This window comes from Leiobunum rupestre, chromosome 2 (assembly GCF_980474605.1).
Source record: "Leiobunum rupestre chromosome 2, qqLeiRupe1.1.hap1, whole genome shotgun sequence".
NCBI lineage: Eukaryota > Metazoa > Arthropoda > Arachnida > Opiliones > Sclerosomatidae > Leiobunum > Leiobunum rupestre.
The window spans coordinates 46623009-46695097 of NC_143385.1; the positions used below are offsets into that span (position 1 = coordinate 46623009).

Consider the following 72089-nt stretch of genomic DNA (forward strand, 5'->3'; position numbering starts at 1 on the left):
TTTGGAAAGTGGTCGTCATTTTTGTTACACCTTTAAGTTTGAAACTGCTATCTATGTGTAACAATTGAGGGGTCGTTTCATTCTATCTGTCATACCTATGTATGTTTAAATAGGCGATATTATAAAGTCAGATATGCTTTCTCAACTTGTTAAAATGGGAAAACGAAATAGTACAGTTAAAGCCTACGAATGAATTCATAGGCTCTTTGGTGGGAAAGCTAATGGAAGCATAGTGGAAGGTGGCCTTTCCCATCAAAACAAGAAGGCCACGTTACTTTATTATATCGCCTATTGGGAAACATAAACTTCTTCGCCTCACCCGTATTTCGACCTGTACAATTTTATCAACTTTTTCCTAGCAACGCAAACCTAAAATGTATTTTTCGACATTTCAAACTTCACTAAAGAGCTTTTCACTAGTAACACCTGCGATAATGGTCATTATGAAATTTAATAAAAAAGATGCTTATTGGTTCTTAAAATATTATTTTGAAGATATTCTTGGTTAAACCATTAGTAACATAAAATCAGTAACTATGACACTCATTGTATTAATTCTATTTTTCTTACAAAACTTTTACTTGTTTCAACCGATTTGAGTTGCATATTATCGTCCCTGGTTTTAGTATATTTAACCTTAATTACGCAATAGCAGAGGCTTTGCTAATTTCCATACTTTTTTGTTACTTTTGGTGAAACTGATAAGCACAAATCTTTAAAAGGCATTGTTGGTAAAAATCGTTGTTTCGGGAATACTTACTTTACCTCTACCAACATGAGAAGTGACGTCAGTAGTTTGACCAATGTTTCCTGGAGTCAATTAGCGGCAAATCTAAAATTTCCTATAAATATCGATTTTAATTTCCAAAAACCATTTTCCCAAATTATTATTAGCTCTGGCAAGTCTTGCAAGAAATCACACCAGGAATTTAACAATTTTATTTTTATTCATTTATTCGGAATGCTGCTGTTTTATACCTGAGTACATGTTACCTAGTTGCATTCCTGTAAACAAAATTTTATTTCGCGGATTTAACATTTTGAGTTCTCCCTTCACATAGCCGTAATATAGTTTATCGCTTAAGGTTTGTTCAGTAACGAAAATCATTTGCGAATCAGTGTGTGCTTGATTTTTGTTTGATGTGTCCGTGTCGTCACAGGTCGTGTCTCTTTCAGGCACAGGGTGTTTCTTTTTCACTCATAGGTTGTTTCTTTTTCAGTCACCGGTTGTTTCTTTTTCAGTCACCGGTTGTTTCTTTTTCAGTCGCCGGTTGTTTCTTTTTCAGTCGCCGGTTGTTTCTTTTTCAGTCACCGGTTGTTTCTTTTTCAGTCACTGGTTGTTTCTTTTTCAGTCACCGGTTGTTTCTTTTTCAGTCACAGGTTGTTTCTTTTTCAGTCACAGGTTGTTTCTTTTTCAGTCACCGGTTGTTTCTTTTTCAGTCACCGGTTGTTTCTTTTTCAGTCGCCGGTTGTTTCTTTTTCAGTCACCGGTTGTTTCTTTTTCAGTCGCCGGTTGTTTCTTTTTCAGTCACCGGTTGTTTCTTTTTCAGTCACTGGTTGTTTCTTTTTCAGTCACCGGTTGTTTCTTTTTCAGTCACAGGTTGTTTCTTTTTCAGTCACAGGTTGTTTCTTTTTCAGTCACAGGTTGTTTCTTTTTCAGTTACAGGTTGTTTCTTTTTCAGTCACAGGTTGTTTCTTTTTCAGTCACAGGTTGTTTCTTTTTCAGTCACAGGTTGTTTTTTTTTCAGTTACAGGTTGTTTCTTTTTCAGTCGCCGGTTGTTTCTTTTTCAATCGCCGGTTGTTTCTTTTCAGTCACCGGTTGTTTCTTTTTCAGTCACCGGTTGTTTCTTTTTCAGTCACCGGTTGTTTCTTTTTCAGTCACAGGTTGTTTCTTTTTCAGTCACAGGTTGTTTCTTTTTCAGTCACAGGTTGTTTCTTTTTCAGTCACAGGTTGTTTCTTTTTCAGTCACAGGTTGTTTCTTTTTCAGTCACAGGTTGTTTCTTTTTCAGTCACAGGTTGTTTCTTTTTCAGTCACAGGTTGTTTCTTTTTCAGTCACAGGTTGTTTCTTTTTCAGTTACAGGTTGTTTATTTTTCAGTCACAGGTTGTTTCTTTTTCAGTTACAGGTTGTTTCTTTTTCAGTCACAGGCTGTTCCTCTTTCAGTCACTGGTGTTTTAAGCAACACGTGTGACGTCACTCCATCAAAAAACCCAGCTAGAAGAGACCGTTTTCTTAGGGCATCATGACGTCAAAAGGCCGTACAGAAGAAAATGATGATGACCGTTACTGAACGTATACCTTTTTAAAGGGGGTTTGAAGCCCGAATGCATTCTGTCCATTATCTGGCTTATGGCAATTCATTTATAACTCTCTTTCTGGTATAAAGTTAGTCGTGAACAGTTTTAATCTTGCGATTGAGTGTTTCCGTTTCTGTCTTCGGTCTTTGAAGGTGGAATCACTTTAATCTCGTAGTACACTTTCTTGTTCTTGTACCAACTGTAAGTGTTGTCGAACGTCACAACGTCTGAAATAGAACGTATTCATCAATAAAAATTTAAGTTTGTTCGTTGAACCTCTATGGTAAATTCAAGCCATGGTAAAGCGATTAAATTGTTACGGAGTAGTTATTTTTTATTTGATCTTAATTTATTTGATTTTTGTGTTTATATTTCATCTTTTTGAAAGAAGCATGTTATAATGTCAAGATTGATATTTTCAAGTTCAGCTACTATATAAAAAATTAAAATCACGATATTTTCATTTTGAATTTCGAGAACAAGGTCGAATTCAACATGATAACGTTTTAGAAATCTAAATTTTGTTCAACTTATTAAATGAACTGCATTTGTTAAGGGTCGATACTTAACGTTTGTGATATATTATATGTTTCTGGAATGGCACAATTTAATTTAATTGCTGTAAACGCCATATACGGTTTAAATATACTCTGGCTGTCGTGATCTTTTTGTGGTATGAAGATGGTATTGAGGTTAACCAAGAATATCGGGACAACACCGTGAGTGCCGGAAGAAAAACCAAGCCTTTCCCCGTGTATTCTTTTCCCCTTTCCCCTCGTAATAGGGACCGTGAGTGCTGGCAGGCCCGGACTGCCCCGGTCAGATCGGGGCCAACTCAAATTGGGGGCCAAAGAGGAAACATTTGGCATTAATGGGCAATGGGGTCAGCACGATTACATAGCCGGTGGGACCAACTACTAGCCAGCCCGACCCTGAGTGCCGGAATAAAACCACGCCCTTCTCCGTGTATTATTTCCGCCTTTCTGTTGATAACGGGGACCGCGAGTGGCGGAAGAAAACCACGCCCTTCCGCCTTTTCCTATGTATTATTTCCGGCTGCTCCCATTTGGGCGGAGAATATCTTCAAAGAACCATGAAAACACGGGACACATATCTCTATTAAGATCTTCATGAAAACACGGGACACATATCTCTATTAATATCTTCATGAAAACACGGGACACATATCTATCTTAATATCTTCATGAAAACACGGGACACATATATCTCTTAATATCTTCATGAAAACACGGGACACATATCTCTCTTAATATCTTCATGAAAACACGGGACACATATCTCTCTTAATATTTTCATGAAAACACGGGACACATATCTCTTTTAATATCTTCATGAAAACACGGGACACATATCTCTATTAATATCTTCATGAAAACACGGGACACTTATCTCTATTAATATCTTCATGAAAACACGGGACACATATCTCTCTTAATATCTTCATGAAAACACGGAACACATATCTCTCTTAATATCTTCATGAAAACACGGGACACATATCTCTATTAATATCTTCTGTAATGCTTAAAATGCTTAAAACTAGGCATATATAAACATCTTGGGCTAAAATATCTATTGTAAGGACCGAGGGTAGAGGGTCCCAAATGCTTACAGTTCAAAGGCGCTGGTCGCCCGCGGGTGAAAGATTTGGCCTTGAGCAAGCGATGCTTCTTTGGCCGAGATGCTCGCTAGTTCCCCCGTAATTGAAGTTGCCAACTAGCCGCCACTGCGAGGAAATTCTCAGTAAAGTCCCTCGCCTTTTTCTTGTATTCCATTGCTCCATTTATAGTATTGTTAGACTCCCCCACTTTCGATGCCTGTTTTATTACGTTTTATTACTTAGAATGCCATACCCTTCGTTTTAAATATTTTTAGTGTGTGATTTATTGTTGTGTACCCCTTGTCGGTCTTTTTGTAGTTACCCCGTGACATGTGTGTTTGTGTGCGACCATATCTTTCGCTTCGCAAGGACGAAAGATAAATACGAACTATAGTTTATGGTGTCGGACCCAAGAGCGTGGGTTGAAAGCCGTGATCTTCGGAGAAGTGTCATCACCCGAGTGGTGATTGGGCACTGTTAATTGCGCGTTTGGGTCACATGACCCAGAACGCATAAATAGAGCAGTTTTGGGCGCGAAACGGTGTGTGCCGGACGAGCAGTGAACGGAACCACGTCCGAGGTCGTTAAGAGCGACTCGGTTTAATAAAAAGTTAAAGTGACGGCACCGGTGACTTTCCTAAAACTAGTCGATATGACAAAGTATAAGTCTCACGCGTATACAGCGATATAAATAATAATAAAAAAAGGAACCAACAGCATCTACGCCATGTTGCCCACGTCAACATTACTCACCAACCTCTAAGAACGGCTCAGGAACCTGCAGGTCGCCACCGATCAGAAGCACAGCGTACCCGCTCTTCACCATGAACTCCTAAGTTTGATTTTATGTTTATAGTTGTTTATAGTTGAGTCTCAATAGAGACTCAACGTTTAATCCTCATGTCACAAACTATTTTAATTCATAACCTGTATTTGTATATATTTGCTAGAGCTCTAGTTATTCCTTTTGTCGTTCGGTCGTGCATAGTGGGAAGTACTTCCAGGTTAGGTTACCATGTTTAATATGTTTAGTGTTTGTATATGTATTTAATGTTAACGTCCCCTTGTTATTAATTTTAAGTATTAACTGTTTATTCTAACGCTCCCCTTTTGTTTATCTTTCAATATTAAAATTAAGATTAATGCCAGATCCTCGTTTCAGTGTATTTACTGTAAGCTCACATATCATACCCCTAGACAACTAACTGACCGATGTTTCGTTTAAACCCGCTAACTCCAATACCAGTGGTGGTTAGGCGGATGAGAACCCGGAGTAAAGTTTGGTAATGTGTTAACCCGTTTGTGTAGTGCTTCTCCCGAAGCCTTGGTTCTTCGTAGGTATCCCCGTATGTTTGGGTGGGAACCTATAAAGCTAGTCTGTTTGTTGGATTGGGAATCAGGGAAAAGAGTGGGAAGTTACGTCACAAATTGGGGGTCCGTCCGGGATAATAGTGTTAAGTGCGTTTGTTGATAAGTATGAGTTAATTGGTAACTAAGAAACCCCCACAGCTAGCTTGTATGATATTGGTAAGTTTAGTGTTTTTTTTTGTTCGCCAATGCTACCTACAGGACGCATGCTTTGATTTGAAAATTAACAATTTAAAAATTGAGAGGTATTTAAAATTTGAGAGGTATTACGACTCGGCCTTTATTGTTTTGCTTAATTTTGCCCAGCTGTATGAGTACCTATATTTTGTTTCTTTATTGTTTTGATTAATTTGCCCACCTGTATGAGTACCTTTAGTCGTTTCGATACTGACTTCATTGAAGCCCAAAAACGCAGTCGTAGAGAGCGTTACGAGAAAAGAAATTATCTCCCTCCTACCAGTATGCCGTTAAGCAGGACCCCTATAGGCACTCCACGAAGGAGTCGCAGTGTGTCTCCACGTTCGTCGGATAACCTAGTTTTACCGTTGGCAGGCTTTGTGCTTAACTCCCCCCTCACTAGCGTACCTATTGTTGTAACGGCAACCCCTCCGATGAATGTATCTGCTGGCGGGAGTTTGGCCACTCAGTCTCAAGTCACTCCGTCCCATATGGCCGGAGGCGGTATAAGTTCAGGAAATATATTTGTTCCTATACCCCCCACCCCACCTAGTGTATTAGATCAGATTTTAAACCAACTAACTCAGTTGAGCAGTGATAATAAAATACTCCATCAGGAGATAGCCCAGCTTAAGAGTCAAAATGCCATAAGACCACAAGCCCCCTCCTTAACTATTTTGCCCTCGCATAACCCTACGGGTCTACCTTTCCCTCCAAACCCCCCTTCTTTAACGTCCGTCGGGTCATCTTCCAACCAAGCGCCGACAAATTCCACGGCCAGTGTATTCACCCCTCATCCTTTTGCCAGCCCGTTCTTCCCGTTTACCGCTCCTACGAGCGCCCCAACTTTCGCAGGAAACCCCGTAGATGCCGGCCCGAAAGATTTTCTGCGCCGTGCGAGACAAGTCTGTATAACAAATAGTATCCCCGAAGATGCTTTTGTTCAAAGATACATCCCCTCGATGCTGACAGGCCCCGCGTTGGACTGGTTTTACTCGGAGCCCTCTTTCACGTCTTGGGACGATTTTGATAATAGAATTAGGTGTGCGTTTGAGCGGTCAGGTAATGACGAGTTTGCTAAAGATAAGATCGCGGAGCGTATTCAAAAACCTCAAGAGACTGTTTGTGAATTTGCAACGCAAATGCAGAAGTTTTTCGTGCAACTACATGTTCCTTTGGCGGGTAGAGAACAAGCTAGGCTTGTTTACCGAAACTTACGCTGTGATATTAAGAAACTATTGCTAACAAAAAAATATGACAAACTTAGAGACCTCCTAGATGACGCCATGATGGCGGAGAAATTTAATCGCGATGAATCCCAATCGCAGACTGTTGGACAGAAGACGGCTAGTACTGTTAAGCCCTCATTAAATCCCCAAGCTAATAGTTTTGCCCCCCGGTATGCTCCTCGCTCGAGTGCACCCGTTCTAAAGTGCAATAACTGTGGCCGAATGGGGCACAAGTCGGAAGAATGTAGAAGTGGTACGACACCCGTTAATTATTTTAATAAAGACGGGACGTATTACAACCCGAATATGAAGTGCTTTATCTGTGAACAGGTTGGACATCGGGCTAGATTTTGCAATAATGTTAAAAAGGATTCGGGAAACGATCAGGCGGGCGGCGAGAGGTCCGGCGCGTCGCCGCCTGCGCGAAAACAATAGACAGTGATGCGTCGGGCACGGGACCAATTAGTCAGTCAGATTTTCAAATTGGTCAGGACTTTTTAAAAATTTATTTGGGGTCGATCCCGTGTCTCGCGTTAGTTGATCCTGGCTCAACTGATACAATAATTAATAGCGCTTTTAGACCCCTATTAGAGAAAAGTGGTCACCCCACTTTGAATAAAATTTCCGCCTTAAGGCAGCCGGATGGCTCGTTATTAGAAACCGACGGATCCGTTTGCCTTCCGTTCGGTCTACCAAAAAAACAATTAACCTTCGAAGCTTCTTACGCGACTGGAATAGGCTACGAGTGCATTTTGGGACGAGATATGTTGTACGCAACGGGTATAATAGTAGATTTTGGAAGCGGGAAATTTCGTTGGCCAGAAAGTATGGATGTATATAAATTTCAGTCTGATTGTCACAGTCTCTCTAAGGTTTACGCGCTTTCTTCTGCCCGTTTAGGTGTAGCTCGTCCCAGAAACACGGTCGATTACGAAGGGATTAGGAAAGCTCTCGAAACGTCCCCCCTTCAAGGCGAACAACAAGAAATTCTCGAAGAATTGGTATATCAGTACAAACCAATTTTCTCTACGGTGCCCGGTCGAACATCGCGGGTGGAGCATTATATAGAAGTCGGGGATAGTAGACCCCTCGCATGTCCCCCCTATCGCTTTTCCCCCGCCAAGCGCGCGCAGTTGGATACGCAAATTGACGAAATGCTGGAGCAAGATGTTATAGAACCTTCGGACGGCCCTTGGGCTGCCCCCACGCTGCTCGTTAGTAAGAAAGACGGCACTTGGAGACTGTGCATCGACTATAGGAAGTTAAATAATATCACGCGGAAGGATGCTTATCCGTTGCCGCGCATAGATGACATTTTAGATAGCCTTAACAAACCGAATTTTATAACCACGCTAGATATGAGAAGTGGCTATTGGCAAGTTCCCCTGCATGAATCACATCGAGATATGGCGGCTCTCGTTACCCATAGAGGTCTCTTTCGACCCAAAGTTTTAATGTTCGGGTTAACAGGGGCGCCAGCTACCTTCCAGAGGATGGTAAACAACTTATTCGGAGATCTAGCCGGTAGTGGTGTATGCGCGTATTTGGACGATATCATTATCGCGTCCGCCGACTTTGAATCCCATATCAAAACCCTCGAAGTAGTTTTTAATCGTTTGTTAGAGGCAGGCCTTACGGTGAAGGCATCTAAAACACAGTTTTGCCAGAATGAGTGCAAAATCCTGGGTCATGTAGTTACCAGTTCAGGGATAAGAGTGGACCCCGAGAAAACGTTTACAATGAGCCAGTTTCCCCGCCCCCGCAACCTTAAGCAATTGCGCAGCTTCCTGGGAATGGCGAGTTATTACCGCCGATTCATAGAACACTTTGCCAAGATAGCAAACCCGTTAACCTCCCTGCTCCATAAGGACTGTACATGGAATTGGACAGAGGACCAGGAAAGGGCCTTTGAAACCCTAAAAGGCAAATTGTCGTCGGCCCCAATTTTAAGTCCCCCAGATTATGACCATAAGTTTGTTATTTACTCCGACGCGTCCTTAACGGGACTCGGAGCTGTTCTCACGCAGAATATCGACGGTAAAAAGAGCGTGGTGCAATACGCTAGTCGTTCGCTCAGCAATACCGAGCAGAAATACTCTACGACTGAGAGAGAGTGTCTTGGCGTCTTATATGCGGTCGAGAAATTTAGACCTTATATAGAAGGAGCCCATTTCGAGGTATTTACGGACCACTCCGCAATTAAATGGCTCCACAGTGCACCCGACCCCACCGGCAGGTTTGCGCGCTGGAATTCCCGTTTACAAGCCTTTGATTTTAGCATCCATCACGTGCCCGGTGTTAAAAATGTAGTCGCCGATACTTTATCGCGCATACCCGCTAAAGAGCCTAACATAGCCGCGCTTAAGAAGGTAGGACCCCAAGAAACGAAGTCTGTTGTCCGTTTCGACAAAGAAGAGGTCATTAAAGCGCAGCGTAGTGACAAAGACATCGGCACGTTGTTTGAATATCTAGAAAGCAATATCTTGCCCGCTGACCCTGGTTTGAAATGTTGGGTAGAGAAGGTAGCGCCCTTATGTACCGTTCGGAACGGCGTTATCTATAAAGATGTGGAAAAGTACGTAAATGGGTGGGACAGTTTTCGAATTTTAATCCCCGACTCATTGAAGGCGAGAGTCTTGCATCTTAATCACGACATCCCTTCGGCTGGCCATTTAGGCATTAAAAAGACCATCAGTCGTATCCGATCCCAATTTACGTGGCCCAAGCTCACGCTTAACGTGATTGACTATATTCGCTCCTGTCCAATTTGCCAGACCCATAAGGTATCTTCGGAGCTCTCCGCTGGTCTTATGAAACCAAGTGAGGTGAAAGAACCGTGGGAAGTTATCTCGATAGACTTAAAAGGTCCCTTCCCCCGGAGTAAAAGAGGTTTCAAATATATCTTAGTAGTGACGGATTACTTGACGAAATGGGTTTAAATCTTTCCCTTACGAAACGCGTCGACCAAACCCATTGTTAACCACCTGGTTGACGACGTATTCTCCCGCTTTGGTCTCCCGTCGACCGTTGTGTCTGATAACGGAGCTAATTTTGTGTCGAGTTTATTTAAACGCGTTTATGAGGTGCTCCAAGTGAACTATCGCTGTACCTCCCTATATTCCCCACAAAGTAACGGACTTGTCGAGCGGTACAATCGTACGATAGTTACCCAAATCGCGTGTTTTATCGAAGGTAACGAGCAGAGGGATTGGGATAGGTGGCTGCAGCAAATCGCCATGTCGCTTAGAACGTCGGTTCAAGAATCGACAGGTAGCACCCCCGCGTCATTAATGTTCGGGCGAGAAATACGAACGGCATCCAGTGTGATAGCTCAGAAAAACCCGGAACAGTATGTTGACCCGGAAGCAGAGAAAATTTACGCGCTTCGGATCCTGCCAAGGGTACAAAAAGCCCTGGAAAGAGCCCGCGAAGCGATTAGAAAGGCGCAGACTAGACAAAAACGGTATTACGATAAACATCATCGAGATTTTGAATTCAACGAAGGCGATATGGTCACCCGCAAAACCCACTATCTGTCAAAAAAGGTTGATGATTTTTCGGCAAAATTAGCGCCGAAATTTGATGGTCCATTTAGGATCGGCTATAAGTTTTCACCGCATACGTATAGGTTAGAGTCCCTTAACGGTAAACCTCTCAAAGGAACCTACAAAGTGTCCAACTTAAAACCTTACGTGGAAAGGAAGGGCTTCAGTTTAAATGATGATGATTTAAGCCCCGTTAATTTAAGTAATAGCGATGAATGTGAAATTGCCCAAGGTAGAATTTTAAGACCTAGGGACCCCATTACAAAGAGAGTCGTACGTCGGCCTTGAGTCTTTTATTGGGGATAAATTAAGTTTGTAGGATGGTTGATTTAGTTTGATTATTAAGTGTAATTTGGTGCACCTGTATATAGCATTGCAGCGTTGTTAATATTTTTGTTTGACATGTAATTTAGTCTACTATGTATAGCATGGTCTCACGAGGTCGTTGCGACTTAAAGTGGGGAGGAGTTGTAATGCTTAAAATGCTTAAAACTAGGCATATATAAACATCTTGGGCTAAAATATCTATTGTAAGGACCGAGGGTAGAGGGTCCCAAATGCTTACAGTTCAAAGGCGCTGGTCGCCCGCGGGTGAAAGATTTGGCCTTGAGCAAGCGATGCTTCTTTGGCCGAGATGCTCGCTAGTTCCCCCGTAATTGAAGTTGCCAACTAGCCGCCACTGCGAGGAAATTCTCAGTAAAGTCCCTCGCCTTTTTCTTGTATTCCATTGCTCCATTTATAGTATTGTTAGACTCCCCCACTTTCGATGCCTGTTTTATTACGTTTTATTACTTAGAATGCCATACCCTTCGTTTTAAATATTTTTAGTGTGTGATTTATTGTTGTGTACCCCTTGTCGGTCTTTTTGTAGTTACCCCGTGACATGTGTGTTTGTGTGCGACCATATCTTTCGCTTCGCAAGGACGAAAGATAAATACGAACTATAGTTTATGGTGTCGGACCCAAGAGCGTGGGTTGAAAGCCGTGATCTTCGGAGAAGTGTCATCACCCGAGTGGTGATTGGGCACTGTTAATTGCGCGTTTGGGTCACATGACCCAGAACGCATAAATAGAGCAGTTTTGGGCGCGAAACGGTGTGTGCCGGACGAGCAGTGAACGGAACCACGTCCGAGGTCGTTAAGAGCGACTCGGTTTAATAAAAAGTTAAAGTGACGGCACCGGTGACTTTCCTAAAACTAGTCGATATGACAAAGTATAAGTCTCACGCGTATACAGCGATATAAATAATAATAAAAAAAGGAACCAACAGCATCTACGCCATGTTGCCCACGTCAACATTACTCACCAACCTCTAAGAACGGCTCAGGAACCTGCAGGTCGCCACCGATCAGAAGCACAGCGTACCCGCTCTTCACCATGAACTCCTAAGTTTGATTTTATGTTTATAGTTGTTTATAGTTGAGTCTCAATAGAGACTCAACGTTTAATCCTCATGTCACAAACTATTTTAATTCATAACCTGTATTTGTATATATTTGCTAGAGCTCTAGTTATTCCTTTTGTCGTTCGGTCGTGCATAGTGGGAAGTACTTCCAGGTTAGGTTACCATGTTTAATATGTTTAGTGTTTGTATATGTATTTAATGTTAACGTCCCCTTGTTATTAATTTTAAGTATTAACTGTTTATTCTAACGCTCCCCTTTTGTTTATCTTTCAATATTAAAATTAAGATTAATGCCAGATCCTCGTTTCAGTGTATTTACTGTAAGCTCACATATCATACCCCTAGACAACTAACTGACCGATGTTTCGTTTAAACCCGCTAACTCCAATACCAGTGGTGGTTAGGCGGATGAGAACCCGGAGTAAAGTTTGGTAATGTGTTAACCCGTTTGTGTAGTGCTTCTCCCGAAGCCTTGGTTCTTCGTAGGTATCCCCGTATGTTTGGGTGGGAACCTATAAAGCTAGTCTGTTTGTTGGATTGGGAATCAGGGAAAAGAGTGGGAAGTTACGTCACACTTCATGAAAACACGGGACACATATCTCTATTAATATCTTCATGAAAACACGGGACACATATCTCTCTTAATATCTTCATGAAAACACGGGACACATATCTCTATTAATATCTTCATGAAAACACGGGACACATATCTCTATTAATATCTTCATGAAAACACGGGACACATATCTCTATTAAGATCTTCATGAAAACACGGGACACATATCTCTATTAAGATCTTCATGAAAACACGGGACACATATCTCTATTAATATCTTCATGAAAACACGGGACACATATCTCTCTTAATATCTTCATGAAAACACGGGACACATATCTCTCTTAAGATCTTCATGAAAACACGGGACACATATCTCTATTAATATCTTCATGAAAACACGGGACACATATCTCTCTTAATATCTTCATGAAAACACGGGACACATATCTCTCTTAAGATCTTCATGAAAACACGGGACACATATCTCTATTAATATCTTCATGAAAACACGGGACACATATCTCTATTAAGATCTTCATGAAAACACGGGACACATATCTCTATTAAGATCTTCATGAAAACACGGGACACATATCTCTATTAATATCTTCATGAAAACACGGGACACATATCTCTCTTAATATCTTCATGAAAACACGGGACACATATCTCTCTTAATATCTTCATGAAAACACGGACACATATCTCTTAATATCTTCATGAAAACACGGGACACATATCTCTATTAAGATCTTCATGAAAACACGGGACACATATCTCTCTTAATATCTTCATGAAAACACGGGACACATATATCTCTTAATATCTTCATGAAAACACGGGACACATATCTCTATTAATATCTTCATGAAAACACGGGACACATATCTCTATTAATATCTTCATGAAAACACGGGACACATATCTCACTTAATATCTTCATGAAAACACGGTACACATATCTCTATTAATATCTTCATGAAAACACGGGACACATATCTCTATTAATATCTTCATGAAAACACGGGACACATATCTCTCTTAATATCTTCATGAAAACACGGGACACATATCTCTCTTAATATCTTCATGAAAACACGGGACACATATCTCTCTTAAGATCTTCATGAAAACACGGGACACATATCTCTATTAATATCTTCATGAAAACACGGGACACATATCTCTATTAAGATCTTCATGAAAACACGGGACACATATCTCTATTAAGATCTTCATGAAAACACGGGACACATATCTCTATTAATATCTTCATGAAAACACGGGACACATATCTCTCTTAATATCTTCATGAAAACAGGGGACACATATCTCTCTTAATATCTTCATGAAAACACGGGACACATATCTCTTAATATCTTCATGAAAACACGGGACACATATCTCTATTAAGATCTTCATGAAAACACGGGACACATATCTCTCTTAATATCTTCATGAAAACACGGGACACATATCTCTCTTAATATCTTCATGAAAACACGGGACACAAATCTCTATTAATATCTTCATGAAAACACGGGACACATATCTCTATTAATATCTTCATGAAAACACGGGACACATATCTCACTTAATATCTTCATGAAAACACGGTACACATATCTCTATTAATATCTTCATGAAAACACGGGACACATATCTCTATTAATATCTTCATGAAAACACGGGACACATATCTCTATTAAGATCTTCATGAAAACACGGGACACATATCTCTCTTAATATCTTCATGAAAACACGGGACACATATCTCTATTAATATCTTCATGAAAACACGGGACACATATCTCTATTAATATCTTCATGAAAACACGGGACACATATCTCTCTTAATATCTTCATGAAAACACGGGACACATATCTCTCTTAATATCTTCATGAAAACACGGGACACATATCTCTATTAATATCTTCATGAAAACACGGGACACATATCTCTCTTAATATCTTCATGAAAACACGGGACACATATCTCTATTAAGATCTTCATGAAAACACGGGACACATATCTCTATTAATATCTTCATGAAAACACGGGACACATATCTCTATTAATATCTTCATGAAAACACGGGACACATATCTCTATTAAGATCTTCATGAAAACACGGGACACATATCTCTATTAAGATCTTCATGAAAACACGGGACACATATCTCTATTAATATCTTCATGAAAACACGGGACACATATCTCTCTTAATATCTTCATGAAAACACGGGACACATATCTCTCTTAATATCTTCATGAAAACACGGACACATATCTCTTAATATCTTCATGAAAACACGGGACACATATCTCTATTAAGATCTTCATGAAAACACGGGACACATATCTCTCTTAATATCTTCATGAAAACACGGGACACATATATCTCTTAATATCTTCATGAAAACACGGGACACATATCTCTATTAATATCTTCATGAAAACACGGGACACATATCTCTATTAATATCTTCATGAAAACACGGGACACATATCTCACTTAATATCTTCATGAAAACACGGTACACATATCTCTATTAATATCTTCATGAAAACACGGGACACATATCTCTATTAATATCTTCATGAAAACACGGGACACATATCTCTCTTAATATCTTCATGAAAACACGGGACACATATCTCTCTTAATATCTTCATGAAAACACGGGACACATATCTCTCTTAAGATCTTCATGAAAACACGGGACACATATCTCTATTAATATCTTCATGAAAACACGGGACACATATCTCTATTAAGATCTTCATGAAAACACGGGACACATATCTCTATTAAGATCTTCATGAAAACACGGGACACATATCTCTATTAATATCTTCATGAAAACACGGGACACATATCTCTCTTAATATCTTCATGAAAACAGGGGACACATATCTCTCTTAATATCTTCATGAAAACACGGGACACATATCTCTTAATATCTTCATGAAAACACGGGACACATATCTCTATTAAGATCTTCATGAAAACACGGGACACATATCTCTCTTAATATCTTCATGAAAACACGGGACACATATCTCTCTTAATATCTTCATGAAAACACGGGACACAAATCTCTATTAATATCTTCATGAAAACACGGGACACATATCTCTATTAATATCTTCATGAAAACACGGGACACATATCTCACTTAATATCTTCATGAAAACACGGTACACATATCTCTATTAATATCTTCATGAAAACACGGGACACATATCTCTATTAATATCTTCATGAAAACACGGGACACATATCTCTATTAAGATCTTCATGAAAACACGGGACACATATCTCTATTAATATCTTCATGAAAACACGGGACACATATCTCTATTAATATCTTCATGAAAACACGGGACACATATCTCTATTAATATCTTCATGAAAACACGGGACACATATCTCTATTAAGATCTTCATGAAAACACGGGACACATATCTCTATTAATATCTTCATGAAAACACGGGACACATATCTCTATTAATATCTTCATGAAAACACGGGACACATATCTCTCTTAATATCTTCATGAAAACACGGGACACATATCTCTATTAATATCTTCATGAAAACACGGGACACATATCTCTATTAATATCTTCATGAAAACACGGGACACATATCTCTCTTAATATCTTCATGAAAACACGGGACACATATCTCTCTTAATATCTTCATGAAAACACGGGACACATATCTCTATTAATATCTTCATGAAAACACGGGACACATATCTCTCTTAATATCTTCATGAAAACACGGGACACATATCTCTATTAAGATCTTCATGAAAACACGGGACACATATCTCTATTAATATCTTCATGAAAACACGGGACACATATCTCTATTAATATCTTCATGAAAACACGGGACACATATCTCTCTTAATATCTTCATGAAAACACGGGACACATATCTCTATTAATATCTTCATGAAAACACGGGACACATATCTCTATTAATATCTTCATGAAAACACGGGACACATATCTCTATTAATATCTTCATGAAAACACGGGACACAAATCTCTATTAATCCGAATACGTTCTTGGTGGAATACTTACATATTCCGGCTTTCTGGCAAAGTAGAGTGCCCTCTTCCGGAACAAACTGGCATTCGGTCCTTTGGACGGGAAGGATTTCCAAGTCGGCTTGCAAGTCTCCTTCCAATTCGTCGTTGAATGCTTTGTAGGCGACTCCGAATCCGACGTCGTGTTCCGCGGTGCCGAATGTCCAGTTTAAACTCGAACCCGGAATACCCACGCTGTAGTCAAGGGTCATCGAATTCCTCGCTTCGATGGTGGTTGACTTCATTGAGGCACTCAGGGGTGTCTCTCTTCGGGATAAGCCCAAATAATATGATTTCGGAATCGGACGTCCCATGATGATCTGAAAATAATTTATTATTTTCATATACAATCTCTACAAAATTGCGAGGACTGACATAGTCCAATATAACTTAACGTAAAAGTGATTCAGCAATATTATCTTGATTATTTCATTTTCCGAAATATCCTTATCCGTGCCAATCTAACCCATATATCTGTCCCATCTCTAAATTTGCTACAGTCTCCTTAAAGGAGATCTGTCACCACCCTAAAATTGGTTAAAAACCATTTAAATGGATAGAGGACGTCCGAAAATGGTTATACAAAAAATTTCATGTTAATATTTCCAGTATTTGATTTATTATAAGCAACCAAATTTCGTGTTTTATCCCTCCCGACTCGAGAATCTCAGAACCGCTTGGTTGAACCTACCTGCAGCGCCATCTCATGAACGAAATAATTTTCCCCGGTTTTATCGTTTTTCGGTCGGAACTGCCGTCTGCTATGACATTCTCCTTGGCTTTTTAACCGAGTTATATTCGTAGATTAAAGATTATCGTGTTTTTAAAATGCCTCACACGCCACCCTTTCTCAAATTTTTGCCGCTTCATTCTTTTGGCGCTGCACGTAGATTCAACCGCGATTTCCGAAATTTTTGAAGCCGTTTGATGTAGGTTGTGGAAAACGTAGCGTAACTTTTTAAATACTTTTCCAATAACTATAAAATTTCAGGGACATAATTATATATTATTATTTAGATATATTTTCTATCTTTCTATAAATTTTGGTTTTGGTAAAAGTTCTCCTTTAAATGTGGTTGTATTGCAGTTATACATAAATTATTATCACTTCAGTTTTTTAATAAACTTTAGTATAACTCTTACTTTACTATAGCAGAGTGCTTGACTATAATTATAATATTTTACTATAATTGTGTTATAAAATACTATATTATAATTATATTTTGAAATTTCCTTTTTTTAGGATACCTTCTAACTATCCAATGTTAATTTGATAAATAGCTGACACATAACCAAAGACTATATCTAAAAAGTGGACTAGCAAATCTTATATGAGATATATTAATTCGGAAAAACTTAAATTTAAAATCTCCCCTTCATCTCCGCTTCCCGGAGCAGCTTTTTCGTAACCGATGTTTCTTGTAATTGCGTACCTTTGACGAGCAATAAGGGTTTCCGTCCACTTCGTCTACTAGCGTTCCACCCCAGTGCACCGGAAGTTGATCAACGTCTATGGCCTCTAATACCGCTTCTTTCCAATTATCTGAATGAAAACGTATAATATTTAGCATGTAGTATCAACAGTGCCGTATTTCCGCCTAGGTCAACCTAGGCCGTGGCCTAGGGGCCCATCCTTGGTAGGGGCCCCCAGTGACCGTAATTACTGTATTCGAAGGCATAAATCTATAAAAATCAATCGTAATTTATATTGGAGAAATTCCTAGGTAGAAGATTTGGTTTTAAAATTACCAAAATTTCTGCCTGGCAGTTTACGGGCGCAGCCTTAAATCGCAATGTTGCATAATTATCGCATATTTAGTCGACGATTATTAAGAGCTTTTATTTAGTAATATAACCGTAGAGCTCAGACTTCTACGCTGAATCAGGGAAATTCAGTCACAGCCTAGTTCCAGGGATAAGAGTAAATGCAGCGCGTGAAAAGGGGGCCCAGATTCCTTATCTGCCTAAGGGCCCAGGATCTCTAAGTCCGGCCCTGAGTATCAATGAGAAAATAAAACTTGTAACCTAGATTTGAAATAAATGCCTCACGCGTATCCAATAGCGTTTACCCACTTCCAGTCGGAACTCCGAAAAAAATTAACTACATTGAAACCAACTTTAGATAGCGCCCTACAGGGACCGATGGAGGCCGAGTTTTCGACGGTTGTGTGGCGGATGTTTGTAATCGCTTCGATACGAAACCATCAATCAGAAAGCTCTCTGAATTCGAATCTAGGATACTAAGTTCTATTTTATCTTTGGTTGTATGCAGTTCCTTGTTTCTACAAACCTTTTCCGTAAATACTGATTTTGTTTCTTGTGGCGTCACTGAGGAAGGGTTTGATCATGGCGAAGAAAATTGGAAAGACTTTGGGTGCTTAAAATAAAATAGGCATGTTTAATTGTCTGATCACACTGTCCCCGTTTTCCATTTTCCACTCTCAGAATACTCTCCAATCGCAAGCACATAGTCTGTGATTTACGAAATGGAAACCCCGGACCAGATTTGGTGCAATTCGATCACCAAAAGAGTTAAATTAAATTATTGTTCTGAACTTGATAAGAACAATTTGAAAACCCAAATATAAATTTGGCGATACGAGTAAGTTATGGTTCGAAAGCTGATTAAAACAATTTGGGGGGAAATGTGATTCCAATGAGCGTAAATTGCTGTTCTGAACAGAATTAGAGCAATTGGGGGGGGGATAATTCCAATTAACGTAAATTAAAATCCAAACCCCGGATTAGTACAATTTAAAAAATGTGATTTAAATGAGCGTAAATTATCGTGCTTAACCGAATTTTGATCAATTGAAGAATTAAAGTGAATTAATATACAAGAGTGTTTCTCGACAGATGGTGCGAAGAGTCGAATGGATAATGGAAATTGGAAAACGCTAGTCAATCCTTTTTTCCGAAATGGCATACCATTTATAATGAAGACTCTTTCTAGACACTCTGGATAGTTCGCTTCGAATTGCCTCAAAACTGACGTGAATATTTCGAATACTGCAATACAGTGAAAATTCTTCGTTAGAACAAATAGCTTATGCTATTGAAAAGCGCTTGGAAATGGTGAAGATCATTTCATGTTTATAGTTATTGCGTCTGTGCAGTCTTACTGACTTGGTTTCCAGATATAATCTTGTAATTTGAATTCGTCCATATCCGCTATTACTACGTGAGTTGTGATAAGTTTTCCTTGCTAAAATAAATAAATTTTATTAAAGTAATAATATTTATAATTACTAGTATAATAATAATTCTAATAATTACTAGCTATGCTCCAAAGGCTTAAGTCATCTCGCGACTTTTAATGTCTTTAAATCAGGTGCGTAGGAGGGTGGTGGGAAGCACTACATGCTACCCGATCACCCAATTTACGTACACCGTTAACTCAAGCTGCCTCTTGAGTTGTACCAAAAACTGTATTTTTTTCTATGTAAATTAACTTTTTTCATTTGTTTCTCACTCGCTTGACTAACTAAAAAATGGGATAAATTTCGATGTTTTAACGCCAATTTGCGCGTTATTTTCAGGGCTATTCTTTCATTGGTCTGAATATCGATTTTCTAACAAAACTTTGAATGTAGCTGTTTGCCTAGTAAAGAGATAAATAATTGGTGTTTTTGATTAAACCCTTGACTTGATTTTCTGTGTAACTGAACTCGAACACTATCTTAATTTCAATTTAAACTGTCCAAATGGTTTTTAAAATATTCAAAAAATGGTTTTAAAATTCAGACCTACGTGATACCGGTTAAACTTATCTTATTTAATTTTAACACGTTACCCCAGCTTTCCTTTTATCAATAAAATTGAGGCGTGTGTTTTGAGGCATTTAAAGGCGTAAGGTTTAGCTTAGGGAACTAATGAGATTTGATTGTATCGAGAAAATCGTCTCAACCTAAACCTTCCTTACTTGGGAAACCATTTAAGAAAATTTCATATTTCAACGATAAACAAATTTTGTTTGCTTAAGAGAATTAAATTTGTATAAAAGTCAGAAATAGCGGTCATTGTATTCGGACTTTTGACAAGTTTCTTTTTGAAATTCGAACATATTAAATAATATTTGTACGACTGAAATATAAACCTATGAAACTAGGGCTTCTAACTGATTGCTTTAAAATAATTGTGATGAATCATATATTAGATTATTCTCATTTACGTTCAGATATTAGCAGATCAGTTGTAATGGGTCCAAATGCATTCCAGATAGTAAAAAGCCAAAACTAGATCAGGGGTCTTGGTGAGGGAATGTAAATGATATTCAACCTGATCTTCAGATATCTGAAAATTTTACAACCTGAATAAACTGAACAGTTGATCGTTGGAAGCATGCTTAACATAATCACTTATAAGTATGCCTTAAAAAGTTTTCTATAATGAAGACTCGTTCACAGTATATGACGTAAATTACGTAACGAAAGACTCGTCAGCAACTTTTACAGAAGAGAAACGTAGTAACATTCCGCTACGAACCTTTTGAGATTGAAGTCTGTTTGATCTTTCCATTAATTCGAAGGGCACTAGATAGTACTTGATGATTTCTCCTATTTTGGCTGAATATATGATGCCTCGTACGTCTAGTGTGCCCAAGGTCAGAATCCAAACTGGACAGCCGTTTTTGTCCTGCCCATTAATACCAAGAGGCAAATACTTCTTCATTACCTGTTAAATGGGTAGCGTGTAAAGATCTAAGCGCATTAAATAAGGCGCAGTTTGTTTTACTTCGGACGGTTTGAAGTCTTCGAGCAAGGTGTCCATCCCCATTTGCTTCCTCCATTTCAAATTCTTCAAATATAGAAAGTTATTTTTTCGATTTGAAATGCGTGATTTAAGTAGGGCCAAGAATGTGGTTATTTCTTCTTTGAGATAATGACCTTGTTAAGACGATCCAAGGGCATAATTGTTCAATTTTACCCCCGCGTGAGAAAAGGGAAAGTGATACGCCACCAGCGCGTCGGCAGAAGTAAGTTTTCAGGCGAGGGGCAGGTCACTTCCATTTTGGGTGCGTCTTAATCATAGTAAAATGATTAAATCAGGGTAATCGTGATTAAATCAGGGTTATCAAGATTAAGAATTTAATCGAGATTATAAAATCTAATCACGATTTAATCAATCTAATCACAATTTAAACGTGATTTAATTATTCTAATCATGATCTAATCTGTTTAATCAGGATCTAATCATTTTAATCAGATTTAGTCATTTCAATCATATTTAATCATTAAATCATGATTAAATCAGATATAAACATTCTAACCATGATTAAACATGATTTAAGCATTCTAATCATGATCTAATCTGTTTAATCAGGATTTATTAATTTTAATCAGATTTAATCATTTCAATCATATTTAATCATTCAATCATGATTAAATCAGATGTAAACATTCTAACCATGATTAAACGTGATTTAAGAATTCTAATAATGATCTAATCTCTTTAATCAGGATTTATTCATTTTAATCAGATTTAATCATTTCAATCATATTTAATCATTTCAATCATATTTAATCATTTCAATGATATTTAATCATTTCAATCATATTTTATCATTCAATCATGATTAAATCAGATGTAAGCATTCTAACCGTGATTAAACGTGATTTAAGCATTCTAAACATGATCTAATCTCTTTAATCCGATTTAATCATTTAAACAAGATTAAATCAGATTTAAACATTCTAAACATGATTTAAAGTTATGTATTCAACATAACCGTAATCACGGTTAAATTAGATTTATTCTTTCGAGGGGTGCGTCGTTAATCAAGGAAGTGACCTGCCCCTCGTTTTAAGGAACCAATGAGATATCGGATTCATTATTTATTGATAACTTTGAAATGTAACTCAGATTTTAGTAATTTGGGATAACACTGGCAGCTTTAAAAACCACCGATAGGGCAAAATGGAAATTTATAGCGATGTATCAACTTTGCTCAGTGATATCGGTAATAGCATTTACATCCTTCTATCACCAGAGCCAACATTATCGGCCAACTTTGTTGTTGAGCCTAGAGTTCTTAAATTACCGTAATTTAGGAAATCAGTAAATTACCGTAATTTTATTTTTTGTTTTAAAAAGATTTTTTAACGATTAAAACCAAGAATACAAAGAAGAAACGCTTTTATTGGGTATTATACATTTTATAAATTACCACAATAGGTTATAAATGCCCAAAAATGTTCAATTATCTTTATTTTGAGATGCATTATCAGTATCATCATATTCCTAAGGGTACTCACTATCGTTTTCATCCTCATTAGATTCATCGATAGTTAATTGAACCGGTATAAACAGGGCTAGAAATAAGTATTCTTCCTATTAAACGTATCAAACTACTCTAACACGGCCTTCGACTCCTTGGAAATTCGCAACCAAAACGAATCTAGGTGGCGCAGCGGTGCCTAGCTCTTCGAGTTAGTGCGTTACGCGGTTTACGCCTATGATCTAGTGTTTGCTGGAGTGTAATTACATTATTAAACGATGCAAAAATACACTAAAACGCGAATAACGTTAGGTTTTGAGTTTTGTAATCTTGCGCGACGTATTTTAGGTATATTTTAGCCAGAAAGATCAAAGAAAATTGAGAAACAGTGAAACACGAATACGATGGTAAATTACCATAGTAATTTACCACAGTAAATTACCCTGGTAATTACCAGGGTAATTACCATTTTCGTAATTTACCTGAGAGAATTGTAAATTACTGTTACCAGGGTAATTTACCGCGTAAATTACCAGGGTAAATTACCGATTCGTATTTCTAGTTGAGCCTAGTTTTCGACTTTGGTGCGCAAAACACGTTGCGTTCTTGTACAAAAGTTGTCGAGATTTCGCGAGTGAACCGGCATAAGGAAAATACCTCTTCAACTACAAAGTATGTCAATTTATATTAATAAAGGTATTTAATTTTAGTATTAACATTTACTTTTGCGTAATCAAAGGATGCGTACGAAAAATATTTTATTAACATAATTAAAGTTTAGCCGTTGTCGGAATAACCGACCATTCTTCAAAACATGTCCGTCACTTGGCGAATTTTCGAGACGAATATAATTTTCGCGCAATGAAAAAAGACGCGTTTTTTCGGTCGCTGGGGGAGCGGTTCTCACTTTAGCGCGAAAATTTAAAATGCTGAAAACAACTCGTGCGGATTTTTAGTAATGTTTTAGGCCTAACATAAAACATCAGTTCAAAATTAACTAAATGGATGTTCCTGTTGATATTTTCAATAAATAAACGATTCTATTCGTGAGATAGATTACCTTTACTTCAGTATCTTGGTCAAGTTGGCTAAGCCGCTTTTCTAAAGACCTAGGCTTAATAAGTGACGGACGGGAGCGGAATAGATCGAGGGAACGCGTTTTCTGATTGGCTGAAGCTTTTTATCAAGGCACCAAGGCTATTGGTTTTGTCTGATATTAATCTGTTTTCATAATTAACATAATAATAATGACACTTCTCATTTGTTTTAATGCAAAATTTCTGACCAAACCTCTTTTCTACACTGACACTCTCACCCAGCTCCGACTGGGACAATATTATCGTCCTTTGTAGTAATTTATTTCGCCTTCGGTATATTTTAGTTAATAGCACTATAATTGATATACTTATTGACAATGTTACTTATTTTATTATAATAGAAAAATAAGAATAATTCAGCTCAGTACCACTCTTTTATGACATTTTTCTATTTACTCTCCTTAAACTAATTTATCTACAAACCTAGCAGGGAAGGTCAAACTTTCTAAAATTCTCACCCGTGGCGCCACGAGCGAGTTTTGATTGAAGCTTGACCTACCGTTCTAGGGTTATACTCCTTTAAATGGTGTTATTTGGAAAATAAAAAAATGTTCTACTGAAATTAGAATCCATTCTTACCGCTCTGAGCATTTTTTCTGCCTCTGCTAGATCGAATTTTCTTGCTAAATTTAAAAATATATATAAATAAGTAAATTTGAAATCTTTCTGAAAATGCACTAATAATTTCTAAAAGTTTAAAATTTTACCTTTCAGCCATTTTAAAAGAAAGAAATCGTTGTGGCAAGGACTGAGAACTTCTTTCACTTTTTCTCGCAACTGAATAATTCCACAAAAATTAATAATTAAATTAAGTAGAAATATTAATGTTTTATTTTGAATTAATTTAAGAAAAGTTAAGCCCCAAATCTGATCTGTCCCAAAGTTTGCCCCTGTTGTGTAGAAATTCAGTGCCGGTTTAAATTAAGACTACGGTATAAATTAAATTTCACCGTTACCTAACTCAGATAGGGTCAAGTTTTACCTGGACTTAATGGGTTTGAATTCGAACCAGGAAAACCTTAGCTAAATAGTGATAGGAATCTGAAATGATAGCCAAAAATATAAATAGAATACTGCTCAGAAAAGTTATAGTTTTCACCAGGCCTAGAATGGATTTAATTAATTTTTTAATATTATTTTATAGTTTATCTTACTGCACAATTTACCGATGTGATGTCTTCTTTTTGGTTAATATTTACTTTCATTTCTAAAATGGTTTGTCATTATTTTATTTTACCCACTGTTACCAGTTTGCATATAGATTAGAAAATTGGTCTTATTACATTTTATATTTAAATGTCTCTAAAACCACTGGCTGAACGCCAGTCATCGCTTCAGTCATCTATTTAATCTGTTTTTTATTACGTATCACAGTTTCAACAAACACGTCATAATTTTTTTATTCTGTCTTTTTATAAACAGGATGTGAATCAGTTAAAAGGCAATGTAGGTTCTTATTCGAATCTGGTTAGAGACTAATTATTTGAGCTTTACATTGCACAATACGATGTAGATGAAATTTTTACCTCATCTGGTGGCCAAAAACCTTACTAAACATTCTTAGTGTTTCATCTTAAACCAAAAATATAACTTATTTTTCACTGCTCCATTCAGCGTGCTTAATTTCGTAGGCACATGTCAAGTTTATCTTTGGAATTTGACTGCTTCAAAGAGTGCCAAATCATTATCGGATAACCGTAAAAACTGGTCTTTAACCTACAACTACTTTTGAGATTTATTTCGGGCGTTAGTTATTCTTGAATTTTCTATATATATTTTTTCCTTTAATGTTTTCAAATCTACGTCCGCGGGCTATCGTTACTGACTTCCCGCTTCTAAGTCTTCAGATTAAATTCATTCTTTGTTATTGATTTCTCTCATCTAAAAGTAAAACCTTTTAACCCAGTGTTATTTTAAAAGTTAAAATATTTTCGGTTTGTATGCTTATTGACTTATGCTAAAATATAAGAAATATTTTAATGCGTCGTTTGTTCAGATCCTAAATTATAAATAAAATATTCCAATCTGAATAAATAAAAAAACCCTACCATCTAATGATCCTAAACTTTGAATTAATTATTAAAAATGTCTTCCACACAAATATATTTCAGACTATGGATGACGAGAGATTTAAAAATTAACTATTAACGTTTGGAGGACCACAGATTTAAAAATTAACTATTAACGTTTGGAGGACCACAGATTTAAAAATTAACTATTAACGTTTGGAGGACCACAGATTTAAAAATTAACTATTAACGTTAGGAGGACGACAGATTTAAAAATTAACTATTAACGTTTGGAGGAGGACTGATTTAAAAATTAACTATTAACGTTTGGAGGACGACAGATTTAAAAATTAACTATTAACGTTTGGAGGACGAGAGATTTAAAAATTAACTATTAACGTTTGGAGGACGACCGATTTAAAAGTTAACTATTAACGTTTGGAGGACGACCGATTTAAAAATTAACTATTAACGTTTGGAGGAGGACAGATTTAAAAATTAACTATTAACGTTTGGAGGACGACAGATTTAACAGTTAACTATTAACGTTTGGATGACGACAGATTTAAAAGTTAACTATTAACGTTAGGATGACGACAGATTTAAAAATTAACTTTTAACGTTTGGATGACGACAGATTTAAAAATTAACTATTAACGTTTGGATGACGACAGATTTAAAAATTAACTATTATCGTTTGGATATTATTAAAATATTTTTAATCGTTTAAAATTATTCAGGAAATTGCCAAAATAATTCAATAAATATTTCGATTTAACTAAATCAATTTTAATATTTATTCCTTGACAGATCCCAGCTCCTTAATGCTACCCTTCAAACTAATTTTTAAATAATCATGTTCTTATTAATTTGAAAGGACTCTTAAAACTATTTTAAAAACCAATTTCAGTTGTAATTGACGCGCTAATGAAGCCATGGTCGCACTGTCGCGTGAAACCAGTTTCTCAATTATATGGGTCAAAACATGGGGTTCAAACTGACTTAATCGGGGTCTCAGGGAATGCCAGGACCATGGCTTGGTTTTACATAACATTCATATTTATGCCAAGTTTAAATCAATTAAAAAAGTGTAACCCTATTCTTAACCATTTCTGATTTATATTAAATTCTTATATAATCTTTTAAAACTTTTATGTATTTTATTTTAAAATATTTATAAGGTACAATTTAAAAAACTATATAGCACTATTTGAAATAATTATAAAGCACAATTTAAAATAATTATAAAGCACAATTTCAAATAATTATATAGCACAATTTCCAATAAATATATACCGCAATTTCAAATAATTATATTCCACAATTTAAAATATTCATATGATACATTTAACGAAAGAGATTAATATACTTCTAATTAGATATCTGATATATTCATTATTACGAATTTAAAGTACTCATTATTTATAATTTAAAGTACTCATTATTACGATTTTAAAGTACTCATTATTACAAATTTAAAGTACTCATTATTACGAATTTAAAGTACTCATTATTACGAATTTAAAGTACTCATTATTACGAATTTAAAGTACTCATTATTACGAATTTAAAGTACTCATTATTACGAATTTAAAGTACTCATTATTACGAATTTAAAGTACTCATTATTACGAATTCAAAATATTCATATACTACATTTAAATCGTATTGTATACTATATTTAATATATTAAAAATAAAAAATGTCATACAATAATTACGAACATCATATATTAATAATTACGAATTTCATAAATGAATAATTTAAATTTCATATATTCATCATTGGAATTTCATATATTAATAATAATTAATTAATAATAATAAATAATTACGAATTTAAAATATTAATGTACTCTATTTAATGTAATAATAATTACGTATTTAATATACTCAAAATTACGAATCGAAGCGGATATTACGCGGTAAAAATATTTCTTACCTCTGTAATTTTTCCTCGTTGTTTTGGTTTTAATGCGTCTAAAACATTCTGTTGCATCTGCAACACAGAAGTTGGCGTTTCAATGTTCCAAATATCATTTTTGAAAAACGAATCCATGTTATTGCTTTTACAAATATGCTACTTGAACAATCCTTTGAGCATTTAAAGCATCCAAACCAGCCGCTTACTGCTATTTTTAACTAGACGTTTTGGTAAAACCGGTTGAAACAAATTCCGTAATTTCACTTTTATTTTCCTTGAGAGCTTCAATAACGAAACACACGTCTGCGCTGAACGGACTTGAAGCCGGTACTAGCGTATGTTTGAGAGATTCATCAAGGATAGGTTGTGGTTTATATCTTAAGGCTATTCCAATTTGGTATTTATCTCCGTGACTATTACCTTGACGGTAATACGTGCCATTTTATCATAAAATGCCAATTTCAAGTGTTTTTTTACATTACCTTTCTATAACGCGTTGGTTGGATTTTTCCTCTATTCTACGCAAATGTAATGCTTTTATTTTCTAATAGTTTTATATTAAATTATATTATTATATTATATTATACGTACACGCGCAGCTGAAATATCTATCAATTTATATTTAGTTAGTGGCGAAAGAAGACAATTTGGAGAAAAACAGTTTTGCGCATGGGCAAGCTCTTCTCACTTTTGAGCTATACGAAATGTTCAAAGTTGAAGATAATGGTTGGGAAAAATAAGTTTATTTAGTTGTATTTTACAGTGTTACATTTTCTACACATTTTCTATATTATTTTATACAATATTTTTAATTTTGTATTATGTAATATTTATTTCTCTTACTTTATTTAATTTTATTTCATTGTATTCAAGCGTTATATTGGGCACATTCAGCTCATTTTCCTACAACTTGGAGTAAACTCTCAAATAGTGAGAGGAGAGGAATATCTAGCAAGCTCCTTATTTACTGGCTATTGGTCAGAATTTTCCAGAATATTGAGTTTTTAATTTGTAAATTGAACCTATGAAAGGAGTTTCACTTTTAGTTTGAACGTGAGCTGACTGTTGAGAGATCTCTTTGTTAAATTTCACTTCCATGTACTCAATCAGAGTGAACGAGATTACGTTATATCCCGATTTTCCCGTGTAGATTATAGCTCTGTACATTTTGAATTGAGCGTCAGGATGTCAGTCATATTTGATTTATTTAAAGTCGGCAAAACAATGCAGTTGATAGCATCCGGTGATTATTGAAAAACGTTTTTAGAGTGAGGTTATTTCGTCGAACGGTGGTATAACTCGAACTTCGTAGCGTAATTTCTTGCTTTTGTACATACTGAATCTGTTGTCGAAAATGAGAGAATCTGTAAACAGATATTAAAATATCAGACTAGAATTGAAGTACGACGTGTCGTGTATAACAACTGAATAAAGTAGACAAATGTAGATAAACGGATCCTCACAGGTTCCTGGCTCCTGGCACAGTAGTGTACCCTTTTCTGGCACCAACTCGCACTGGTATCTCTTGACGGGCACTATAGTGACTGATCCTTTATTGACCCCGAAGGCAATGTCACGCTGCTCAGTCCAGAACGACCAAGTCAGTGTTGAACCCTGATCGGGCACGTTAATGTCCACGGCGAACGTTTCTCGACTGGGCACTTTAACGGAGTGCATGTTGCTGTTTTCCAACATTTGGATTTGTGAACGCTTGTAGTACGACTTCGGTACTTGGCCACCGATACTAATCTATGAACATTCAATAAATTAAGGAGAATATTTTGATAAATTACAAAGCTTTATTAGCTAATTATGATAATTTTATATCAGCTTTTCATTGAAGCCCAATTTAACTTTCAATATAATTTTGAAAATATAAGCCTTCCTTTTTAATTTTAATAACATTTCTAGGAAAGTAACTGTTTGCGTAGTGGAATGCACTACACTCAAAACTTTGAATACGTCAAATCAGTAATTATTGTGGCGTCATCTATGGCAGATTTCCGAAAATTTATACATTCTAAGAAATTGGGGTGTTGTTTCAAACCGTTTGAACACTATTTGTACCCTTTTTGATGAGTCGAAATTTGACACTGTTCGGGGTGTTTTATTACCCACTTTTCGGTGCTATCAAACCCCGTATTAACACCTTCGTGATATATTTCTTAAAAATACGGTGTAAAAAATGAGATTTAAAACTCCTTCTCCACACTATTTAAACACTTTTTAAATATGCTTTGTTTGTGGCACAAAATATTTCCAATAACCTTGTAATTAAACACTTTTAAAGAGGCTTTTTGCACCTTGGAAGCGTTAAATAACACCTTTAAAGGTATTAATCCGCCCATTTCAAAAGTAAAATCACACCCGTGAAGGAGCTCAAAGCCCTTTCAAAAAGATATATAACACCTTTAAATAATAAAATTACAAATAATGTATTATTTTATTGAGGGTTTTGAAAGAAAATAGATCTAGGTTTTGCCCTTTTGAAAGGTACATTGCAACTATAATAGCTCAATAACAATTTTAATGGTGTTACTATGTCATTTTAAAATGTTCAATAAAACCTTTTATTAGTTAAAAAACCATTTAAAAAAGTGTTAAAGTTTATAGCACGGCAAACCGTGCGCAACGGTAAAATGATAGAGACAATTTACAAAAAAAAAACGTTAATTAGAACTAAAGCAACGCAACAACAAACCGGCTACACCTAAGACGTAATTTTAACTGCGACAAAGAGCTATAATAATAGCCCTTAGTAAGGTGCTATTTAACTCTAACAAAAGGGCGTATTAACACTTTTAAAGGTGTGATTTAACGCTTAAAAGGGCGTATTAACACTTTTAAAGGTGTAATTTAACTATTAAAAGGGCGTATTAACACTTTTAAAGGTGTAATTTAACTATTAAAAGGTCGTATTAACACTTTTAAAGGCGTATTAACACTTTTAAAGGTGTAATTTAACTATTAAAAGGTCGTATTAACACATTTAAAGGCGTAATTTAACTATTAAAAGGTCGTATTAACACTTTTAAAGGTGTAATTTTACTAATAAAAGGGCGTATTAACACTTTTAAAGGTGTAATTTTACTAATAAAAGGGCGTATTAACACTTTTAAAGGTGTAATTTTACTATTAAAAGGGCGTATTAACAATTTTAAAGGTGTAATTTAACGCCTAAAATTTGCGTCATAACTGATTAAAAGTTCGTTTACATGTTATTTGATATCTTGTTTCACAAACTGTGGAGAGTGCTTTAAATGGGTTTAATTGTTTGGTTAAGGTGTTGAATGTGGGTTCAACGAAACGAATCCCAATTTCTTGGAATATGTATCTTATTTAAACATTTGTATAGTGTTAAGTCACACTATTTTTACACCTTTAAAAAGTAACTCCGTTTTGGAAGTGTTAAAATGGTGTGAAAGAGGTTTAACACTTTCTTAACACCTTTTAAACACCCTTATTTCTTAGAGTGTATTTGTTTGATAGTCGCTACGCTTGCCCAGGCTATATTATAGAGGTGATCTCCTCTGGTGGTCGTTATATTTCTTAATTTCTTGTCCTAGTTTCTTGAACGCCAACCTTGTCATTCGATCTTTTTACTTGCTTAGCTTCAGAAGTGCTTTAAGGTGTAAATATGTTTTCAGGACAGTTTGCCAATAGTTTCCAGTAAAAGCCTTACTTGAGACGAGCAGTGAGGATTCCCATCGATCTGGTCGACCTTTTGACCTCCCCAGTAGGCCGGCACCTGATCCACATCCACGTACTCCAACACCGCTTCTTTCTGTGACAGTTCATAAAGGTCTCAGTCACGAGAATTATACACGTATCTTCAAGTCACATAGTTACCTTTCCCAAAAATTAAAGTTCTACTTTTGGAATCATCTCGAAGAAACGGTTTGAATATTCCATAAAATAGATTAAAAAGTCTGGCAACTGTAAAAGGATAATTTAACTCTTAAGAAGCGACACTAAACCTCTTTTCGTATTAAAATATTCTCACATGCACCGTAAAGAAACTTCGTGGACGATTTTTTTTCTATATTTTAGTAAACGCATATTTAAAAGACCATTTTATTTTCAATCATCGAAAAAACAGTTGATTTATCTGAGCCGAGAAAATAATAAATCAGATATCAGATTACCCGCGTTTACGTTCAGAATTTATCAAGTCAACTGATATGGTCCAAATGCCAACCATATAGTTTCAACAGATCTGAAATGATTATAAGCCGAGAGATAGTGTGTTAGCAGTTTTCAGACGCTTGGCAGTTATCAACTTTACATATCACCCAATTAATTTATTTTCCAAATTTCAATTATTGCTTATTTTTAGTGTTGTAAATTTTCCGGAAAAATAAAATGCGGAAAATTTTCCAAAAAAGTTTCCGGTAAATTTTCCGCAAATCGGAAAAATAAAAATTTGAAACATAAATTACCTTTTAAGGGTTTTTAATGTTTTTAACTTTTTATCGATATAAAATGTCTAATATCAGTAAACATACTACAAAACATTAATAGCGTTACATTGTTAATCAGTTTAAACTAGTCTAGAGGTTTAGTTTTACTTTCAGATTCGAAAAAACGAGGCTTTATTTAAATTTGCAAACAATATATTAGACTAATCATGGAATGCAATTTTTTTTTATTTTTTCCGGAAAAAAGGCCTCGGTCATTTTCCGCGGAAAATTTTCCGACTTACAACACTACTTATTTTGATTGGCTATACTTACTAAACGTATATGTCAGCAAAGTTTTCAGATAACTGAATCTAGCAGTTTCATTATAGCAGATCAGTTCAGATCAGTTATTTGGGATTATGAATCATATACAATCTGAGACCAGATTGCTGGGTCGGGGAAGATAAACCTGATCTGAGCAGCTGATTCAGCTATCTGAAAGTTACGACCTGAATAACCTAAACATTTTCCCGTTATAGGCACTAGAAGAGGTATTGCAACTCTATGAATCTCTAGATCTCGAAGTAAATCTGGCTAATTTGTACTAAAATAGACGAGGCTTTAATTATAAAGTTACCGGAAATTAATCAGTCGATCTCAAATTACCTCGCGGTGATCAAGTAAATAAGCCTGCTAGACCTCATAATGTATAGGTTATGTCGACTTTCAGAATAATCATACCAATAATGACGAATACTTTTCCCATAATGCCGGGGTAGTAATCGTCAAACATCCTAAACACTGCTATCAAAATGTCCAAATCTAAACATAAATAAATAGTTGACTAGTAACGTTTCCCCTGATTTTAATAAAATCATTCCATAACTATTAGCGTACATGTTTTCCAGAGAAAGTCCTTGTAGGGAAACTTTTCCAGATCTAATATGGCTGTGCAATTGTTAGTTAAGTGTCCATACTGTAAAATAAAAATTTCAATGTAAAAATTTCAAAGTCATTCATTTAAAGGAATTGCCGGATACATTCGGTTTACTGGGATTAATCTGAGAGGTTAAGCAGGGCGCTCTCGAATTTTGAATGACCCGGCCGCCTCAATTAATGGCTTCAAAATTCGCTTGATGACTTAGGCCTAAGGTGGTGCCTTGGGTATTAGCCTACACTGTTAAAAAAAGGGTGTTTCAATGGTATATTAAGGGTGTAATATCTGTAAAAAACACTCTTTAATGATAATTTAAACGCCCTAAAGGGATTTTTATTGTCCCAAAAAATTGAAAAGGTGTATAAAGGGTGTTATATTACCCTGTAAATTGAGTGATTTAACACCTCGTAAGGGTGTAGCTCCCTTAAGGCAGTAGTTTAGTACCCTAAAAGGAGTATTTTAACACTTTAAAGGGAGTATTGTAGCACCCTTACGGCAGTAGTTTAGAACCTTAAAGGGAGTAGTTAAAAACTTTAAAGGGAGTATTATAGAACCCTTAAGGGAGTATTGTAGAACCCTGAAGGGAGTCGTTTTGTACCCTAAAAGGAGTAGTCTTGTACCCTAGAGGGAGTAGATAATAACCCTGAAGGGAATAGTTTTATACCACAAACTGTTAACAAAGGAACCAAAACGGAGGACATAAGCACCCCAAACAGTGTAAATAAACATCCTAGCAGGAAAACAGATTTTTAAGGTGTAGAATAACATCCTTTATAAACCTGTTAAGGTGTTAAATATGGGACAAGAAAAAACCGTTAAAGGTTTGAAAATACATTTTTTTTTAAAGTGTAGCTTATTATTCTTATTATTATTAACGCCAAGAGTCACGTAATCATTCTACACGGTTGCCTTTTCGCGTTTATACTTCGGAGTTGGAACCTTTTATAACTTTTATATCGAGCTGATGTGACACATAGTATAACAACGATATTGTTTAAATACAAATACTGAATATTACATCTTTCCTTGCACTCATCAAATCGAGAGATAGGTATGGCAGAGATAATTAGAGCAACGTGTGTTTTAGCAATCATTATTACCGGTTTAAATTTAAATGCTCCTAAGCGAAATCGAACTACGAAGACACATATACAGTAAAGCAGGCTGCAAGAAAACAAATGTTTGTCTTTAGACAATGCGCACAGCTATGAAAGGCGAGTTTTAGCATTACCTAAACAAGTTTTTATTTTGGTCATGTACCCGGGTTTAGCGAATATTTCTAAAATTCTATAGTAACTGTAAATGTTTTCTTTGGCAGTGAAAGTACGCCTAACTGATTTTAAAGAATTTAATTTCACGAACGTCTAGATATTCCCGACGTTGTTGTTCAAACTTCTAGAGCGTCCAGCTTAACCTCAAATATACGCTTCAATTGCTCACCTTTTCCGTGTGCACTAACTGCGATTGTTGGCCTTACTCCATTTGGTAAATAACGCATCTGAGCAATTCCTCGACTTCTACCGACGCCAAGAGCCCCACCGGGTCAATGTTGCCCATGTAAAAGATGTAGAACGGCGTCCCGTTTTTGGCGTCACCCATGATTCCGAATGGGACGTATTTCACCAATAACTATGAAAGACCAAACAAAGATGGGCTATAATTTGTATTTTATCTATGACCCATTGCAATCGTAGAAACAAATCATTCCCGTAGATATATGTAATACGAGTTTGACTTTATATCACAGAATTGAGTTTACACTGGTAAACAAAAACTTCAACTAGTCAAATTCAAAATACCATTTGCCTACAATGATATAAAAGAGCACTAGAGAGCTTCAAAGTGTGGAAAACTAGCCCCCGGAAGTAGACTGCAACAAGCTCGAGGATGCACGGGCCCGGGGTACCATTCCTGGTAGGGACATTGAATAGTCAAAGCATTGCCATCCGCTAGTCCATACACGAAGTGAACTCCATTGTTGCAGTTTGAAAGTGATAGGACATCGCGGTCCTTTACGACTTTTTATACTATTAAAGTTTTCTTTTTTACGCTGGTTACCTTCATTTGTTTACAAAGTCCTTTTTTACCTATCGAACGAACCCAAACCTTAATGTTCACATTTCCCTGCTGCTTGGTTTTGCGCTTTTTGCAGCCTACTTCCAGGGGCTAGTAGGCCAAACTTCGAAGCTCTCTGGCGCTCTTTTCACTCATCGTAGGAAAATGGGGAAAAAACTTGCATACTTCTCAACTCACCCCCTACAACTCCTTAAAATTTTTACGTAACCGTTTGAAACACCCTGTATATAAAAATATTTATAATATGAGGCTATAAAACTAGTCTTCACATTTTCTTACTTCTTAATACGCCGCAAATGAACTATTATAGAACCATATCATAAAATTAACAATAAATAAAGGTTGATTTTGTGTTTAAAGTCTAAAATTTCTGATTTTGAAACGAGTGTTTCTAAATTAAGCCTGTACCCAGGTAGAAAAATAACGTTTGTAAAATGGTCAATATTTGGTTTAAGGTCAAAATAACGTTTAATGATTATTATCCCACTAATTATAAATGTTTATATTTAGTAAAATATTGACCTCTTTTAAAACTCATGTTTTTATCAAAATAGTTAGGTTGAAAAAACAACGTTATTTAAATTATATTCACCACATTCAAAAACGTCACTTCTAATATGGATATTTAGGTTAAAATAACGTTATATTATTTAACTTTTTTAAAGGTATATCTTTTGGCAAACATGAGACGTTTTTATGTTTGTTAGCTAATAACAAATTTTTTAATCCCACTAATAATAAAAGTTTATATTTAGTAATAAGAATATTCTAATTAAAACATGTTATAGAAGTGGTTAATATTTAACTAAATATAAACTTTATTTATATGTTTGTTTGTCCGCTATAGGAATCTACAGTTTTCAACTTAGGTCGACCACATTTGGTATACTATCTCATGGTACCCTGACTGTGGTTTTCAACGGTTACGGTCGGCAAAACATCTTAATTAATTGCATTAATTTAATAATTAGGTATATCCGCTATACACAAGATACTACACTTTGGTCTTAGCCAAAAGACCGAGTTTCTTCATTCTTTGGCCCTACACAGGAAAAACGATTAAAATATAGTAATCTTTTTTAAAAGCCTTCTTCTATAGACACTAGGCCTTATGATAAAAGGAAAATTATTGTGTTATCAACGTATTAGTGTTTGAAATTGGCATAAATCAGTTGGTTATATGGGGTACGGTGTCATGCGTGGAGAGAGTTAGGCCAGCGTTGTCGTCTCGTAAGTGATGGTGTATGTCACTGGTGCTGTTATTGGTAAAAGTCTGTACAGTTTGAAAATGTGTATTTTTAAGGCAAATAATTGCCTTATTTTCCGTAACAGGCGTATATCCCAGGGAAATACGCCTGTTACCACATTTATTTGTTAATAATTTAAAAAATGTTTAATGTACGTTAATCATACAACGTTAACTTGGTGAATTTGATATCATTTAATAGTTTGGTTTTCGTTCAATATATACGTTAAATAAACGTCAAATCATATAACGTTTATACTTGGGTTTCTGTTAGTATTTTGGAGACATCGTCAACCATTTCATAACGTTTATCTCTCAACATAGTTTCAACGATTCACAAACGGTTTATCAACGAGATTTTGCTACCTGGGTAGTGGCGTAATACAGAAGCGGCCAATCTGAGAGGTACATAAACTTTGGTCCACAAAGCAGACGATAAATCAGAAAGCGCCTGCTTAGCAGACGAAAATCCAGCCGTTTATGAGCTTCTCTTGTTGGAAGCGACGTGGCTCTGTCTAATCTGACCGCTTCATCAACGATATGAAATCAAAATGATTTACTAAACAATTTTTATATGGGTCAAGTTTTGAACCTCAGATGGAGTGAATTCTTCGTGAATGTGATCGACCCTAAATTCTTCTCTCCATTTGAAATGCTGAAAAAGTAATTTCCGATCAATAGTATGTTACTTGACTTATTGTAAAGGTGGCTTGAATTACCACTTTCAGCATGGTCGTGGCCGCATTGAGATCCCACTTTTTTGCTGTTAGAAAAAAAACGAAAAATTAAAGAGACATTCCAGCGTTTGAATTTAACGCTTGTTAAATCCGGGATGAATTTTTTCAAATGCCGGTGTGGCCCTTTAATCATGGATTGGATGCGAGAAGTTTCAATAGATAGGGAAATATTAAAACATAAGTAGGTAAATTTCATCACAACAATAGTGTTGAGCCCCAAACTGGTCCTAACAGAAACATTTTCAGGAGCAAAGATGTAATCACAGGCCCTTCTGGTAAAGTTAAGGTTACCAAAGACTTCATTGAGTATTTCCCCTGTTAGAAAAACAAGATAGTTCTTCAGCACCTCAATTTCACTGAGGCCACGTAGTTTGGCATCCCTTTGCGCGGCCTTTCCCAAAACAGTACTCATGGGAAACTATATGCTTTTAATAACCAATGTTCCATAGCAACCGTAAAAAAAAGCTGCTTTTGAAGTCAAATTGAATGGCTGGCTGTTATCGCTGAAAAGGTCACTCACTCGAAAAATAGACTGACCAGAAAAGGAATTTAACTAAATCTCGGTTAGTTCTCAGTAGAGTTGATAATTTTCTGGAAAAATTAAATGCAGGAAAATTTCCGGAAATCGTTAAATAAAAATTTTAACGTATATTACTTTTTAGGGGCTTTTATTCTAAACTAGTAGAGGTTTAGATTTACTTTTGGATTCGATAAAATGAGGTGAAAATGCCAAGGAATTTAAATTTGAGAACAGTAATAGGCTAATCATGGAATGAAAACCTATTTTTCTCTTATTTCGGATGAATTCGGAACATTTTCCAGAAAAAAAGGCCTCGCTAATTTTCCGGAAATTTTTCCGACTTACACATTGAAGATCTAAGAGAATTTATCATGTTCTTCACGAAACTGGTCTTGTTCCGGGTAAAATCATGTATTTAGATAGTTTAACAAGATGGCACAGCCACAATAGTAACCTCTACCTCCCAACACTCTTGATTTTACCCCTTTGATGAAAAACAGTTGCTCAGCACTTGCAAAGGTAGATAGAGAACTAATACCACTCGAATGACGTCTGAAATAAATTTATATCGAGTGCCTTTGAAGAAAATTCGTCGATTCCCGGGGACCTATACGCCGTAATTTCCAAACGGAGGGCGAAATATCCCCCGTTGATTAAAAACCGTGGCTCAGCAGTGCAGTGGCATACATGTAGGTGGATAGAGCGAACTAATACCAATCGAATGACGCCTGAAATTAATTTATATCGAGTGCCGTTGAAGAGAATTCGTCGATTCCCGGGGACCTATACGGACCTATAGCTTCCACTGTATTATTCACCACCATCACCAACGCACACATCAGGAGCGAAAATAACAGCCTTTTTAGTAGAGGGAGAGGCTTAAAGCAAGTGTCGGCTCGATGTCAAGTAACTCTTTTTTCAACAGATGTCGCTATCGTCGACATCAAAACAAGATGCTTAAGCCACATTTTGACCGAAAATGCGATAGTTATAGCTACTACTCGCGTTGATTGGATCATTTGTAAATTGGTCAATAACATACATTACAGCAATTTTAAACAATATTTTTACATGGGATATATAATTTAGGTGAAAGTCTTCTAAATAGTGTATACGTTGTTTAAATATAATACTCTACAATGGCTCTCTTTCGACTTTATAATTTTACTATTTTGTATTTAACTTCCTTGGACATTAATAGATGGCACCACGGTCTCCACTAATGTCGCTTTTTTCCAAAGAATCGGATAGATTCATTGCCATCTCTAATATCAGGGGCCTTTCTATAATACAGGTGGCGACGATAGAGCCGACAGTTGCTTTAAAAGGCAAAAGGAGTTAACGTCGTAAGTGAACATCTATTCTAGACAAGGCTCAAATTCGAATTCGCGCCAAGATTTGCTTACCAGCGTTACTACGGCCTTAGACATTTCAAGTGTATACATAGTTATCTAATGAGATTTATATAACTTTTAATTTAAATTTGGTAATAGAGGGATGTTCATGCCAGAAAATACTATTGACAAAAGTACTTTCGCATGCTAAAGGTTTAATGAATGCTCGACTCGAGATCGACCACATAAAAGACTATTGTCGCCTTTCTGAATCTTTTTTTAGTCTATGGTATTATATCGTAGGTAGATGGCGTTAGCATCTCCACAGAGCGACGAAAAATCAAAAAATACACTAACTTCGACCAGCGCTACTTACATGTAGTTCCTCCGTTCCTCATTACGTTATTTGTTAGTTTTAACTTCCTTCCCTCCCCAAGGCATACTTTACCTTCTCCCCTCCCAACTTGTATTTCGCTCGTAACATTAATTAAAAAATTGGTCCGATTGATACACTTTTGGTAATTATGTCACTATTGACTAATTGGTATTCATAAATCCATATGAAATAAATGATTAGCCTTGAAGTCGGAGCCTTACCAACTAGCCATTTGGAAAGAAAGAAAACGTTGTGAATTTTCGGCCAAACTAAACAATTAGTGGATGTGCGAATCAATTAATCATTAATTTATTTTAAGTTAGGTTGGATTCATAGATATATATAATAGTATAGAACCACAATTCTATGAGGGACTGATACGGAAGCGACAACTAGCAGACAACGTGAATTTTCTGGATGCGTTACGTTATAGCGCCATCTTCCACCAAAAGTCAAAAAAATCAAGGCCTAATCTATCACGTTCTTTTTTCCAAATACTTATTTTTGTCACCGATAGATGGCAGTTAGCACTATTACGTAGCGCATCCATAAAGTATCGGTCTTCTGCTAGCTGTCTCAGCCGTGTTCTTCCCACGGGCCCGCTTGCAGTGTAATGTATCTATGCTATTTCCTATATCTATGGTTACGTTAGGTAAGGTCTAATTAGATTAATATAAAAGCCAACACGTATTTACGAATAAAGATATAATCTTCTCATTTTCGAAAACACCCTAAAATCTGTGTAACGTCATAAAAAAAATTTGAATATTTTTATTTATTAAATAACCCAAAATATCGAATCCGACATTTCAAAAACGTTTTATTAAAAGCGTTAAAAATAAAGTTTTAAATAAATTGCACTATTTTGTTTCAATTATTGAACCCTACGACATGACAAAACCTAAATTTAATTCGAAATAATAAAGTTCTTATTTTTATTTATATTATTTAATGTAGGTTTTATATGTCCTCAATTAATTTTATTTATTTAATTTTTATTCATTTTTACAGCAGAAATATAGAATTCGAATTTATACTTTAATTACTTCTAATTGTAAATTTAAAAAAATTTGCATTTACTATGTTTTGCTTGGAGGCAACCGCTTTACCCTAATACTTTAGATCAATTATCTTATATAATTGAAAATTATATTCACGTACCTTTTGGATTTGGGTTTTTTGTTTGTCCGTGAAATTGTCGACATCTTGGCATGGATTTCTTCCACCGCGGGAGAGGTTTCGTAGGACCAGACCGATTCGTCGAAATTCATTTTTAATTTATTTTAATGTGGTAGTGATAGTGCGGTTAATAATATTTGTTGATATAATGATATTAAAATTTCCTCGTCAAACCGTTTCCGTGATATCCAAATTGATAAACCCGTTGGCAGTGCTTCAAGGCTACTCATATTTTATCTCCATCCAAGAAAAGTCATCTTATTTTTCCGTTAACGAAGCGATATTCTTTAAATGAGTACGTGTAAAATTTAATAACAGCTAATAATCTAGAGACTTTAAATGTACACTCTAAATATTTACTCAATATCGAGGAGATTTAAAAAATTTATATAATTTATTAGAGATATTTGTGACGCAAGCTATAGTCGGTTCAGGCGTCAAGTCAGATTAGTAACGTGTGATTATTCAAAGTTAGAACATAATAATAATAATTATCAACGAGGATAATAGCCTAATACCTAAGTCATCAAGCGACTTTTAATGCCTTTAAATCAGATGGTCAGGTTACAACACGTAGGGGGCATTAAGCTCCTTACGCCACACGAGCCAAACGCTCCCTACACTTACAATTACCGTTACCCTCAACAAGTTTTTATGGAAAGGGAAACCGAAGAGCTTAGAAAAAACAAATAAGGAATAATTTCGAAATAAAAAGAACACAAAAAGTATAAAATTTTTGTTGCGTTTATTTCTACTTAATATTCAGCTAGGCCAATACCCTTGGCACCACCTTAGGCCTAAGTCATCATGCGACTTTTAAAGTAATTAATTCAGGTGGCCGGGTTACAATGCGTAGGAGGGTGGTGGCAAGCCCTTCCTGCCACGCGAGCCAACAGCTACCTACACTCATTATTACCGTTAACCTCAACAAGTTTTTATGGAAGGTGAAACCGAAGAGCACGGGGAAAAACCACTTACAGCAGTGGGGATTGAACTTGCAAACTCAACGCAAAAAGAGTTGTTGTGAGTTTTCACCCAGTGCCACAAGCTGGGATCGAATTGGGTTCCTCTTGCTTTGAGGCGAAAGTGATAACCACTATGCCACCCCAAACATTTTGTCGCGCCGTTGTCGACAGGCATGCACTGGCCTTTATAATATGGTAGGTCCGCAAATAAAATGTATTCCGCCACTTTCAAGGTGGGTGGAACTTGCACGTATGGCCCTCGTGCATATTTTAGTGGGGAATGTGTTACATCTGTTTTCTTCGATACTGCGGTAGTAGTCGAACGCGTGAGAACGCACCAAATCATGTGATTTGTAGCATTCGAAGCGCCATCTGTTGTGATTCTTGCTAAGGTAAAATTTTGTTAAAAATCCACTCTTTACCCTACATATCGTGCAAAGGTGAAATTAAATATGCGCGGGTAAACGTTTGTCAGTCAACGAAAATTAAGATGAATATATAATAATAAACAAGTCAGAGATACTATTACCTTGGAGCAACAAACACAACGAGAGTGCAGCTAGCCTTTAAACACGCTAACGCAGTGTTCTGTACAAATTTCATTGGTCGAGCCTTTACGCTGAACGTTTCCCTTCCGACGGCAGCAGGCGCTAAAGCGTCTAACCAATGAAAACGGTACGCAAGAAAATGCACGACTTTTGACAGGTTGCGTTCTCCTTGTGTGGGGTGTTGTGTTTGTTGCTCCTAGCTATTACGCTCTTAATATTATATCAGTGACCTTCAAATTTAACTCCCCCCCTTATTTACATCTTTTTACATTTCATCGATGATGTCTCGCCTAGCCTTAAGCGTATTGTATTACCGCCGATCAAAGTACTACACTCCTATCTTGATGAACTCATGGTCCATGTATCTCAAGACTTTCGTCATTTCAAACAACTATTTAAATTTTTTAACAGTCCCATTCGAAAGCGAAGGTTGAAACAAGGTCTTCGCATATCTGGAAAAGATAGAGTTCAGGCGCTTGTGCCATCTCTTATTTTTTTTAATCAATTTTCATTTCATAATATTTATATTCAAATTGGATATTGTTCTAAATTATTTCCATCTTCAATTCTAGTACAGTTCAAATTTAAAAGCGATAATTAAACCATTAATGAAGACTAATATTTTGCTAATATTTTTCAAACGTTTACCTACTTTTATTTAAGTGCTGCCGGGTTAAGAATAGAACAAGAAATGCGTAAATTCCCTACGTTGCAATACGCACACGTGATATACTAACGTTTGTTTTAAATTGTAATTACTTAAGTTTTTAACAATTCACATTGAAATGTCAAAAATGTACCGAAGCTAATTTTATAAAGTCTCCATATAAGTAATTTTCAAAAGCTTTGGCAAATGAAATATAGGTGGTGTGAGAATTTTTTTTTAATATTTTCCACGAAAGATAATGTGTCCCATAAATAATTTTACAAATTATGGTTCAGTACACTGTATTTTTCATCAATGTCGACGACGCGCTAGTTTGAGAACAGGTCCACCCAAACTAATCTACGAACAGTTCACAAAATTCGTTGAAGGTTACCTGGTTGTCTTATAGGAGATCAAACAAATCAACAAGAAAATCGTATTCAAAATCCGTTTCGGATTTCTGAAATCACTTTGAGATGCAAAATCCTCGATACCAAAACCAATTTCACATGGCATATTACGTATTTCAATCAAACTTATCGTAAATGTATCACCTTTTCCGTGTTCACTAATTGCAATTGTTGTCCGTATTCGAATTGGTAAATAGCGTATTTCAGCATTTCGTTCTTCCGACGCAAATGGGCCCCTCGGGTCGATGCTCCCCATGTTGAAGATGTAAAACGGAGTCCCGTTTTTCGCATCGCCAAACATCCCAATTGTTAGAGATCGGCGTTTGAATAAGAAATTATTCAATTATTTATTTTTATTCATTACCGCAAATTATCCGAAAAATATACGAAAAAACCGAATATTTTTGCATGTTAAATCGTTGTTTATTCGTATAAAATGTTATTAAAAAACAGTTAACCAAACTTTTTATTGTTAATCGAAATTTTGCCGGTTAATTTATTCGTTCCGCCGACCTCTACCAATTGGGATTCATTTCATCAATAACTCAAAGTGAACAAAAACAGATTTAACAAAAACGTTTTTAAAGGGGAACGGTCAAGCTTTAACCAGTTAGATAGCCCTACAGCCCATTAAAACCTAAAATTTATGGCGAAAACCACATCAAAAAATATTGAGTGGTTAATTTTTAATAAAATAAAGAAATTTCGGGAAATCGAAAAGCGCGCGTCCGCCGCGACACCTGGTGAGAAGTCGGTGAGACGGAAAAACAAAAATCTGTTTTTCACGCCCGGCGCGTTCCAGTTATAAAAGACCTAAGCTTAAATTGCGCGATTTTAAAAGTTAGGATAGTTCGCAAATCGCTCATACGGGGTTAGGGGCGCTGGCGGCAGCCCCTATGATGGCGGCGAAAATTCAAACCCAAACACCTGGCGTTATTTTTCGTTTGAACTTTTTGGGACAAAAGCTATTTTTTCAAGACATAAAAGGTACGTGTTAGTATAATGAACGTCTTGTTAATCTGTTGATACATAAATAAGGCCGTTCCCCTTTAATACATCCGTATCTGCCTATACTGCAGGTAACGTGGTTTTTTTCTTAAAATTTGGGTTTTTATTGACTAGGAGCGTCAATGGCGAATAAGAATATTGTGTGGGAGATTGATCTTCTGAATCACTTGTTAAGCCATGTAAAGCCATTTACATCGGCAAAACTTGGATGATAAATAATAGTGCTAATTTTACTCGTTTCACAAAGAATGTAACAGTTTTATGCTTTAGTCCCATTCGACCGAAATCCCATTCGACCGAAGGTGGTTTTTGAGTGGTCCCATTCGACCGAATTCCGCCGAAACGTGCGGTTTTTATGTGTCCCATTCGACCGAACGCTGCTATATAAATTGGCTTTTGCTATGTTTTCAATTTAGTTACTGAAGTCGTTGATTTTTATCTTTACCTAGTCAAGAAAAGTAACTGAACCAAAACTGAAATAGTAAACTTAACCTAACCTAACCTAACCTAAACATGGATCTTCGATAGTACATACCTTATAAATAAAATACCAAATCACCCCGCCAATTGGGCTACATTTTAAAATTCTTTCGGTCGAATGGGATTCGGTCGAATGGGATTTCGGTTGAATGGGAATAAACGCAGTTTTATGGTTTTATTAAAATAGACTTAGAATTCGTGTCTTTACGAAACAACGTGAAACATACTCGTTGGCAAAATATACAAAAAAAAAGCTCTAAGCGTGAAGCGATTGTGTGAAAACTGAAAAAAGGAAACGTGATTTTCGACCCGGGAATTCATCTTGTTTAAGTCACTCTTAGCCGAAGTCGGACAAAAAGAATGGGCCGAGATAATTTTATTTTTCACCCGAAATAACTAAGCTATTTTACATAGTACCATCTGGTTTTTGTTCATGACGTACTATCTAAGTAAAAATTTACCTTTTCCGATTGAACCAATTTTATTTGTAGGTTCCTGAGTACGCTCTACAACTTTCTTCTTAAAACGGTTTGTCTGACACCTATCGGTGAAAAAAGATATTTGGAAAACTACGAAATCCTTTCGGATATTTTGATATTTCCTCGGCATCTATGTGACCGATTTAAGTAAATAATGTGTCATTTGAAAGGAGATTTTAATGCGCACAATTTTCTAAAACTTTACATTAAAAAAATTAAGAAATTTTAACAAATTAAAAGATTAAAAAATTTATATTTTTTAAGTGAGACGTCAAAAATTAAAAAATATTGTTTTTTTTTTACCTTTTTATCATTCTTTTGAAATGACCTACCAAAAAAAAACTAAAATATGGGGTCAAGCTAAAAAATATTAAAATTTTAATTTTTATTTTTATTTTTATTTTTATTTAAATTTCTTTTTAAATCGATGCCCCACATTTTTTCTTAATTTTTGAAAATCAACCCTATACAAACAGGGTAAATAATTAAGTTTTTCAACTATTTGTATTTTAAAAAATAATTTTAAAAATTTTGAAGTAGGACGCCACCAAATAAAAATAATATTTTGTCACATTTCCATCACTCTTTTGAAATGTACCACCAAAAAACTCTAAACTATGAGGTCAACCCAAAACAAAATATTAATTAATAACTTTTTTAAATATGGAATTTATCACAAAAATATTTTCTAAAATTGTATTAAATTTTTTACGAATGTCTTTGAATGTTTTGCACCCAATTAATTTAGCAGGCCTGAGTAAAATATTTTTTGGGTTTTATGAAAGTGTAGAATCTGTAAAAAAGTGTTGTTATTATATTGAAATAATTAGTGTTGTAAGTCGGAATATTTTCCGCAGAAAATTTTCCGCTCGGAAATTATTTCGGAAAATGACCGAAGCCTTTTTTCCGGAAAGTTTTCCGTATTTTTCCGAAAAAACTAAAAAACAAAATTCCTTCCATAATTTGTCTAATATTGTTTGCAAATTTAAATAAAGCGGCATTTTTGTCTAATTTTTTCGAATCTAAAAGTAAAACTAAACCTCTAGACTAGCTTTAAACTGATTAACAATGTAACACTATTAATGGTTTGTAGTATGTTTACTGTTATTAGACATTTTATATCGATGAAAAGTTAAAAAAATGAAATACATTTAAAAAGTAATTTATGTTACAATTTTTTATTTTTCCGATTTGCGGAAAATTTTCCGGAACATTTTCTGGAAGCCGGGAGTAGTGGCTCACTCCTGTAATCCCAGGCGTCCGGGAGGCAGAGTTTTTAATGGCCGTGTGAGGACGACCACCAATCCCCCAACGGGTGGTCGGAATACTTCCGCCACGGGTGTCCCCACCCCTGTCCCCCCGTTGGCGTGGCCGTTACACATTTCTCGCCCTGATTAATCAGATGGTGTCTTCGCCGGGCTCGCGGTCTTCTCAGACTCCAATCAGCCCTTTCTTCTTTGAATTAAAAAAACATTTTCTGGAAATTTTTCCGCATTTTCTTTTTACGGAAAATTAAAAACACTAGAAGTTTATGTAGGCATAATTTTACTCGGTCTGAATTTTCATTAATGCATACAACGATTTCATCAGATATGAACAGTTTTGATAGTATATACTTCTGCTGGCCTCAGAATCCTATTTTCAAATTTGTTATTTGGAATGTAGTAAATGCACGGTGTCCACTAAAAAATGAACCAGGGCGAATATCTCAAAATCTGTTATAGGTACGATTTTGAAATTTTCAAATCGTATACAAGATGTAGGGGGAAACCTACTGCGAAAATGTCGATGACCTTGAACCATGTCTTCAAGGTCATCCAAAAACTAACGCGAGAACCGTAAGTGTTAGAAAGTTGGTTCCAATTAGAAAAGTGTTCCACGTCACATTGTGGGTCTAATTAGCTTTGATTCGATCGAATTTGACCAAAAGGAAGTCGAGGAACTGTTTTTCAAAATCACAAAGGTCGTTAAAATGAAAATGGAAAGAAAACGCACATAACTCGAAACCAATTCGTGTTACATCGAAATTTGCTAGACAAACTCATTATGGTGTATTATTTTACGAATAATACATGTTTTTTAATCATTTTCCGAAATATTAACCAGTAAATTTCTTTGTTTAATTTTTTCCCCGAAAAAATCAATTTAAACATGGATAATGATTAACTGTCCCCGAATTCTACAACTTTCTAACACTTACGGTTCTCACGTTAGTTTTTGAATGGCCTTGAAGACATGGTTCAAGGTCATTGCAATTTTTAAACTAAAGACCCTCAATCCTGATGAGGATGTGTAGCAAATTTTAGTACTCTAACACGAGTATCTTTAACGTTATCAACTTAACGAACTTCTTGTTTTTCATCTAGCATTTATCGGCTTCCTATTGGTCAAATCCGATCAGGTCCAAGCTATTTGTACTTAAAAAGTCACGTGGAACACTTTTTTAATTGGAACCAATTTTGTAACACTTACGGTTCTTGAGTTATTTTTTGGATGACCTTGAAGACATGGTTCAACGTCATCGACATTTTCGCAGTAGGTTTCCCCCTACATCTTGTATACGACTTGAAAATTTCCAAATCGTACCAAAAACAGATTTTGAGATATTCGCCCTGGTTCATTTTTTAGTGGACACCGTGTATTTGATTTTCCTATGGGACTATTACATTTCGGCAAAACTATATAATACACGATTTTATTCGAATTTTTAACGGCTAAACAAATTTTTGAAAAGCCATTTAGGAACGGACTGTTTCAAGCACCCAGTTCAACAGTTTGCTTTCATAATTATAAATGGAGAAAGTATAAGCATATGTAACATAATTACTCATAAGTATGCTACTAGCTCTATTTCTTCACTAACGGTTTGTTTCACAGATATTGCGTCATCCGTACCCTACGTAATATTTGACGTCATATTTGATGTCATTCTTGACGTCATCGAATCTCAAATGCCGATAATGCCGTCGCACAAATAGCTCTACGTCTGATAAACCAACGGCTTGCCACCACCCTCCTACGCCTTGTAACCCGGCCACCGGTTTAAAGGCTAGATGACTTGGGCCTAAGGTGGTGCCAAGGGTATTAGCCTAGCTGATAATTATTATTATTATTATTATTATTATTATTATTATTATTATTATTATTATTTTTAGTTTTGCTTAAACTTAATAGTTTAAATGATGTTATAATTTTCGTAAATTTTCATAACTTTAAAACGCTAAAATTGTAGGCTGAGCTCCGGCTCTGTGTCGGAGCTGCCCTGTTATAAAAGGGTGTATAACTACGGCAACTAATAAACCTCTAAACCTGTAAACAAACCGGTTTGAACAACCAAGGCTTAGGAGCTAAAATGAACTACAATGTAGTGTCAAGTAGTTGTTAATGTAATTAATTTGCAAATTAATGAAGTTCTCGGAGACTCACGTTCTAAAATAAATTTGCATTGTCAAATAAAAGAAGCAGGTTTATTGGAAAAAATAGTTGAAATTCAGGTTGAGCTTTTCTATAAGGTTCGAGTCTTTGCAGATTCTTTTGAGCCTAGGCCTAACTCTTCTAAGCTTGGTATGTTTTTAATAACGCAGGTGGAATATCCCACTTCGACTTATTGGTCATTTTCCCCAACCTTTTATTTTTCTAAATTACTCACTATTTAACTTCATCCGCACAAACCGAGCGAGTTTATAAATTTCAATAAAGCTACATTGGGCTGACTAAACTTCCGACACCGAAAATTCCTTCTTAATTTAAAGGTTTTCCATTGGCTTAAATAAATATGTTCGTAGCCAATAGTGTGACTCCCAAAATTAATAGGATGAATAAAAAGGTTAAAATCTAACATAGTCCACCTTTTTACGGGTTCGTGGTGAAACAAACCGTTTGTGAAGATTTTTGAATGGAATAAAGGTACAGTGGCATACTTATGAGCAATTATGTTACATATGGTATAAGTATTATCCAAGTTTTTAAATACGAATTTTACTTTCCTGAGTCCGGCGGCTACTAACGTAGTAATAACCGTAGATAAATGTTCGTCGAAGTTTTAGCCGATCGTGCAGGGGCCTAGGAACCAAAGGGGGGGGGGGGGCAGGGGAATCGACGAATTATCTTCAAGGGCACTCGATATAAATTAATTTCAGGCGTCATTCGATTGGTATTCAGTCTTTTCCTGCCAATTTTCACAGTAGTAAAAAGTAAACATGCATTCGTAGAAGCTACACCATTGAGTTCTGAATATTAAAGGGGCTCCAAAGTTCGGTGGCAAAATGTGCGTAAAGTCAGTAAAGTGCGAAATTTACGGTTGACTCTGCCCGCCTCTGCCAAGACCGAGTGAGGGGTGGGGGGAAGGAAAAGCATGCTCAATTTTCTTTTTTGCCATCGAACTTTGGAGCTCCTTTAATCTAGAGGTCCAATCAAAACGTCGGATTTCAGTATTTCGCGAAACTGGTTTTAAAATAATAAGAATACTGCCGTCTGCTCCCAAATGACGAGAAAACTTTATCATTCTACCCGTGGCGCCGTCTATCTCTCAATGGTTCGTTCAAATAAGACGCGTTTTCCGGCAAAAATATTTTTTTTTCAAAAATAATGGATGGCGCCACGGGGTCATATGATAACGTTTTCTCGTCATTTTAGAGGAGACCACACATTCGTAATTTTTCAAAACTTGTTTCGGGGGGAGCAGATTTGATTGGATCTCTAGATTAATATGCCCAACTCAATGAGCTACACTCCATTTAAAATTCAAAACCATTCTCCAGACCCCTTTTCGTTTCACTTTGCCCCCTCCAACTATAGACTAAATATAAAGTTGCTAGTACTATTCCAAATAGTAATCTATAGTCTCACTCGAAATTTTCATAGGCGCGAAGGTACAGCTGACACACTTTTGGGTCTTATGTTACTTTTGATTATACGGATAGTTGAAATATATCTGTGCTGTGTAGTGTAGATTACTCATTTAACTTTTAAGTTTGTAAGTTCTTTTTTTTCTGTATTTGTTTTTACTTCATTAATTACATGACATTGATAATACATATAGTAAATTGTTAACCAAGTTTATTAATCTTGAATTAACTCTTGGTTTAAAGTCCAAAATCTAACGTATAATACGTGTCTACGTACGCTATGATGGGGAAATCAGCGTTGCCAGACGTACAATAATTATTGTACAAAACAATAATTTTAGTATAAATTTTGGTCGTACCATGGACGCTGTATCTTTAAAGATAGTGTCCATGGTTGTACCAAAATGTTAGGCTTGTACAATATTGTACGCTTATTTACAATAATATTATATTATGTACTTTACATGTCGTTTTGGCTCTCTTGGAAATTGGGAGGGGCGGCAAATTCATGATCCGCCCCGGTCGTCAAAGGGTCTAGGTACGCCACTGCTTGTAATACATGTGTGGATCTTTCGGATAATCAGTTTCGAAGCTCTAAATGACCTTGGAAGTATGTTTCCCACCACATATCCGAATGTTAAGTTGAGCGCTCACACTCCGCCAAAAAAATATTTTAATCTAATTAACATGTTTTTATTGCGTTGCGATTAAATCTTATAATAATAATAATCAGCTAGGCCAATCACCCAAGGCACCACTTTACGCCCAAGCCATCTAGCAACTTATTATGCCTTTAAATAGGTGGCCGGGTTACATTGAGTAGAAGGGTGGTGGCAAGTCCTACATGCCACGCGAGCCAACAGTTCCCTATACTAAACTATTACAGTTAACCTCTCCAAGTTTTTATGGAAGGGGAAACCGAAGAACTCTGGGGGAGACCCCTTAAACCAGTGGGGAGAGAACTTGCAATCTCAACGCAGAAGGAGTAGTTCCGAGTTTTCACACAGTGCTACAAGTTGGGATCGAACCCGACTCCTCTAGCTCCGAGGTGTAAGCGCTAACCACTCCGCCACCCCACGACATCTATTTACTCTGTTGAGATAATGGCTAAGGCTACCTTGTAATGTACCAAAGGTGGTCAATAAATAATTTTAATAACAGCTTACTTCTTGAACGGTTAATTTGCTCTTAGTGGTTATTTTTTTCAAACAGCCTTTTTCAAGGCTAATTGGCTAATAAAAAACGAAGTAAAACTACTTTAATTACACAGTAAAAACTTTTTAATGTAAAATTAAAAATTAAAATACTCTATACAGACTAGTTTCGCCGTCTAATACAGAGGCAATCAACAACAAGTTCAAAATCCTGTTTTTGGCTAATAGGTATTTTGAAAGGCTAATTTGCTTCTAGGGGAAAGTATTTTCTTTTCGTAGTTACTTTTTGAAAACCATGGTTTTTTAAGATGGTTTGTAAATAGTAATAACTTTTTATCAGCCTTTACAAAGCAATTAGACAATAAAAATCCGATGGGCTTCACTCTGTTATTACCAATTAACTCGGGACAATGCCAGGGTAGAGCAGTGTACTACTAAAAAAGAAAGGCATCGTTGAAAGAATCAGCTTGGCCATAATCAATCGTCTGACGCAGATTGATTGATGATGGGGACAGTGTAATGAGCGGGCACGTCAAAGGAGTGAGGGTAAAACTAGAAGGGGCAGCTGGTGGAATTTTAAAATTAATTATGCTCTTGAAAATACATTAAAAATTCGGAGCGAAAATGTTGAAATAAATCTTAGAATGGTTTCCTAAATTTGATTTATATATAACCAGTTTTTTTTGCTCCTATTTCAGTAAGAGCTAGGGCTATATAGCCATAACAGCTCTGATCAGATAGCAGTGAGTAAAGTCACGATCAGGGTTTACATCAAATAACAATGATAGTTTTTAAATTACATAATAGTGAAGAGAGTAGGCAATTTATAACTTTAAGAATTCCCTAAGCTTAGCATGGAAGTGGGGATAAGATTTTAAGGAAACAAACTCCTCAGGAAGGGCATTCCAATGAGGAATAACCCTCCTAAAGAAAGAGTTTCGTTGTGTTTCTGTATTGGAATGTTTGACAAGTAATTTTCGAGAATTACCAGTGAAGTGTCTACATTTTATATTAGTTTTAGCAATGCACGCGTTTTGGGCGAAAAAATTTCTTCCAATTGAATATCCTTCTAAATAATCAACTAAGGCACCACTTTAGCTCGAGGTCATCTATCAACTTTAAATCATGTGACTGGGTTGCAATGAGTAGGAGGATGGTGGCTAGCCCTTTATGCCACACGAGCCAACAGCTCCCTACACTCACTTTTACCGTTAACCTCAACAAGTTTTTAAGGAAAGGGAAACGTAAGAGCTCGGGGGAAACTCCCTTTAACCAGTGGCCCATGTAGCACAAAGAGTCGATTATAGGTCAAAGTCAAATTCCGACTCTAAAAATCTAACGTTTCGGAGATAATACCGCGTACGTACGTTTTTGATCCCTTTAAAGTCGGTATTCTGACCTAACATTTATGACCACGTGCCGACTCTAAAAGTCTTATCATGGCAAATATTAAGAGTCCGAACGCCGACCTTCAATTGTAATATCTGTCGTTACTTGAAATCTCGGTAATGTACCATATACAGTTGGTTTAGGGTCACAGTTCCGACTGTAATTTTTACTCGGTTTTCCTACTTGAAAACGACTTAACCATTCAAAACTCGAACCGTCTCTATGTGTTATGTATATAGTAATCTAATAGTGTTAATTTTACAGGAAAGCTCAGGGATTATATAACTACGCTTAGTGAGATATGAAACACTACGCCAGACTACTGTTAAAATCGCATACTGTGTTTACCTCCTTTTTTCCCTTTGCTACGCCAGCGCCTCAGTGGCAGGGAGTAAAATAATTTATTTCCCGAAAATTAGTACGTGTTCTTGATTATTTGTACGCCGTTCCACTAGACGGCGCCACGATACATGTATAGGGCCTCATACTTTCATCTTTCATACCTACCAATAGGATATCTGATGGAAAGTCGGCCCGACCTCGTTCGGTTGTCGGTCATGCTCCTTTCTATATAGTCGGTTTAGGGTTCTACTTTTAAGGTCGGTCGACGGTAGACCGACCAGTTTACCCCTAGGACGACATTTCTATCCTAAAAAAACCTTTTTTGTCCGATTTGCCGCTTGACAGGTACTTTGGACGTTGATCCCACACTGCTAACTGCAGGTGGGAAGATAACTACCTCTAGTAAAAATTATTATATTACATTCTTCTGAAACTAGGTAACGTGGCTACAGCATAATGTGGATGGCGTAATTTAATAAAGTTAAAAGAAACCACCTATGGACTGTGAGAGGGATGATAAAATACGCGAAAAAGTAGATTAAAAGGGATAATAAAGCTAAATCCTAAACAAATTTGAAGAAATTAAAAAACTTACTAATAACTCGTACCAATAGGTCTTCGAGCAAAAAACGCGAAACTCGGATCAAATAGATCTTCGAGTAATAAACTAAATTAAAAATAAATAAAATAGCCAGAAACTCCAACGGTAGACCGGTTTCGTTCTATTTGGAACTCATCAGTACCGTGCGGGAAATCTGTCTGGCGACTGTCAAATCTAAAGGAGAAACTAAGCCTAACCATTAAAAATTTCAAAACGCGTTGCAAATAGCAACGGAAAGCCGAAAAGGGGGAGTGTGGTGGAGAATAGTATATACGATAAGTTAAGTTAGAAGAAACTACCTATGGACTGTGAGAAGGATGATAAAATACGCGAAAAAGTTGATAAGTCCATAATTAAAAGGGATAATAAAGCTAAATAAAGCTAATAAACGCGATACAGCCTGGATTTATGGAATAAACAACGTTTCACAGTCAAAATATTTACCGACCTCTTTGATTTAGCATTTTTGTTTGTCTGGGAAATTGTCGACGTACTTGGCGTGGATATCTTCGACCGCCGGAGAGATTTCGTAGGACCAGACAGAATTGTCAAAATTAATTTTTCACTTTTTGTTTGTACTACTCAAACATTAAGCAACGATACAAATGAAGTGTCTAGGAATGATATTTCGGTAATTGATTACAGTTGATGATAAAGGATTAAAGGTTTGGTATGACTGTTTTCATTTGGTTAACATTATTAATTTTGCCTCGTTTTTCTCTTATTACGTTAGTACGCTCTGGAAAAAGAGCGCCAGAGAGCCTCAAAGCGTGGCCTACTAGCCCCTGGAAGAAGGCTGCAACAAGCGCAAAACCAATCAGCGGGGAAATGCGAACATAAAGGATTGGGTTCGTGTGATAGGTAAAAAAGGACTTTGTAAACAAATCGAGGTAACCAGAGTAAAAAAAGAAAACGTAAACAGTATTTAAAGTCCCTGCTGCTTGGTTTTGCGCTTTTTACAGCTCATCTAAGTAAAATGGGAAAAACAAGCATACTTCTCAACTCACCCTCTACAACTGCTTAGAATTTTTGCATAACCTTTTGAAACACCCTGTATATGGCCGCGCCGTAGGTTCCGTCGAGTTTGCACATAACAAACTTCAACTTCGAATATCTCAGACCTCAAATGTAATTTAAAAAAATCGGCCGGATACGACACAGTTCCTCATTGCAATATAAATGTATTCAAATTAATTCAAACGTTTACTTTGATAAGGAAGTTTAACTTCAATATAATTTTGAAGGTCGTTTGTTTTTCTTCAGGTGGAGAATTCGGGCTTACTTCTCGGCTGATTCGAATACGTTTTAGTATCGTCAAAACTAAATCTCAGGAACTAATTTACCAATTTACATATAATTCCAATTGGGGATTTGTATCTATTAGTTTAACGTACAGTGTAGCCGATCCTGCCGCCGAATTCCACCAAATTTTTCCAACATATAGTCTCTAAGGTTCAACCAATAAGAATTTTAATACTCTCTTTAGTCATTTTTAAATTCTTGTGATGGGGACCCAGATATTAGTCAGTTGTTCATTTAATTTATTTTTTTTCCGGTTTTTCCTAGAAATCTACATACATTTTCTAAAATCCAACTCCGATTTGGATCAAGAATTAATTTTTGGTTTGACCGTAAAATCTTGCTACATTTATACGTTACGTAAAACAATTTTAGTTTCAAATGTGGTTTTTAGCCAATTTGCGGGACTTAACAATTTACGTAAGCACTAATCTGAAATTTGAGCTTAATACCAATTGAATAATAAGACACTTGCGTCAACTATCTATAGCCATCTCTTCCTTTTCTTCGAAAGTCTAAAGATTTAAATACGAATAATATTAAAGGATTTTTATGAGGATTTTTGTATCTCTGAGTCTCCTATATGGCTGATGGCGTTTCACATTCCTTTTCGTTCATGTAATTATTATATTTGCTTACTTTGTGTAATAAAAATAACTCTTGGTTTGTTAATGTATAAAGCTGTTGTACGGTTAATGGACAGGGTTATTGAGAAGGCATTCTCATAGCATTAAAGGTCGCTCATTCACTGCCGCTTAAGGTGGTATGAACCTTGCGGATTATTGTTATTATAGATTTGCATTGTGGTATTGTTAATCTTAGGTTGTTAATGTTTGGTGCACCAATTAGGTACAGGGTAAATGAAATATTGTTCCTACTAGACAAGGTGATTGAAAACACGTACCAGTGTGATAATTGTTTGTGATTGGGAATGCATTGCAATAGATTTTCTTTGTGATAAAGTTACTCTTAGGTTGTTAATGCTTATTACGCTGATTATGGGGTGGCGGAGTTGTTAGCACTTTCGCCTCGTAGCAAGAGGAACCTGGTTCGATTCCAGCTTGTGGCAATGGGTGAAAACTCTAAGCAACTTTTTATGCGTTGAGTTTGAAAGTTCTTTCCCCACTGATTTAAGCGGTTTTTCACCAAGTTCTTTAGTTTCCCCTTAAATGAAACCTTGTTGAAGTTAACGGTAATAGTTAGTGTAGGGAGCTGTTGCCACCACCCTCCTACGCATTGTAACCCGGCCACCTGAATTAATGGCTTTAAAAGTCGCTTGATGACTTAGGCCTTTCTTGGGTATTAGCCTAGCTGATTATTATAATTATTATGTTAAGGTACAGAATGAACGATATATTTTTCGCTATTTGAAAACCGCTCAAAAAAACCTAGTTGAAACCAAGGTCATAAAATTGAGTGCACCAGTGGCGTTACGACATATGTCCCTTCTATTGTTCTGAAACTTTACAAATTTCTTAAGGATAAGCCTGCTAGTGTTTGTGCCGCGCGAATATGTGTATCATTGTTATTATTTCGGTTAATTAAACTCTTTATATTATTTATGAATTAGACTGTTTTATTATCAAACAAGAACATCCCATTAGCAAGAGAGCTAACATATGTATAAAACAAGAGTATAAAAATTAAATACATTCCTTAACTGATAGAAATGGGGTGCTTTACTAGCGATGTATTCTTGGCTAGTGAATGTATTCTTGATCGTAGTACTTTAAATAAAACCTAGGTGATACCTTCCCATTGAATTTTGTGCATTATTGTTGAGAGGGAGTGGAGTGGGTGGATTCGCCTATCAAACCTGGAGACGTTTCTACACACAATCCCTAAGGTATTTATGAGTATAAGTTTCACGTACAGTGTAGTCGCCGATGCAGCCGATTGTGGCGCCGAATTCTACATAACACTTTGACAATTAGGTCTAGAAGGGTTAATGATATATTAATCGATAGGAAAAATCACACCTTTGGTAGACCATGATGAATTTGGCCGATTTTCTGTTTTCAATCATCATACCTTTCTTAAATTATGTTCAATTTCGTTGAAAATTAAATTAATAATTAATGCTCGTCAGATGACTTCTGCGTTTACATTAAGAAATGTTAATTTTAAGTGAGATTTGTGGCCAATTCGCGAGACGCCACAGCCCACGTACGCACTATTGCTACATTTGAATTTAGAACCAATTAAATATTCAGAATTCAAGCGCCTCTACGAACTTTGTATATTTTCTCTTGATTACTTTCTGCTTGCTTTTTATGGAACCAAACGTTTGATATACAAGCTTTTGGCTATTCTACGTTATTTTATCTTTTCTTTAGTTAGATGAGGTGTTGGCGATGCTACGTTATTGTAACTTGGCTATTGCGAGATGAGGTGCGAGTGATGCTACGTTATGGTAACTTGCCTATTGCTAGATGAGGTGTCGGCGATGCTACGTTATGGTATGTTTGCTATTGCTAGATGAGGTGTGTGTGATGCTAGGTTATGGTATCTTGGCTATTGCTAGATGAAGTGTTGGCGAGGCTACGTTATGGTATCTTGGATATGGCTAGATGAGGTATTGGCGATGCTACGTTATGGTATCTTGACTATTGCTAGATAATGTGTTCGCTATGCTACGTTATGGTACCATGACTATTGCTAGATAAGGTGTCGGCGATGCTAGGTTATGGTATTTTGGCTATTGCTAGATGAGGTGTGGGTGATGCTACGTTATTGCTTCTTGACTATAGCTAGATAAGTTGTTGGCGATGCTACGTTATGGTAACTTCGCTATTGCTAGATTAGGTGTTGGCGATGCTACGTTATGGTATCTTGGCTATTGCTGGATGAGGTGTTGGCGAGGCTACGTTATCGCACCATGAATATAGCTAGATAAGGTGTTGGCGATGCTTGGTTATGGTTTGTTTGCTATTGCTAGATGAGGTGTGGGTGATGCTACGTTATGGTAACTTCGCTATTGCTAGATGAGGTGTTGGCGACGCTACGTTATGGTATCTTGGCTATTGATAGATGTGGTGTGGGTGATGCTACGTTATGGTATCTGCGCTATTGCAAGAAGAGGTGTGAGTGAAGCTACGTTATGGTATGATTGCTATTGCTAGATGATGTGTGGGTGATGCTACGTTATGGTATCTTCGCTATTGCTAGATGAGGTGTTGGTGTTGCTACGTTATGGTATCTTGGATATTGCTAGATGAGGTGTTGGCGAAGCTACGTTATTGTATCTTGGATATAGCTAGATGAGGTGTTCTCGAAGCTACGTTATTGTATCTTGGCTATAGCTAGATGAGGTGTTGGCGATGCTACGTTATGGTATCTTGGCTATTGCTGGATGAGGTGTTGGCGAGGCTACGTTATGGTATCTTGGCTATTGCTAGATGAGTTGTTGGCGATGCTACGTTGTGGTATCTTGGCTAGTGCTAGATGAGGTGTTGGCGATGCTACGTTATTGTATCTGGGATATAGCTAGATGAGGTGTTCTCGAAGCTACGTTATTGTATCTTGGCTATAGCTAGATGAGGTGTTGGCGATGCTACTTTAAGGTATCGGGGCTATTGCTAGATGAGGTGTGGGTGATTCTAAGTAATGGTGTGTTTGCTTTTGCCATATGAGGTGTGAGTGATGCTACGTTATTGCATCTTGACTATTGTTAGATGAGGTGCTGGCGATGCTACGTTATGGTTTCTTGGCTATTGATAGATGAGGTGTGGGTGGTGCTACGTACTGGTATCTGGGCTATTGCTAGATGAGGTGTGAGTGATGCTACGTTATGGTAACTTGGCTATTGCTAGATTAGGTGTTGGCTATGTTATGTTTTGGTATATTAGCTATTGCTAGATGAGGTGTTGGCGATGCTACGGTATGGTATCTTGGCTATTGCTAGATGAGGTGTTGGCTATGTTATGTTTTGGTATATTAGCTATTGCTAGATGAGGTGTTGGCGATGCTACGGTATGGTATCTTGGCTATTGCTAGATGAGGTGGGAATTGTATATATTTTATTAAGTTAAATAGAAGAACAAGTAGGGCAAAGTAAAAGTAAGTTTTCACCAAAGCAAAACAAAAGAAAATGGTGAACGTCAATGACAAAAATTCCCGTTAAGCCTAATTCAATATTTTTGAAAACCAAGCTTTCAGCTGAATTCAGGTTGATACGTTTCCACCTATCGAAGAAAGATTTAGGCATCGACGAAAAATTATGATTAAATAATTAACTAGTACGTACATTGAAAATTGAACACTTAGCTGCATTGGTGTGATAAATGTACTTCTACTTTTGAGCTGAGAGATTTGTTATCAAAGGATGTGAACTGTTGTAACTTCGAACCTAACTCTATCGGTTTCACAAACTTTATAAACTTTCATTACTGGCATGAGATAGGATGTTTCATTGCAATCCATTAGTATATCTTTTTCGGATTCTTTTTTCCAATCTGGTACAACTGCAGATAAAAAGATCGAGTGCCATTTTACAATTAGTCATGACGCACCACCACTTTACCCAAGTCGAGGACTGATTTTTGTTACCATTATTGTTATATTTTTTTCGTGACACTTTGGTTTCGTGGAAATGTCTTATACATGACACGAGCAGTAATGGTTTCCGTCAACTTGGTCGAACTTTGAACCTCCCCATAGAACCGGAACTTGATCCGGGTCCACGCTCTCCAACGCAGCTTCTTTCCACGAATCTGTGACACAGTCGTAACTCCTCAATCTGCGCTTTGACACACGCATTATCAATTTCAATGCGATTCTAATATTAGCCATTCTCTTTGAAATGTTTTATGGTTGTACAAAGGATTTGAACTCAGTAAAACACTTAGGATGCGCAAGGTCTAGCATATTACTTCAGAGCACATCGCTTGACGACAAATAAGTCCAGTTTACGACGTTTATGGGAATATAATTACAGATCTTGCCCGTTATTTGATTTCACAACTTTTATGGCCTAGAGTAATATAGGACGTGACGTTTTTGTTTAAAGGACCTTGCAAAATTTTAACCGAATGGTTTTAGGGTGGATTTAGATTTTCTCTTGCCCATTTAGCAGTGCCCAAGTAAACAAAGATTGTAAGAAGGTGGTTAATTTACAGACCAATTGAACGCGAGCCTAAGAGTTATTTAGTTGGACCGAGGGTCATCGAGTAGTGTCAATTAATCTATACCTGGCTTTATATGTCACGTTTACCCATCCACTGAGAGATTTCGCATTGCAATGAAACTTGATGCAGCTTGCTCAACTTTTCCGTGTTTACTAATAGCATATTGTTACATAAGTGTGACACTTCCTATTCCTCACAAGCAATCGTTTTACTGAGAGCTATTTACAAGACAGACTGCATTACGGGCTTCGTCACCGATTTGGGTCCGCTTGCTATCGCGTCACTCGTAGCTTTTGACAGCGAGGCGCTAAGGAGATATTTTCTCCTTGTAATGACGTCACTCCGGTACTAGCTCTGAGTAAAATATACCTCAAAGTGACAAACTTATGGATAAATATTATAGACTTATGATACAGGGGGTTAACTAAAAAACGACACAAGGCCAATAAGTCCAAATGTATTTTAGCTAGGAATTTAACATTTTCACTACACAGAACGTCTCCTGGAAATTTCCAGGACCTTGAATGATATCGTCATTTAAAATTTATCTCGAGAACCAATGGATTTAGAGAAATGGTTCCAACTTAAAAAGTGTGTAAATTGAAATTTTAAGTCTTAATGTCTTTAGCCTGATGCAAAACACCATGATGAAAATCTTTCAAATTGGAAGCATTTTTCTAAATCCATTGGCTCTCGAGATAAACTTTGAATGACCTTGAACTATGAGTTGAATGTCATTAGAGTTTGCAAATTCAAAAGACGCTCTAGCAGATGAGTATGTCTAGCAAATGTTGATACTCTAGCCTGAGTATTTTTCGAGTTATTGGCCCTTCAACCTGGTCTCTAGTAACAATATTTTTATCACGACCTTCATGTTTTTCTTTGAATTCTTTCGACTTCTTATAGGTCAAATAAGGAAGGATCAAAGTTATTTACCCCTAAAATGTGGAGGGGGACAATTTTCTAATTGAAACTAACTTTGTATGTTTAATGGTTCTCGAGATAAATTTTAAATGACCTTCAAGACATGGTTGAAGGTCATGGAAATTTCCGTTGCCAAATGAACCCCTGCATGTGTTTTGTGTCCTGAAAGTTTAAAATTCCTATACATTGGCAGTTATTATTAGCCTTTTATCGTTTATTAGTTAACACTAAATGGTTTAATAGTAGAGAGGGTCCGTTTCGATGAATTCATTTGGACTTATGCTATAAGCAATGGTTGGCCTTCTTCGAATTGAAAATGACGTATTTAAGCTGTTCATTTGGTTCTCCCGATGCGATGGGCCCGTTGGGTCAATTTTTCCCATGTTGAAGATAATGAACGAGGTCCCGTTCTGGGCGTCGCCAATGATTTCCATCAGAATATATTTCAGCAATAACTAAAAGATCAATCAACAAAATACCTACAACATAAATAAATAATATACTCATTTTGAAGGAGTAGTCTACTGTAGAGAAAGCAAAGTACAAAAATTGTAACCATAAACTCATTACAAGAGTATTAATTATCTTCCTTGTATTGTTGATATTTATTTTGAAAAATATGACTAAAATTAGCGATGAACCTAAATGAGTTTGTTTAGAATATATTGGCTGTCTCATGGTAAAACCTAATAAAACCCATTTTTTAAATTCTAGATAATTCAGGTTTTTAGATTTTGATCAACATTACTTATTATGGTAATGTTAGCGGAATTTACGATGTACAATTCGCATTTTTACTTTAATCGTTGCCTACATTATTATAAAGCCCCAGATCAGAGAGCCACCTTCCGGAGAACGTGGACAACGCTTTAATTGAATACTAACTCAACAAAATTGGCGTTTACTAGAATTTGCCATAACATCCTCAAACTAAAATCTGGCAGTCATTCTGTTTGTGCAAAGAATAATATTATCGGAAAAGTTCGGATATTTTTAAGTCTCTTTAAAGAATAAAATTCCCAACCTCAGGTGGATTGTATTCTTCGTGAATTCGATCGACCCTAAATTCCTTCCTCCATTTGAAATGCTGAAATACGTTAAACAAATGCTTTTACAAATCGATGGAATTCGCAAGAAGTTTTCTGATTTACCGCTATCAGCATTGTCGTAGACGCATTCAGACCAAATTTTTTCGCTAGTTGAAAGTGAGCGCCGAGTTCAGTGTTCCAAAAACAGGAATTTCATTGTTTTTGCAAATCAAAACGGGATTAAAAGCGTTTTCATAAACGAATATCGATTAAATTATTATTCATAAAATCGGAGCCTTGCCAATTAGTCAGTTGGAAAGGTAGAAATCGTGAGGGATTTTTGGCCGCAATACGTTACCCATTCTACTTCTGAGTTAGAGTGAGAGCGCATGGTAATAAAAACCATTTTAATTGTTCGGAATTGTCCTATGGTTTTGAAAATTGATTCAACCACACGGTATTGAGATGGGGTAAATATTTTAATTTATAGCCATTTTAAATGAGTTTTTTTGTGATAGTCGATAAAAGCATCAGGTCACAGGGGACCCATAGATGCTCCGTAGCCTAATAGAAAGGAGCGGGGATAGCGGCACAAATGCTTATGGAGGAGAAATGGTGAGGAGATTGAGAAGTTTGAACAAAAAGATAGCGAGCACGCGCAAGAGCGGGGGGTACTGTCGGGGAGGGAGAGTATGAAAGGCCAAGACATGATGCAGGGAGCAACTATTAGGGGTAAGCCGACGCATCAGCGCCCCCTAATAACGGCAAAGCGGGGGCAGGTAAACACAAAATGGGTGAGATCTCCCAGGACGGCACACGTCCTGCAGAGAGGGGTAGGTGACCTATGGAAGCGAAACAAGACCGCCGGAGTTGGGAAACGATCCACGAGCGCCAGAAACAAGGGACGCTTTAAGGGCGACGAAGACGCAAGTTCCATAAGGTCGGGTAACCAGGGGAGGGACAGACCGAATATAAGAAACGACTCACCGAGAGCGAATCCCAGTGGGTCTGCCAGGACGAGAGAAGGCCCGTGGCAAAGATTTTCCGACACTGAAAGCCATCGGCGGGGGAAAAAACAAATGGCACAGTCGGCGACTCCACCGCAGCACGAGCAGCACGATCTGCCAACTCATTCCCGAGAATTCCGACATGCACCGGAGCCCAGAGGAAAGTAAAGAGAGCCTGGGGGAAACCACGAAGGCGGCCCAACAGAGGGAACAGCAGGGGATCGGAGTGATCAGGGCGGCTGAGTAACGCCAAGGAGCAGATTACTGCTTCCAGGATGTTGTGATCGAGAAGCCAAAGAAGGGCCTGCACAATAGCCATGAGCTCGATCCGGCAGATTGAGAGCAGCGCGGATGTACGAAAGGAGCATGTGACGTCATGATTAGAGACATGGAATGCGAGACCGGAGTAGGCAGCCTGTGGAAGGCGAGACCCATCCGTGTAAACTACACACATCGTATCCGGAAACAGGTGAAGGCGATTCAAGAAGTTCGCCGCTAGTGCAGGAGGCAAGCAGGTGGATTTAGCATGTCGGCACCAATCAAAGTCAAAGACAAAGGGGGCCCTATTCCAAGGGGCATACATCGGCGCCAAAGGCTGGCGCAGGAGCGATTGGAAGACTTCAGGAACACTATGGATCAAGGCAAGATGAGCCAACGTACCACGAAACGAGGTGGACGTGGTATTGGTAAGCGCCATCCAGTCGGTAAGACAATGAGTTAGAGGACAAGACTGGCAGTGAACGCCATACCTCAGGGTCAGGAAATCACGATGGAGGGATAGGGGTGGCACGAAAGAAACCACCTCCAATGCCCCAACAGCCGTAGAGCGAGGAGCGCCAGTAATGAGACGAAGGCAAGCGTTCTGTAAGGTGTTCAGCAGGACGAGTGTTGTAGCAGATGCTGTGCGATATACCACGGCCGAATAGTCTATTCGGGAGCGGATAAGCGCAAAATAAAGAAGGCGGAGGTACTTACTCGAAATACCCCAGCGGGAACCCGCCATAGTACGGAGTAGACTCAGCAAACGCAGACAGCGCGTGCGCAGCAAAACAATATGGGGCCGCCAAGTGAGACGGCTGTCAAACACTACCCCAAGGTAACGAGCCGTACGAGTGAGGGGCAAGTCATGGCCATCCACATTGAGGGTGAAGTACTCAGCTGGATTTCTTTTGCGAGTGAAACACATAGAGATACACTTGGCTGGAGACAGGGGGAAACCCCGACGTCGGAGATAGTTAGAGGTGGCATTAAGCGCGTCTTGCATGTGGTCATTCAGGATCCCTAGCGACTGACCCGTGAGAAAGAGCACAATATCATCAGCGAACATAGCAACCTGGGTGCCAGGAGGCAAAACCGAGGGCAAATCATCTAGGAGTAGGCTAAAGAGCAGAGGGCTTAGGACCGCGCCCTGCGGAACTCCACGGAGCAGCGGGAAAGAATTGGAGAGAGAAGTGCGAATACGCACTCGAGCAGTGCGCCCAGATAGGTAGGATCGAAAGAAGTAGATAACACCGGAATCAAGGCCCAAAGCCGTCAGCTTGCGGAGGATGAAGTCATGATTGGCGTTTCCAAAAGCATCCTTGATGTCTAAGAAAACGGCAACACAGGAATTCTTGGACAAGAGCGCATGGCGAGCAACACCACTCAACAGGACCGCATTATCAATACTTCGACGGGCCCGCCGGAAACCACTCTGAAATGGCGAGCGCTTTCCAGCCGATTCCAACCACCAATCAAGGCGGCGCTGAATGAGGCGCTCGAAAATCTTCCCCAAGACCGACAGGAGAGTAATGGGTCGGTAGGATGACGGGTCCTCGGGACTTTTCCCGGGCTTCAAGAAAGCGAGGACGATGCCGGACTTCCAGTAGGATGGCATGTAGCCATTCAACCAACAGTCGTTATAAATACCAAGGATAATTGTGAGGACATTAAGGGGGAGGTTTTTTAACAGCAGGACCGAGATCCTGTCAGCTCCCGGCGCCATGTTTTTCGGTTTAGACACACCAATACGAAGCTCATCAACTGAGAAAGGGGTCGTGAGAGCCGACGGGGCAGTGACTGGGTCGGGGACACTAAAGCGATCCCCTGCCGTGGCGGCAGTTGAAAAATGAGACGCTAAAACATGAGCGGCGTCCGCCGCTGTAGAGACTGGACCATCAGGGGTCTTCAGCGGAGGAATAGGAGTAAGAGAGTGGGCGGCTTCAAACCATCGCACCTTTTTCCACAATGAATTAATTGTGACTGAACCTGACAAGGAGGAACTGAAACGACGCCAGGAAGCAGTACGGGCACGCCGGACCAATAATTTCGCCCTGGCTGTCATTCGACGAGCAGAAAGAAGGTCATCAGACCGGCGAGTACGAGAGGCGCGACGACGAGCCGCAGCGGCGGCTTTAAGGGCAGTAGAGCACTGTGTGGACCACCAGGGAGGGGGAACGGGACCGGAACCAGAGAGACCGGCACCTCTAATGGGAATAGCCATCGTAGCAGCGGAGACAACTAAGCTGGTAAAAAGCTCCACCGTATCCTTGAGGGACCTGGCAGGAGTCCACTCAGCAAACGCCCTGACAGGGTCCTGTACAGTGGCCAGTCGGCCTTAGCATAGTCCCACTGCGGGGGGGGAGTCAACCAGACGTGGAACAGTCATTGAGCACCTTATACAGATAGGAACATGATCACTACCATAGTCGGCGAGTGGGGTCCAGGAGCAGAGCGGGGCTAAAGTGTTGCTGACGAAAGTCAAGTCAATTGCGGAGTCATTCTGTATTACATTACCCGTGCGGGTAGGGGAGCCATCATTGAGCAAGACAAGACTATCGGAATGTTCGTACCACTCAGTTAACAATACGCCCTGGGCATCCGCGGTAGGACTGCCCCATAAGGGATGATGGGCATTGAGATAACCCAACAGAATACAGGAGGTACCCAGAAAAGGTTGTAAAAGGTCAAAGTCAGCTCTGGGGGCCGAGCCGTGGGGGTCATAGATACTAGCCACCATCGTCCAGGTGTTATTGAGGAGACAGGAAACCGCCACCACTTCAAGAGTAGTGAAGTTCGGCAACAAGATGCGAGATTGGGGGATAGAGGACTGAACCAACAAAGCCACCCCACCTCCCTGACGACCCTGCCGATCACTGCGGTAGACGGAATAACGACCAAAGAGAAGATTAATCGAAGAAGAATCAGAGAGGTGCGTTTCTTGTAGGCCCGTAATTACTGGTTTGTAGTTCTGGAGGAGCTGCGCGAGAGAACCCAAATGGGTCCGGACCCCACTGATATTCCACTGGAGAATGTTGGAGTCAGTGGGATTCATTATCACAAGTGGAGTCGTCCATTCCGCTCACCTCATCGGCCCAAGCGGACTCGGGGAGATTTGGGACGTCACGTAACGGCGCTAGGACATCGCCATCAATGCATGGGAGATCGGCAAAACAAGTTTTAACAGATTGGAGAATGTAAGCTGCCGGGTTACGGTTGCGGCGGGGGTCTTTAAGGATCGTAGCAAGATCTGCAAGGAAGGTGATAATGGCATCTGTCACAACGGTGGGAGGACCGGAATTCGTGGAGGGGGATCCGACAAAGCTGTCAGAGGGGGCGTAAACGGATGAAAGGCGGGAACTGGGGCCAGGACTAAGTAAACCAAGAGTAGGCCTGGAGGATGAGTAAGTAGGGGGAGGAGGGAACTCCTGAGGGACTGCACGGAAAGACGGAGGCGGAGGACCAGCACGGGCAGCAGCAGCGTAAGTGGCTGCCACGTAATACGGGCTTCGGAGAAAGTAATTCCCTTTTCAACTTGGGTCTGCTTAACAATAATCTCCCTAGAATAAACAGGGCAGGAACGAGAGAAACTGGGATGGGGTCCTTTGCATTGAAGACAGCGGGACTCTTTTTTGCACTGGGCATGATCTGAATGGATCCCGCTACATCGAGGACAGCGCGGCGATTCAGGCGGTTGACGTCTTCGGGGCGAGACCGCTTAGGGGGCATAATGTCCCGCTAAGGGCTTGGAAAAGAGAAACCCGCAAGCGCTAAAAGCAAAAACGGGAACACAAAGATTAAGGAGGTAAAACAAACAAGACAAGTTACCTTCTTGCACCGGCCGCAACTCGATGCGGGGGAAAGAGAATAGGAGCGGCCTAAGCCTTAAGAAAAACTGGCCCTATAAGGAAGGGAAAAACTTACTGCGCAGTTAGAAATCGAAAAGAGAAACCCAACAACGCAGCCGTAAAAAACAAGCGAGAGCCACGGGGAAGCTAAGCGACGCAGCAAAAAAGAACGAACCGACTCGATCAGAAGCTCGAGGCGATCTCATTTTAAATGAGTTTCTCGGCTACATTTGTGTAAAAATATGGATAAATGGCTATAACTTAAGTGGTAAATGTGACAAATTAATATTTTTAGAGTTATACTTTTTAGTATAATAATATTTTGTCCTCCATTTTTATTATAAGAGTCGAAACGTAAAGGAAGATTTTTGCGCAATGTTTAGTATTAACAGAAATGCGAAATAAATATGGCCTTTAATCTATTGGTCAATCGATTTTTTTAAAATTTTAAACACGGATATATTTCCTTAAAAAACGGAGATAAACACAGTTTAATCGAAAACCCCCAATATTTAGTATATCGTACCACGATTTCAGTGAATAATTCCGATTATCCTAACCTGATATTTTTTGGATATCCATGAGACGAAATTGTGTTTTCTGGGTGTGAAGCTTCAGTTCAGGGAAAGAAAGTTATGTTTTTTAGCAGTTTTAATTGTTAAATAATTATTGGTAGACAGTTTTTGAAATGAAAAGATTTTTATTACTTTGTAAAAGAAGAAATCAAAACATCACGTTGTCTTCATTTTAATCATTTTGATATAATGAGTAATTTAAAGACACTTGGAATGTAATTTTCTTTCTCCCCTGTTTATACATAACCTAAATGTAAATATTGTCTTAAAACTTCAAAATAAATACTGAACCATCCTTTTACCTGTTTTCTACCATATGTAACGTAATAACTCAATAATAAACCATAATGGTATTTTCTTGAATGAAAGTTTGTTTACTGGATATGGAATTACGTTGTTTTTTAAATTCCTCACTCGTTTCTGGAATGAATGTAATAATTTACAATATATTAATTGTATGTATGTTCCGTGCATTTTCTGATTGAATTTTTTTCTATGGAAATTTTATACAGAGGCAGCGTTGCCAGACGTACAATAATTATCGTACTCGCCGGTAATTTAAAGTTTTTTTTAAGCCTACTATATATTTCAGCTTCCACGTACAATGTTATTTAAATTTGACAGAAAACCGGAAAAACTTTTAATATTGGTTTTTGGTTTTTCCAATAGGCTAAACTTGATTTAAAAGTTAATAATTTTTTTATTTTTTCGTAACATTACTTCGATAACGTTCAATATAAATATTCCTACAAAATTTACGTTAATTTTCAGGCGTAAGATAATTTTATTTTTCGGAAATCGATAAAGTTTTGGCTGCGGTACAATAGTTTTATTTTCAGGAACGCTGTACAGACGCATACTGTTGTGGGCATTCCAGTCCAATTGCTTCTTTAGTCTAAGCAGTGTTTTGCGTCGTCGTGTACTCTGTTTCACTCCAAAAAACTGCCAACTAAAAGGCTGGTAAAAGTTACGCTATAGGCCAGTGACTAATGTTAAAGATATAAAATGATATTAACAAGTTGGTAAAAATCTATTATTTTCGGAGTTTGGTAGGCCCTTTTTGAGACTGTTGGGGGCCCCTTACTTAAAATTATGTAGGCCCCCTCTTAAAGTAATTTTTAACAATATATTTTATATAGGATATATATTTTAGGTTAAAGTCCACCAAGTAGAGTATAAGTGGTTTAATAATAATACTCTACTGTTTTGTAATTTGTTAGTATTTAATAAATAAGGACTTTAGATTTGTTAATAAAATTTAATTTGCTAGTTTAATCAAAGAGTATAAAAACTACGTAACCTAGAGATATAATGACGGTTGAAAGCAGTAAAGGAAGTTGTAGCAACCGGGGGGGGGGGGGGAAGGCACTCAGTGAATTTGTACTTCAAATTTCGGTACCGCAGCGCCACTACGGCAGTTTTATGTGGTAATCATTTTGATTTAGTTCAACATTCTTGAAAATTCCTTAAGGACTTGGCTACATTTAGGACTTGGCAACGGTAGAGAACAAACGCCTTATTCTTCACTTTTTGAAAATAAACACCGAAACAACGAATCCACAAATTCTTACTAAAAAAATCACGAAACAGTAACCAATTACTGTCACTTTTTTGAATTGACAGATATTAGACAATTAAATATCCAAAATGCCAAATTTAGCACCTCCGCAACACCGTAACTGCCATTTTTCTCCGGTATTATTATTTATTGTACTAAAAACTGCCGTAGTGGCGCTGCGGTACCGAAATTTGAAGTGCAAATTCACTGAGTGCCTTCCCCCCCGGTTGCTACAACTTCCTTTACTGCTTTCGACCGTCATTATATCTCTAGGTTACATAGTTTTTATACTCTTTGGTTTAATAGAGTAAAATAGTAACATACAAAATTACACCTGTTCACTCATACCGCCTTTGGCTCTAGAGAGAACACGGACTGAACAAATGATTAATTATATAGTCTTTGTTCTAGGTTGCCAGATTATGGTGGCTATGATTAATATGGATAACATAACATCTCCTTTTTATAGAGAAAAATTAATTATTAACACTTATACACTTTTAAGTTTACTTTAGGAAATTATTAGAATGAACCAAAAAAAAACGAATTTTTACACTTAAAACAATTATTGTTCATAGTCTTTTACGTAGGTAGGTTTGCGCACGGTTCGGCCAAACCTGGTGTGTTTCGGTGTTGTTTCCTCATGTCCACTCGAAACAGAACTATTACGTGTGTGCAACCTGTCGCTGGGCATAAAAGAAACTGTTGGTTTCTTTGGTAGAGGTGGAGTGATACTAAATGCAGGAACGGGACTGATACTGTAGTCACACTTTTTTGTACTGTTGGCGTACTGCTTTGCACGGGACTCGATGGTCGTGGATTTGAGCGCGCAATTGGCACAGTGTTTGTGTTACTAGCAGAAATAGCTCCAGGAATGTCAACTGGTGCTGGACCTGGCCGTGTTATCGGTAGACTAAAAGGTCTATTTGCAGGTTGTAAAACGAGACGGTTTCGGCGATAAAGCTTGCCATTTACTGTGACTATGTACGATCTCGTTGAAAGTTGTTCCTTGACGAAACCCATTGTCCATGTGGAATGTTTATCATGCGGGTAGACCTTGACCCATACCGGTTCGTCTGGGTGCAGTTCGCATAATTGCTTGGCATGAAGATCGGAATTCCTTTTGCTGCAAGTCCGTTTTAAATCCAGTCCCGTTCCTGCAACTACTATCACTCCACCTCTACCAAAGAAACCAACAGTTTCTTTTATGCCCAGCGACAGGTTGCACACACGTAATAGTTCTGTTTCGAGTGGACATGAGGAAACAACACCGAAACACACCAGGTTTGGCCGAACCGTGCGCAAACCTACCAACCTAAAAGACTATGAACAATAATTGTTTTAAGTGTAATTATTCGTTTTTTTTGGTTCATTCTAATAATTTCCTAAAGTAAACTTGAAAGTGTATATGTGTTAATAATTAATTTTTCTCTATAAAAAGGAGATGTTATGTTATCCATATTAATCATAGCCACCATAATCTGGCAACCTAGAACAAAGACTATATAATTAATTATTTGTTCAGTCCGTCACGCAGAGTTGCTAGTTGGGCTATTTTCTCACCCGATTGCGCTCCTTTTTACAGCACTACGCGGGAAAAAATGTCTTGGGCGGGAGGCGGCTATTTGGACTTGTTTTCATGGTGTCGTCTAATGACGTTATTGTTTCACTATTTTAAATTTTAGCTTCCTTTACATTAATAGATGGCACCACGATCTCCAGTAAAGTCGTTTTTTCGCAGAATCAGATAGATTCATGGCCATCTCTAATAACAAGGGCCTAATCATATTACAGGAGCCACTTTGGCAGACGGCCAGGCCTAGCCCTGTCTATTTTTAGCGCCACCGTTACTGATATTTTCCGAACTCGTTCGCGCTTACTTATTTATTTGGAGTTTGCAGCTCGACCATCAGTAACAAAATCAATTTCGTTAACTCTCTTATTTATATGGAAGTAAATATTGAGTACACAGCGTTAATCGTTAATTTAAAATTCAACTGTATATACACATCGATCACTATTCACTTAATCATTGCGGGAAACTTCAATTCTCTTTGATGACAATACTTGAACTTGGTAAAACACTTTTTTACACTTGTACAGGCTGTGACTGTTGTCGAAGACCAATTTATCTAAAATAGAATGAAAAAATCATCAAATAAATTAACGATTCATTATGGCTTATAATTGCTATCCAAAGTTTGAAATAAGGATAAGAATAAAAACCAGTTTATCTAAAATAGAATGATACAATTATACAAATAAATTAACGATTCATTATGGATTATAAATTGCTATCCAAAGTTTGAAATAAGGATTTTATAGTACGGTATAACCGAATAAAAACCAGTTTATCTAATTACACGGTAATTTTAACATAACTCTCGTTATTAACATAAATAAGTATAAGTATTTTGCGATTATACGTTAGATTTCCAGAGTGATGAAACAATATCGCCGTGGCTATTTCTTGAACTTAACTATTTATAAGCGTCTTCTATTTTAAATGGAATGTGATTGGAATTTTCCCCCATTCTGACTGTCAATAAATTTGCTAAGCCTTGTAATTATTTGTCAGTTGTGAAACTAGGGGAAGAACGGGAACAATTCTGGTGTCATGCATATGGGTAATTAGTTAACTGTTTTACTATTGGCTTATTAGTATAGCGAAATTGTTTGGATTATGTCTTTGGTGTATTTTTCATTTGGTTTATTTTGGCAGAGTTCACTTATTTTTATAAATTTTATTAAAATCACTCACTTAAATCACGATTTAAATCTTGTGTTTTTAAATTATTGATTTAAATAACCTATTATAGTTCAATGTATAAGAAAATTGCGCATAAGTAGGTTATCCAGAAAATTCGAAACAAACTTAAAATAAATTTGGCTTTACATTAGTAATTAAATACATTGAAGATTGAATTTAAATTTTACATTACCCCTGGTTTCGAATTATGCACAATTTGCATAAAACGTAAAAAAATATCAATTAAATCAATAAAAATCCGATTTCAATTAAATAAATTAATAAAAATTATAATTGTGGTCGTTCTTACACGATCCAGATTGTTGACACTCCATTTGTCCTTTTTCGGGTACTAGTTGGCAACTGTACTTCTTAACTGGAAGAACGAGGACTTTGTCTCGTTTGATGCCAAAAGCGATGTCGTGCTTTTCGGTCCAGAACGAGTACTTCAACGTGGACTTGGCTTCGAGCACTTCGACGTCCACGGC

The 72089-nt window shown here is 37.2% G+C and overlaps 3 protein-coding genes and 2 long non-coding RNA genes across 6 annotated transcripts in view; all 5 read right to left on the bottom strand.

Annotated features, from left to right (window-relative positions):
• Positions 1 to 948: 948 nt before the first annotated feature.
• LOC149957640 (SEC14-like protein 2) lies at positions 949 to 27748 on the bottom strand. Its single transcript, XM_090164866.1, has 11 exons — positions 27574 to 27748; positions 24331 to 24400; positions 24203 to 24246; positions 21044 to 21106; positions 20795 to 20983; positions 19436 to 19514; positions 19238 to 19318; positions 18600 to 18686; positions 17743 to 17852; positions 16305 to 16629; positions 949 to 2526 (listed from the first exon to the last, which is right to left on the bottom strand). The coding sequence occupies exons 1-11, from the start codon at positions 27688 to 27690 to the stop codon at positions 2405 to 2407; spliced, it is 1287 nt and encodes a 428-aa protein (XP_090020992.1). The 5' UTR covers positions 27691 to 27748; the 3' UTR covers positions 949 to 2404.
• Positions 27749 to 28300: 552 nt separating this feature from the next.
• On the bottom strand, positions 28301 to 29304 carry LOC149957641 (retinal-binding protein-like). Its single transcript, XM_090164867.1, has 2 exons — positions 29019 to 29304; positions 28301 to 28919 (listed from the first exon to the last, which is right to left on the bottom strand). The coding sequence occupies exons 1-2, from the start codon at positions 29248 to 29250 to the stop codon at positions 28819 to 28821; spliced, it is 333 nt and encodes a 110-aa protein (XP_090020993.1). The 5' UTR covers positions 29251 to 29304; the 3' UTR covers positions 28301 to 28818.
• A 1527-nt stretch (positions 29305 to 30831) lies between these two features.
• On the bottom strand, positions 30832 to 34345 carry LOC149957642 (uncharacterized). Its single transcript, XR_016478493.1, has 6 exons — positions 34333 to 34345; positions 32853 to 32931; positions 32697 to 32777; positions 31405 to 31491; positions 31238 to 31339; positions 30832 to 31177 (listed from the first exon to the last, which is right to left on the bottom strand). It is a non-coding gene; the product is annotated as an uncharacterized LOC149957642 (long non-coding RNA).
• An 87-nt stretch (positions 34346 to 34432) lies between these two features.
• On the bottom strand, positions 34433 to 40479 carry LOC149957643 (uncharacterized). The gene is made up of 5 exons (XR_016478494.1): positions 40343 to 40479; positions 36934 to 36977; positions 36807 to 36869; positions 36581 to 36741; positions 34433 to 34521 (listed from the first exon to the last, which is right to left on the bottom strand). It is a non-coding gene; the product is annotated as an uncharacterized LOC149957643 (long non-coding RNA).
• A 28854-nt stretch (positions 40480 to 69333) lies between these two features.
• LOC149957644 (SEC14-like protein 2) overlaps positions 69334 to 72089 on the bottom strand; it is a 25251-nt gene continuing 22495 nt past the window's right edge. For both annotated transcript variants that reach the window (XM_090165671.1, XM_090165670.1), the window contains exons 10-11: positions 71912 to 72089; positions 69334 to 70984 (exon numbers count right to left, since the gene is read on the bottom strand). The exon at positions 71912 to 72089 is cut by the window's right edge and continues 108 nt beyond it. In XM_090165671.1, coding sequence (XP_090021797.1) covers positions 70878 to 70984; positions 71912 to 72089 — 285 coding nt within the window. In that variant the 3' untranslated portion in view covers positions 69334 to 70877. The remainder of the gene's footprint in view (positions 70985 to 71911) is intronic.

Coding starts and splice junctions, on each gene's coding strand:
- LOC149957640 (XM_090164866.1), bottom strand. CDS start 27,690: ATGGATTCGTTTTTCAAAAATGATATTTGGAACATTGAAACGCCAACT. Junction 21,107..24,202: donor CAGAAAAAATGCTCAGAGCG/GTAAGAATGGAT, acceptor CTATATTTGAAG/AATTTGAAATGGAGGAAGCA. Junction 18,687..19,237: donor AAGAGTCTTCATTATAAATG/GTATGCCATTTC, acceptor TTTTATTTTAAG/CACCCAAAGTCTTTCCAATT.
- LOC149957641 (XM_090164867.1), bottom strand. CDS start 29,250: ATGTTGGAAAACAGCAACATGCACTCCGTTAAAGTGCCCAGTCGAGAA. Junction 28,920..29,018: donor GTGCCAGGAGCCAGGAACCT/GTGAGGATCCGT, acceptor ATCTGTTTACAG/ATTCTCTCATTTTCGACAAC.